The 72089-nt window shown below is 42.5% G+C and overlaps 2 protein-coding genes across 3 annotated transcripts in view; one reads left to right on the top strand and one right to left on the bottom strand.

Moving 5' to 3' along the window:
• chrm2a (cholinergic receptor, muscarinic 2a) overlaps nt 1-7612 on the top strand; it is a 65129-nt gene extending 57517 nt beyond the window's left edge. For both annotated transcript variants that reach the window (XM_030045358.1, XM_030045357.1), the window contains one exon: nt 5240-7612. In XM_030045358.1, coding sequence (XP_029901218.1) covers nt 5281-6789 — 1509 coding nt within the window. In that variant the 5' untranslated portion in view covers nt 5240-5280 and the 3' untranslated portion in view covers nt 6790-7612. The remainder of the gene's footprint in view (nt 1-5239) is intronic.
• A 7028-nt stretch (nt 7613-14640) lies between these two features.
• On the bottom strand, nt 14641-57023 carry ptn (pleiotrophin). Its single transcript, XM_030046052.1, has 5 exons — nt 56834-57023; nt 28378-28472; nt 26856-27029; nt 24052-24213; nt 14641-15522 (listed from the first exon to the last, which is right to left on the bottom strand). The coding sequence occupies exons 1-5, from the start codon at nt 57010-57012 to the stop codon at nt 15467-15469; spliced, it is 666 nt and encodes a 221-aa protein (XP_029901912.1). The 5' UTR covers nt 57013-57023; the 3' UTR covers nt 14641-15466.
• Nucleotides 57024-72089: the final 15066 nt, after the last annotated feature.

The following is a 72089-nucleotide window of genomic DNA, read 5'->3' as shown; positions in this document are numbered from 1 at the left end:
CGGAACTCCCACTTAAATTAGCGAGACTCATCGAAATAAGCCAGGCTATCCCGTTAGCCAGCTTGATGGAATAGGCCCCAGCATGCCATGAGCATATAAACAACACTTTCAAAAATGTTCCAAAATAAGGCTTTGCAAATGTCTTCTGAGGGAGGAGATGTATTCCACATGTTTATTTGGCCTCAAAGACACACGCTCATTTTTTTTTTTTTTTTTTCCCAGCTTGATGAGAAATGTTGAATGTAAACAAAATCAAGTGTGTTTACAAGGAAAACTACATCGGGTGCCTTTAATCAAGAGGTCAGGCAGCAGTCTAGTGTCAGATACAGAAAAAAAAAATAAAAATAAAACAAAGTATGTGAATAACAGGAAGCTGGTCTGAAGTGACAGGCAGATTTGTGCGAGACCTCCTGCTGCGGTGCATCGGCGTCGGCAGTGAAAGCAGCTTAGCAGGCGAATGTAAAGTTTAACCAGAGTTATGTTGTTCTGCAAAGAGGAGGTTGTCCACATTAAAATTTATGTCGCTTACATTTTCAAATGTATTGTTTATCCCACAGCTGAACAGAAAGCTGCATTCAGCGCTGTAACTCCAATCCAATCCTTCCAAGCAACATTACACGTGAAACTTTTTCATGTAACTTAGTCGCATTAATGAGCATTTTCAAATTCAATTAAAAGTGCAACAAGCAGTGAGATTACAAATGCAAGTGATCAGTGCTCTAGGTTTGAAGGTAATAATGAGCTCATTTGTTTATTATTGTTGCAAGTTGATGCTGTTTTTAAGTGTTGGCTTCGCTGCTGCTGGCTGCTCCCGTCACCGATATAAACCAGATAAACTGTCTCTAATTAGTGTTGATTAACTCAACACATTATAAACACAGCTGGCAAACCTTCTTCTATTAAAAAACTAGAGGAATAATTACATGAAATTGACTCACCGTAGAAACTGTCATAGTTGTGCATTTATGTGGTTGAGATCTTGTGTCTCCCCTTAGACTCCGTTTATGGACTTAATGTAGTTTGAGTTCAGTTCCTGCTTTGTGCTCTCCTCATGGTACCTGTAGCTTTAGTCTGAATGTTGTACTACAAGGCGAGATCAATGAGTTAGCGAGATATGTTGAGGACCTGGCTTCATCACCACGGTAACATATGCTAAAAACATAACCTGCTCTGGACCAGATTATGTTCAGAGTTTCATCTTAAAATTGTCTTTTTTCCTGTTTGCTTCAGGTAATACATCCATTAACCCTTTAAATTTTACACTGATTAACATCCACAAAATGAAAGAATAATAAGCCACAGGCCCAATATTATACCAATCATTTATTTCACTTGATAGTGACAAAAACTATAATGATTTGCATGTATCAAGGATACAAGGAAGTTTATTGGTCATTATACAACAGGCTGTATAATGAAATTAAAATGTGGTTCCCTCTTGATTGAATGTAATGTTTAATTCCTGGAAATAAGCTGGATCCTCATAGCTCTCCATAATGACAGTTTGTTCCTCCTTAGTGACATAGGCAGCACACGATCGGCCCATTTTGTGCAGAAGGAGTCACATGACCAAACCTTTTACTGTGAGCGTGCACAGAGCTCAGAGAGGAGAGCCAGGCTGCACAAGGCCAGTTGATAACCCCCGTCCTGATACCAGTTATCTCCTGCTGGGGCTTTAGGTTTAGTTGAGCCGGCTCACACAGAGAAAGCTGGGCTCTGCTGGACTCGCTTCGTAGCGCAGCCCTCTGCTCAGCTGCTCTCGTTGTTGGTTTCCACCTGTGCCTTGTTAGTTTGGTTCTTTTTGGTCTCCACCCCTTCTGCTCTTTGTCCTGTCCTGTGTCTCCAGAGTTTTCCCTCCGTTTTCTGCCCCTGCCTCCTCACCAGCTGTGTCTTGTCGCTCTGATTAACTCCTTGCGTGTTTCCCATTGTTTCTTCTTGGTTCATTGTCCATGTTCCCTTGTGCTGCATTTGTCATGTTTAGCTCCTTGTGTCAGTCAGACAAATGTGACATCAAACTGTGCTCTGAGTAGCTGTTGTGTGAACCTTGTTACAAAAAAAAAGAAAATGAACCAGTTTCAGTTTGATGCAACTTTGATGCAACAAGTTTCCCAGCACTGATTGATTTTAAATGAGTACATTGTAGCTTTAACAGACAACATTACTGGTATTATTTCCAGGAAAACTCATCTTTTTAATAGACTTTAGATATCCATGCTGCGTAGCACAGCAGTCGACCAAGTGTATGAGTTTGATTTTTTAAATTTTTTTTTTTTTTATTTATTTTATTTTTTATTAACCAGAGTAGTTTGAGTAAAAATGTTGAATCACTTGTGCAATCTGATGACATTTATGTCAAACTGAGAAGTGAGCTCTTTGATGTGGGGGGGAAGCCAGCGATTGGCCACTATGTGTGTCATAAAATCTGACCTACAGCATTCATAACTGCTGCAAGAGCTGTGGCCCGGTTCGACACACAGAGCAGACAAACCACATTACTCACATTACTAATATCAAAGGTCTATGGCGGGAAGAACTCAGCAGTGTATAAATCAAAGCAAGGTCTACCACACAGGCAAATGTTTAAGGTTAAAAGCGAGAACTAGCGGGTCACTTGGGGATCAAAGGAATTTTATAGTGCTGTATGAAGAGAATATTTGAGTGCAAGTTGGAAATGGACCTTTGAAGATGAAATGGCAGCTCCAATTTCGTCAATAATTCCTCTTTAAGTTTTATTGAACTCTTTGCAGTGTGGGCTGTTTGTGTAGCGTGTAATTATACTTTTCCTATCTTTTTGAAAAGATTTTGGTGCTAATATTGCCGTTGCCGAGTGTCACGGAGGGATTAAGGGAAACTGAAGACTATCTGGCAACACCCATCAAGTACAAGGCTAGAAAACACATGAAAAGATCGAACCAAGAAAACAAACAGCATTTCAAGCCAGAAGCCAGTCACAACACTTCTTGGACTGATCAGAAAATGGATCCATGGAAGAGTGCAGGCGGTGAAAAGCCTTGACAAACACTATTAATTTAATCTTGATTCAATAAATAATTTAATATCTATGAGCTGTTTGCATGGGGGAAAATGTGTCAAGTTGAAAATGTGAGAGCTTTTGAAAAGACAGTAAAGACACAATTTTCACACATCATACAGTATATCCTCCTGGAGAGCTTCCTTTGTGTGGGCTTTCTTGCAGCTGTCTATTTTATTTCAGTGTCCTTGCAGGTCTTCTGTAGTGGGCTTAACGTCATTCAGATTACAGTGTTTAGAAACACTTTTATCCTGGCTTAGACATTGAACGATCTCGTGCAGGTTTTTAAATGGCTATAAGCCGTAATTCCGAGGAAGTGCATCCCGCAAAGCCTTTCTTTCTCTTCTTCAACGCTGAATAGACTGACATGAAGCGAGATCAATACTTGGCCTTCTGCCGGCATGTTGACGCCACACTCACAATATCCTCATTTAACTTACTGAAAATGGCTGCAATATTTGAAGATTAGAGGTGCACAATGAAAATGTGATTGAAAATAAAACCCAGTTGATAATAAATATTAATAATAAGCCCCCATGATGATGATGATGATGATGATGATAAAGAAACAGAATGCGTAATACAATATGGAAAATAAAAACAAATAAATAATAAAAATGAAATAAAATAAAATAGAACACAGACTGCATAAAACCAAGCAAAATACAACCTTTTTAAAAGAAGTGCAGCAGTGTGTAAGTGCTTAACAAAGTGCAAAAATGAAATTCCAGGCGTGTTTCAGGAACATCATCACAAGTTAAATGCTACAGTGAGGAGATAAGTTTTTGGTTTTCTTTTAAAAATACTTAGCGAGCTGGTATCTATCAGTAGTGTGTTTGATAGCTTTGGGGTGACAAAGGCTGCATCCCAGATTTTCTTTCAGCTACTGACAGGAACCTCCAATAAAGCCGCGGCAGATATTTAGTGTTTATGAAGGCACATAATTGATACGGCAGTTAACAATGTAGCTTAATGCAAGCCCCTTAAGGGCTGTGTATACAAGGAGGAGGACCTCAAAATCAACTCTAAATGTTAGAGGAGTGCAGAGCTGCTAAAACTGGACTAATGTGCTCCCTCCTCTTGGTCCTGGTTAATAGCCAAGCTGCGGAGTTTTGAATGAGCTGAACTCTTACCATGTTTTTGGGTGGCAAGTAAAAAGTGAAAGGCAGCAGGAATCCGTTTTTCAGCATCTTTTTGATTTTATAAGGTGGGAAAATGGTGTTTCCGTCACCTTGTTAACAAGGGACTTGAAGCTTAGATCTGACTCTAAGATAACGCCAGGATTTGCAACCTCTGGTTTAATCCAGGGAGTTGATTCCCCCAGATTAAACAGCATTTCTCCTTTTTGTTTCAGGGCTGACCAGCAGGATTTCAGTTTAGCCTTCATTTAACTTTAAGAAATAATGGCTCATCCATTTACTTATTGTCAAAAGACAGGTAGTAATAGAGTTTCTAGCTGAGGCATTATTTGGTTCAGAGATGTATAGTTGCGTGTCATCCGCATAACCATGGAAACATACATTATGCTTTGTAATAATGTCACCAAGTGGTAGCATGTGTAATGAGAATAATAACCGAACAAGGCAGCTCCCTTGTGCGAACCCAAAACAAGTCCAATCAGGGTGTAGCTGAAATTGTTGATGTGGTTTGGTGAATTGCTTTTAGAAGAGCGAATAGCTGAAGTGACACATGATTACAAAGATGTGATTTATATGTAACACACTTCTCGCTGTCCACTAATAAATAATTTACCCACCCACCCCCTCAGCACACCCTTATGCAACTTTAACGGTGGCATTGCATGTGTTGTTATGTATTAAAATATTTCATTTAATCTGGATTCACACACTGATTTCCTTTCTTAATATCCATTGATCTCTCTCCCCCCACCCCTTTTTAATGTTTCAATTCAGCACTACACAGATGGCTGTGTGGATTAGTTGTGTGTGTATATAGGCTTTATTCACAGTTAAAAAATATTTAAATACTGGACTCATGCCTGGTTGAAGGGAAGGTGTTAGTATTTTATTTTAATTGAGTTGAATGGGAAAGTGGAATGAGTCCTTGTTAAGTTGAATTGAAGTAGCGTAATGTAATAGTTTCTATGTGACCTTATACCTGACATGCAAAAGTGACTATTGCCAAAAGCTGCCAAGGACACATTTATCTAACATTACTAAGCTTCTCCTCTCTTGTTCTCTTTTGCAGGTTCCATCTGAGTTAGAGACGGAAACAAAAGACCAAATGCCATGGATGTATTCAATTTCACCTACTGGAATGCCTCTGAAGGCAATGAAACAGAAGTTGTGGACGACAGTGAAAGCGCCTACAAGACTGTGGAGGTGGTGTTCATCGTGTTGGTGGCTGGTTCCCTCAGCTTGGTTACAGTTATTGGAAATATCTTGGTCATGCTTTCCATCAAAGTTAATAGGAACCTACAGACTGTCAACAACTATTTTTTATTCAGCCTTGCATGTGCTGACCTAATTATTGGACTGTGCTCAATGAACTTGTATACAGTCTATATAGTGATAGGGTACTGGCCCCTCGGGCCAGTGGTGTGTGACCTGTGGTTAGCTTTGGACTATGTTGTCAGCAATGCATCTGTCATGAATCTTCTCATCATAAGCTTTGACAGATACTTCTGTGTCACTAAGCCCCTCAGCTATCCTGTCAAAAGGACCACCAAGATGGCTGGAATGATGATTGCTGCAGCCTGGGTTCTGTCCTTCATCCTCTGGGCACCAGCCATCCTGTTCTGGCAGTTTATTGTTGGTGGCCGAACAGTGCCTGAGAGGGAGTGCTACATCCAGTTCTTCTCGAATGCGGCTGTCACTTTTGGCACCGCCATCGCTGCCTTCTACCTGCCCGTCATCATCATGATTGTGCTCTACTGGCAGATCTCCAGAGCAAGCAAGAGCCGTGTGAAGAAGGATAACCGCAAGCCGTCAGGGGCCAACCCGGAGCCCCTGGCACCTGGCCAGGGCAGGAACAATGCACCTAAAGCCAACAACAACAATGTACCGGGGGAAGGTACAGAGCGCTGCCCGACCCAGAACGCTGACGAAGTGGCTAACCAGCACGACGGAAAACTGCAGAACGGCAAGGGTCCGTCCTCAACCACTGCAGAGGGAGAGACAGAAGGCGAGGATGCAGCGAGGGAGAACTGCACCCCCGGAGAAGAGAAGGAGAGCTCCAATGACTCAACATCGGGCAGTGTGGCTGCGTCCAACCAGAAGGATGAGGAGGCGGTGCCCTCCAGGGCCAACTCCAGCGCCGAGCCCAGCCAGCCACTCCCACGCCACCGAGCCAAGGCAGGGGGCTCCAAGCTGACCTGCATCAAGATCAAGACTAAATCTCCCAAGGGTGACTGCTACACACCGTCCAATGCCACTGTTGAGATTGTCCCAGCCACAGAGCGGCAGAACCACGTGGCACGGAAGATTGTGAAGATGACCAAGCAACCACCAAACAAGAAGAAGAAAGCGGCACCGTCACGGGAGAAAAAGGTGACCCGCACCATCATGGCCATCCTGGTGGCTTTCGTGGCCACCTGGACTCCCTACAATGTGATGGTGCTGATCAACACCTTCTGCTCCAGCTGCATCCCCAACACAGTGTGGACTATTGGCTACTGGCTTTGCTACATCAACAGCACCATCAACCCTGCCTGCTACGCTCTGTGCAATGTCACATTTAAAAAGACATTCAAGCATCTTCTCCTCTGCCAGTACAGAAATATTAGGTCAGCCAGATAAATATGTGTCTCTTGGAGAGATGGGTATAAGTACAAGTTGACTGTGTATGCGTGCATATATGTGCGTGTGTGTGTGTGTGTGTGTGTGTGTGTGCCCATGCATGCGTGTGTATGTGTGTGCGACTGTGAGTGACGTTTGTGACATAGATAAGGACAGCGAGAGTATATTTGAAATTACTTTCCCTCATTTATCATTAATTTCCAATTTCTCTCTCAATAACCGGTTGTAGCACTTTACGCAAATTCAACTGATGCCAGTTGTACTGAGATGTGTTGTGCAGAAACAGTGCAGAAAGGGAACGCAGAATACTGACAGTTGGTTTGGAAATATTCAGCGTTAAGAAAAAAAAAAAACTTAGGGTGTCTATAACTGTCTAATGTGTAACACTTGGGAGTGACACTGAATTGCAAAAGAGATTGAATAAAATAATAATTAAAAAAAAAAAAAAGAGACAAGAGCATAGACGGATCTGCACTGTACAAAAACACGAATATTTTAATGGGAAAATAGGGCTGACTGAATTCACAAACCTCACAAGTTTGAAGTTCAGTGATGATACCTGTAGATAACTGTACATATCAGTGTATACTCAATATGTTTGTGTGTGCAGACATGAGTGTGTGTGTGTGTGTGTGCGCGCCCCTCTGCCTGCCTACTTTCCTGTCTCTGTGTCTGCCAACATTGTCAGTCATTTGACAATTCTGTGATTGGACAATCCTTTCCAACAAGTTGAACACCAGTAACTCCGACTCAAGCACACGCTCCCTGGTGTAAGACGATGCTCTCTGTTGGTGGTGCATGGTGATGAAGAGGATGAAAAGTGTAGCAGCTTGTCTAGATTGCCTCTGGCATGGTCACGTCGTTGCTGGAAGCTATCCCAACTACAGGGAAGAGCGAGGGCCCAGGGGAAGGAGTTGCCTTCAGTAGGATTTCAGATTAAAACTGGACTAGGCAACAATCTGTAATTAACATCATTATATTGGTTAAAAAATAGAAAAGAAAGAAATAAAAAAACAAGAAAATGACCAGAAGTCTAGTGAATAAAAATAGAAAAATCATTCAAATAAAATTGAATAAATCCATTGTAACCCCTCTGTAAAGGCAACATTACAGCACAGCGTTTTTTGTTGTTGTTGTTTTTTTTTTTTCCTTTCTGTAAAACCAAATTAATTGCAATCCAGTGAAGAGGGAGATGAAAATCGTACCCACATTATCACAAACATTGCCCTGTCTTTGTCTTTCAGACGCTGAGGCAGTGTCTGAGTGGTTTTCATGTCAGCCATCATGTAAATCAAAATTACAACACTGATTATTGTAAAAACCCCGATAATAGGCCAGGCCGATAAGTAGTAGATCCCTAGCATACTCATGTTAATAAATCTGATCGGCCTGTGATGTTTTACACCGACAGGCATTGAAAAGGCCAAAAAAAAAAAAAAAAGAAAGAAGATTTGATGCTTTTGTGTTTTTTGCTGTTCAGTTATGATTCAGTGGTTGTCGTTCCTGACACCAGAACTCACTTTGGGCAAACCGGCTGATTCTATGGAGTCTCAATTAGTGGGGATGGCGCCGTCTTCCCTGTGGCATCCACACTTGGTGATTTCGGCAGGTGAGCCAGCGGTATGTTTACACAGAAATCCTGCCAAGTGCAGTTTTAAAGGCAAATTCTGCATCTAATGGAATACATCCTGCTGTGTATCACCATAGAAAACACACCAAAATCAAAAAACACAAACAAAAAAAAAAGCATACAAATTCCAACAAGGAGAAGCTCATGACTAAATAAACAGAGAAAAATGTGACATGAGATTGTTCAGTCACACCCTTTGATTTGCCGCTTGTTTGTATCACGTCACTCCAGCTCTGATGTACAGAACAAATTCTGACAGGATGCCTGGTGTTTATTTGATAGTGTCTATTAAGATATTTATGTTTTCGGTTAAGTTATCCTATACTGCTGAGAGCCCTCTGGTTGAGAGGCAACGAGCTGGTTGGGGCTCAGAGCTGTGGCTTATGACTCTCTGGAGGAAGACACCTTACGCCTTCCTATAGAGGACACTTCATTTGATTCTGGTAATTAGTGGATTGATTTGATGTCACAGGCTGTGCTGTTCTACATTGTACAGATAATGACTGTGAAAACCCAGAAAGTGTGTGTGTGTGTGTGCATGTATGTGTGTGTCTGTGTGTGCTTGCTGTATGTGTGAGCGTGTGAGCATGCGTGTGTGTGTGTGTGTGTGTGTGCCGTCAACCGTGTGTTTGCGCACTCCAAGAGCGGAGTTTACTATAATCACAGGCCACAACCTTGTGATTTATTTAAGGGCTATTTCCATGTCGTTACATGTACGGTGTGGTAGAATTACTTTCAGTAAACGTGCTTTGTTTTTATTTTGTATTAAAATTAACTATTCATGGTGCTTATTTCACAGTAATAATGAGAAAAGGAATTACATTTGTTGTGCCGCATTATGTGTGTATACCCATGCATTTTATTCATCATTTGAGCTATCAGTTACATTAATATATGCTCACCAATTGGAGCGATGAATATGTAGCAGCATTTGCTATCAGGAGGTTGCCACAGTGGCTGGCAGGGGGGCTTTAGAGAGAATTACGCCTGCACTGAGTAGATCCTCAAGGCTGTCTCCTTCAAGAGAGATCTGGGACAGATCCTATAATGAAAACTCACCATGAGCCTGATCAGATTATGAGATGATGTGGAACACCTACATTTGAGATTAAAGATTGCCCATTACACGCTCAGCTTGTGCTACACACCCCTGTCCCACTTAGTACCCCACTCAATCCTGATCCTGTTATAGACTCTACCCCATAGAGGAGGTCATGAATGCAATGCATATCACATTCATTAACTTGCGCCATTATTCATTCTCTTTTTCACTCTTTCTCCATGCTCCCATTCTTGCAAAACCCTCATGATGTATCACATTACAACACCTATACATGCGCACAGAGGAGGGAAACATCTTCGCCCTCGTAGATTTACATTCAAACCTTGTTTTTAGCCACCGAAACAAATCCGAACATCAAGTTTGCATTAAGCGACCACATCAATTTGACTGCCTTTGCTGTCAAATAAAATGCTTAAAAAAAAAAAAAAAAAAAAAACGTTACAAGCCTCAAACTAGACTGGATGCATCTGTGGGAAGTCAGTAAGCTGAGTCCTGCAAGTGCGTGGACAGTCTATTTGTATCTACTCCAGCAGCCTCAGCATGTGCTGGGGCATCCATCCAAGTTCAACATGCAACCATCCGTCACGGTGATTAGTGGAGCCGTGTCTGTCTGTCATCTGTCACACGTCTCAGTAGTGGGTAAGAGCCTCGCAAGAATATCTGGTTAATCTTGGCTAAGCTGTCGTTTGAGTGATACCAGCAGGAGAGTAGAGTGGCCCCCGGCACGACTGGTGGTCCAGGGGTCCCAGTTTGGAGCAGCCAGCTGGGTGTCTGATGGAAAGTGAATTCGGTTTATCACCCCCGGAGAGCGTGGGCGAGGCACGTCCAACAGAGTGGCCGCTGCTCAGCCACTCGGTCGTGTTGGTGTGACGCACAAAAGAGTTCTCACATACCGTTTTGTTACATACCTCGATCACATAGTCACACACACACCCCTCCAGCCACCCTCGACAAGTTGTTGAACAGATGAGAACAAAGAGATACTCATGCTCAGGCATTGTCTTTTGTGATGGAATGTAAAGTGGGGACGGGGGTGGGGGGGTGGGCTATGAGAGAATGGGGTTTAGGATAGAGCGAGAGAGCGCCGCTCGGTGACAGAGTCAAAGAGAATGGCTGTCACGCACGCAAGGGAGTAAGCCGGCTGATAGCCCCCAAGGTGTACACTTTGTGCGACGCAGATAAGCTCGCCTTTGTAGTCATGGTTACCCGTTGGAGGGGTGGAGGAAGGGGTCTGTCAGTGACAAAATCCACAGCAGGCTCCGCGGGATCACGCCGCGTGTGGACCATGTTTGGAGAAGTCGCAGCCGTTCCCGGCGGGTCAGCCAAGGGTTTGCTGCAGGAATTCGCCTGTCCCAGACGAAACTCGCACTCTGGTGTAAACACGAGGCGATACGGTGCTGTGTACCCGTCCCTTGTGCGGTTTTATTGCATTTATCCGCCCCGTAGCTCTCGTTTCGCGTCATGATCTGGCTTCATGAGATTATCATGACCATACGCTTGTGATTTATGCATCCATGTGAGCTGAAATAGCGTACCTGCTCTCATATATTTCCAAGATGACCATCCTCCGTTGTTCATCAGTCAGCGGCTAGACGTAAACATTGTCTCCATGGTAATCAACACATCATAATGTGCCGTCAGAGCTAGCTGGGCTCCCCTTCACACGGCTTATGTCAAAGGGCTAAACTCCTTTTACGGAGAACATACGACACGTATTGCAGACAACCTTACATTTAGGGTTTCTCTGGTTTCACTCTTAGCGTAGGAGTAATCTGCCATGTCTATAGGTGTGTATAATCTTCTCCTAATAACAGTCTTGTAGTTGCAGCAGCCATTCAGAACTGGTGGGCGGTAGCGGCTGTAATTTATTTTGATTGTTTCGGTTAGTAATTAAAGTAGAATGCGTAATGAATTTGGATGGTGGCTAGCAAAGCATCTGTGGACTCTGCTGCTAAGGTTTTTACAGCCAGGCCTCATGAGAATTGTATCTGAGACAGAAAATATATCGCCAGATTGTACTGAGCAATTTGAAGTGCCTTACCCAGAATGACAAACACAAATTGCTCTTTTATCTTAAAACTGCGTGTACGTCCATGGTGTGTCTGTGCTCGGAAAGTGGTTGGAAAAGGCACTGCGGTTCAGTGACGCTGCAGTGCAGTGCATGTTGAAGAATAGTTTTTTTTTTTTTTTTTTTTTTTTGTGCATCCTTTACAAAGTATCTTTTGTGGTGTTGTGTCAGACGTACTGTGTGTTTCCCAGCTCTGAGCTCCTACTGCTGTGATTCTCACCCTCATGGCCGTGGCCGTATCGCAAAGGCAATGAAAGTTTTGAGACTGAACAATCGAAAATTTTCATCTCATTTTCAAAACCTTTGAAATAATTTTACAAAACCTACACATTATACAGTGGGTTTCATAGTAATGACTTATTTCCATATTACCCTGGAGGCACAGAGGGCTGCTGTGGCTGTTGTGGATTTTTCAGTGTGTGTGTGTGTGTGCGCGTGTGCATCCATACTTTTCATTTCGTGTGGGAAATCATGCAACCCCTGTATGTCTGTCATCATAAGTCAATTTCAGTGTCAATGTTGGTGTGTGTGTGTGTGTGTGTGTGTGTGTGTGTACACGCTGTATGGTGAGTGTGCTTTGTTTTATTTTTCTACAAGGCACCCCCAGCATGAAGGCATCAGATGGCACACTTGTAAAAATATCATGCTCATGAAAACACGAGGCACACACATCAGGGAAGAGGCACACAGTGTGACTGTCTATCTGTTTCTCCTTCAGCAGTATTCCCTCCTAAAACACAGTCTTTCAATAGCAACAGGCTTCCAAAGACTCACTCACACACAGTGACGCAAGGTATTGGAAAACATGTAAACACTAATATGGTCAGTATGCTAGAGTTGGGACCGACTCAATCCAATATCGATATTAGGTGCCGATTCTGATGTTAATCGGATATTGGGCTGACATTAGTGATCCACATACCGATCTAGATTCCATACTTTTATGAATATATAAATATGTAATAATACAGTTTTAGTAATTAAATATTTCTACAAAGATATCCAGTTGTCACCATATTTTCTTGTCTCCCAGAATTCTATGGGTGACAAATAGGCTACATACGGGCTTTTTAAATGGGCAAAAATCATATGTGGCCCCACACTGCCGCTCTGTTGGACTCACCTCCTCCTGTGTGAAGAGAATATTTACGTCGGGCTGACCTGTGGGTCTGTGCATGCTAATGACCATGGTGCTGCAGCAGAATGTAATGCAAACGGTATATGTCCTAAAACATGTCTAAAATATGTTGTAAAGTTTGGTTGAGGAGGCGGGTGGGCAGGTGTGTGCATGTATGAGTACATGTGTGCCTTTTTTTACAAGGACGAGCCCTCGTGTCACTCCACCCACCCAAACCACTCACCTCTAATTGAAAATGAATTGGGTGTATAGGGTAAAATATATCAGTCATCAGCTGCAGTTTCTTGCTATTACCAATTTTTGTCTGCCCCCAGCCATGATGTTCAAGGACTTTATTACGATATCCAGTCTAATGTTTTTATGTTTTAAACTGTATGCACATTTGTGTACTGCATTATAATTAGTCAAATAAAATCAGCCAGTTGACTTTTGTTGCCCATGTAAAAAGCCCTTAACAGTTGGCTAAGCAGTGCTGTGTTGTCCAGTTCAGCCTCATGTAACCTTACACATAATACCACCAACAACAACCAGAATAACAACAATAACAATGATAGTATTGAAGAAAACAGAGCTCTGGTATCGATACTGGCAGAAAACCACATTCAGGTATTGGAATCGAATCGGAACTGAAAAAAAAAAAAAAAGCATCGGTGCATCTCTACAAAATACTGTACATTTTCTATCACATTTTATAAGAGTCCATCCCTTTTTATCATTGTACAAATGTAGTATTACAAATTAGAAAATGTAAAGTGGTACAGCTAACAAGTTTTGGGGATTTTTTTTTTTCGGTTTGTTTTGCTTGAAATTAGAAATGTCTATTAAAGAAATATGGAAGTGAAGCTGTTGATTGTGAAAGTGTTTGAAAGACAGGATATATATATATATATATATATATATATATATATATATATATATATATATATTCTATCTTGGGGCATCATTTGCTAAGAAATGGATAACTGCCTTCTAAATTGTGTGACTGGACCTCAACTTTTCAACATTGGGAAACCAGTCCACAGGACTTTAAGACTGACTTTTTCAAACAGAAAGAAAGGGGAAAATAAAGAACTTGTGGAGAAGATGAGGGGAAAAAAAGCTAAAACTACTTACACCATGGCCCAAGAGGCTTAGAGGGAATGCTATTTTGGTTTCATTTTGATTTCACCGACAAATTACTGACAAGGGGTGAGGCTCTCCCTCGCCTTGGGGAGCAACTGGGCTTCAGCTCTCTCACTGGACACACTTTATTAACTCCTGCAGTTTTAACAAGACATCATGGGGAAAGTGATTTGTGGAACAAGCAATGTCTTGAGGGTTGAGCTCTTTGACCCGACAGGACTTCAAGGGTTCCCATGATGGACACATGGGGAAAAAAATACAATGAAAAAAAAAAAAGAAAAAAGACTTCAGTATCCTGCTGCAAGTGTCAAATGTACATACAAAGCTTTCATCTTTCAGTTGCTTAAGTATGTAGATGCTCATTGTGTATTCACTCACTGTGGCTTGTGGCTCCTCATGCAATAGGAAAAAATGTCTTTTAACAGTCTATTGTTTGCATTGTATATATCTATATGATATACATTATATGTAATTCAGATGCGGTACAGTTGAAATGTACATACACGTGTTTAATAGCTACTATCTGAATGTTTCCCCCCCTGAATCCCTCATTTACCCTCTGCCCCCTTAACCCAGTATAATATTCCCTGTACAGTGACAAATGGTATTGATTTCCTTTGATGCATTCTTGATTGATTATTTGTTCTGGACAATGAATCTGAGTGTTATTATCACTGGCCACCTATGACCGTAAGATGAATTGCATTGGGTTACATTGTGCCATATTCTCTCAGAAAGAAATTCAAATAAAAATCTATGAAATGTGTTTGAAAACGGCAGGCTAGTCTCACTGTGTGGGCACACGCACGTGGTAGAAGAGAAACACTTTGGCTGTCTTTTCTACATTTATTTATTTATTTGTTTGTTTTTATTTTTTTGTGGGAAACGGAATAGGCAGCAAGGGGAATGTTAACTCCAGTTGAAGACTACAATGTAAGGGCTTTAATTTTACACAGGCTGGACCTGGAGAGTAAAAATCAGCGGATATAAAGTGAGGTACAACACAGCAGCAGGAGGATCACAAACTCCAACAAACAGTTACAGTTTGCACAATAGTACAGTGGGTATTTTATGCCGTCTCCAGATAACAGCAGGCTGTATTTCCTCTAATTGGAAATATGAGGCAGGGAGAAAAATGTCAAGCGCTCCAAAATGACTGAAAAAAAAAAAAAATCTTACAAGAACTTTCAACATTGCATCAGCACAACTTTTCCCTCAGATTAATTAAGTGAAGATGTTTAGAGCTTCACTTTTCGCAAACTGCTTCATTAAGTCGAGACATGGACCAAAGAGTTCTCCAAATTAGAGTTAGGCTATGCAATAGCAATACAAATCCTATCCAATTTGTTCTTGAGAAAATAATCCTAGAAATAACATCATTAGGTAAGAACACTAGTAAACACATCTTTTCCATATTCATTATTCGTACAGCTGAGTATTATATCTCCTATCGCAAGATACAAATAGTTTCTTAGGTACTAGGAAGAAGACAAAATAAAACACATTGTCACTACAAGTCATGTTTCCACTGGTTTTGTCAACGCTATAGGCTCCTACTGTCAACCTACAGGACGTACAGAGAGGAAACGTGTTGAATCAGGGCAGTTTACATCGTGCCGCCCTCTTCTTTCTTCCTCCTGGGGACAAACAGCATCATTAGTCCATTGGGGTGCGCTCCCGCTTCTTGCCTTCCTTCTTTTGCTTCTTTGAGTCTGCAGAAAAACAGATACACAAAGGGGATTTAATTTCACAATTCCCCTGCTGGTGGTCATGTTTTTGAAAATAAACAAAAATGCTTCTCTCTGCAGCATTCCAAGGACGGCATCCACGCTCCCCTAGATTATAACAATCAAGCGTACGGGCTTTAATTGATGTTTTCTGCCACCTAGAGTGCGGGTTACAGTGTGACACCGCAATCACCGCCGGCAGTCCCGCCCCCTCTCACCAGCGGAGCCCGCGGCTGCTGGCCAGAGGGGGTTGATTTGGTGGCTTGTCGTGCACCGAATGAAAAAGTGCTTTATCATCTTCCCACAACAGTGGATTTGGTACCTGGCAGCCATGACAGAAGCCACAGTCCACGGCTTCCCTTTCTTCTTTTTGCGGCCTCTCCGCTCTGGTGAACAGGAAGAGAGCGTAACCTCCAACTAGCTTTGGCTGGCTAGCTGTGAGCCGGACTGTCAATCTGCTCAGCTGTTTGTGTGTATCTATTTGTCTGTATGCACGCATATGTCTGCGCACGTCTGTCTCTCAGTCAAACACTCTGACTTCCTTTCTGGCTTCCTGTCTGAGTGTCTGTATGCATACCTGTGTGTTTGCATTTGGGCTCGATTGATTTGGATTTCTGAAGGCCAATACCTGTATCAATAGTTTCTTAGTCAAACCTGTGACAGAATATTCTCTATATTCGTCCTTGATTTCCAGGCCTTATTCTGCATTCTTAACAGAATGAAAACCTCTCTAAAACCACCTTTAGATGTTGAATATTTAAATGAACAGACTGATAAATTTGTCTAACTTTAGTTTGCACACAGACTCAGTACATGCAGTCTGTTTTTGGCCCGTTCGATGATACAATCTTTATTCCAGCAATTCTCCACTTATCTCGCTCTATTTGATCATTTCTGTTTTTCCATATGCTCCTCTATGTCTCTATTTATGTTTCTTAGGTGCTTGGCAGAAAGTGAAGGAGGCCATAAGGGAAAGCAGATAAAAAGGGAGCAATTAATCTCTAAATAAGTACTGTTTTCATGCAGTGAGCTTTTCAGCTTAAGAAATGATGCGGTCTGTGGGCGTAAGAAAAACAAAAACAAAACAAAACACTCAAAAAAACAAACAAAAAAAAAAAACAGCAATGTCAACTTGACTAATAAACACCTGTTTGTTTAGGCTCTGTATCTGATCCAAAACAAGTTCCTACTTGCCACTAAATTGAGATCCTCCCACATTACTTTTGTTGCAGCTTACTGCTCAGCCCACTACATCCATTTGAAAGACATCTCAAGTGAATAAGAAGAATGTGTGCATTATGGCACTCAGGCTGTTTCAGAGCAGAAATTATCAGTATGATCTGCAGTACTGCATGCAAATGTCTATTTGAACATTTAAGCATACTACTACTACGACTACTAGTAGTAGTAGTCATAGTCGTAGTAGTCATCATTATGATTATTTAAGTAAATTTGTTTTTCTTAACAATGCTGACCAATCCTGTAACATGAAAGAAATCTAAAATCCTTGAATTAATTTTCACATGATTATTATTATCATTATTATTATTCTTAAAGAATGTTTTTGCCACTTGCAAATCCTCTGATACATCGACTGTGTGCTCAATGAGATTTCCGCTGGGTTTCGACCTCTTAACATTGGTAATGTGCACTACCAGAAACCTGCTTGGAAATCCGGTCGTGCCACTTCAGCTGCAAACTTCCACGGACATTAAAATTTCTGACATGCGAGCTCTCTCACCCATGCAAATATGGGAATTGCTCTTCCATTCCATTTGTTTGCTTGTTTTCATTTATTGGAATGTTTACTCTCTTTTTTTCCCCCCGCCGTTTTTGTCAGTATATTCTGCTCCCTGGGGAGCGAGATGGAGAAAAGCGTTCTCTCACTGTTAGCTGTGGTTATGAGATGGTGCCAGAGCACTTTCTGCTGCATTGACACATTACATTACACTAGTCTCTCTCCATTTAGCCTCCAACACAGAATCATAATCAGACCGCCGTTGCTTTTTTCAGCCCAGATGTCGAGAAGCTGTTCCAGTGTCATAATATTTTGCCTGGCTCTGAATGTTCTCTCTTGTATTCAAAGGGCTGAAGCACTACCTGTCCGTCCAGCGGGAATGACGCAAGCACTGTACCTCCAAACCAATTCAGAGATGCCAGACTTATCTCTATAAAGCCTTTTGTTTACCCACAAATCAGCTCCGGCATCCAAACACTCCCCCATGTGAGTCTGGCTCCTGTTCTGCAGGAGGAGAGGGAGGGGACCAGGAGGTTTCTACAGGTATTCATAATGTTTCATTTCTGTCACTCTTTGTTCTCCCATCCCTCTCTCTTTCACTCTGTGGGGTTTTGCGTTTCACCCGGGCTAGACAGGAGCGACACGCAACTCTGCATCTCGCATCGCTCCCCGGGCGCCTCTTAGCATTGTCTTCTGCAGAATCTGCAAATGACAGATGCTACCCTCAGTCAGCAACCTGCTGCAGTCAGGGGGAAACCTATCCCCTAAAACCCAAGGTGGCTGCTCTGAATTGCAAATATGCTTGGGCAGATCACGGCCCCTAGCTGGAGGTTAGATAGCCTCTTCTCTCTCAATCTCAGTGGCTCTGTAGCCAAAGATATATATTTTTTCCCCCCTCTTTCAGCCTTTTGATCCCACTGCTGTGACTGTACCTGCCATCCCCTGACACACACAAAAAACATGCATGATTCCCTCGCCCAGCTCCCTCCCCTCACCCCACCCCCACACTAGCATTTCCCTCTCTTTCTTCCCACTAACCCCTCTGCTTCCTGGAGCTTATCTCCCAACTGGCAGACATGGGAAATCACACCTCTCTCAGATAGCGGGGTCTCTCTTCTCAACTGTCTCCCTTCATCTCGGCCACTGTCATCCCTGCTCTGCCCCTCCTTCGGCCTCAGCTCAGACCCCTTTAGGCTGTCACTGCAAATCAACACACTTGGCCTTCATTAGAAACAATGTACCTGGGTAAACAGCGCACTACGCACAAACACACACATTTTCAGGGTGCAAACTGCGTACACTGCGCCAATAAATAATGCACTCGCACATACATAATCAAGTATGAAGATCAAAAAAAAAAAAAAAAAAAAAAAAGAAGAAGAGAAATCCCAGGACCTTCCTTTGATTTTGCCTCTGAAATGTATGCGCATTTATTCCGTCTCTAATGGGATTTTAATTTGAACCATTTTCTCTACATGTGACACACTAATAGGCTTTTCTTGGATTTTTATGCCATAGGATATAGAGCAGATGACTGTGCAGATAATTATCAGGAGCAGCAGCGGGGTTCTCACTGTCAATAAACACGTTCATCAAATTTGGCCTAACTGTTAACGCGCTCCTCGCATTAGCCTCAAAACGCACATCAAGGACACAACATTTGGATATCTGTACGTGTCATCGAGCCCTCCGTGTTTGTCACCCCAAAAAAGACCCTGACATTACTGCATCAGCCGGCGCTGCAAATGCTGTTTGTCACACTCTGTGAAATGACAGATTACTGTCACTCAGCAGCGCCGAAATCACCCCGATTTCCACCCTCCTATTCCACATCAAACAACACAGAAACACGCTCTGGAACAGGCGCAGATTGCTCACAGTGTACCTACACGCACAGATGAGATGGATATGCATACTGTACACTTTGCAAACACCGCCCAGCTGTATAGATTTCAATAGCAGGAGGAATTAAAGAAGCGAGGAGAGCTGCTAATCATATTTAAGAAACATCCTGTCACAATGCATTAATGATGGACTGGTGAGTGAAAAATTTAGAGGATTCCGCCTTTTTTTGAAAGTCAAATCCAGTTTGGCATAAAATCTTAAAACAAACAGCAGAGCAGACAGGCGTGTTTGCCGGCACTACCGATATACCGTCCTAACAGACAGCCAGAGACATCTTAGGGGAAACCGAATGTCATCTTATAGCTCTAAAGTGGGATTTTATCCAACTGCGGCTTGTTTGATCAAGCGACAGAAAGGTTAAGCAAACCTGGAGTGCATACATGTAGTCTGCTGGGCGCGATAAGAATACAGTTTATGACCACTGGCAGTAATTCTGCACTCGGTATAAATCTGTTTGGACAATGGGATGTTCACAGCAGGTCAACTGCGCCCTTGTTTACCAAACAGGCAGACGGGGTTTACTCACTTGAAATGAATCAGGGGCTTTCTTATCATCAGTGTCTGGAATATTTTTAGAGCAGTTTCAGCCACAAGCCCCAGTGTCTTGTCATTCTGGAAGATGGTAACACATTCAAAATGATATACATGTGGTTTAATTTTCTCTAATATTCTCATGTCACCCTGTGTTTTCATGGCTTGTAGTTGTACTGTAACTGGAGGCTTTGACCTTTAACAGGGCCCTATTCCCTTAAAGGGATAGTTTGGGATTCCTGATATATATTCTTATTCTAATCCTGTTCAAACAATCGCTTATGATGCTGCCAGCTGGTAGCTGACATTTTCACTGAGGGCGATGCCTTGCCTCCTACCACCTGTTACGGTGTCTGCTACCGTAACAATGCATGGGCATATGGATATAAACAGGGTCAAATATCACCCAGCTAACACTCTGAAACCCATGAGCCTTGGGGTGGGATTTTTATTTTGAAATCTTATTTAACCTTATTAACAGAATTGACTTATTTTTTTCAGAAATATTTAGGAAAAAGGCTACTTTGGTTAATGAGTCCTTAGAGGCCAAAGTAGCTAAGAGTTTAGTATTTTTGAAAGATATGAAATTCTATTCAGAAAGTTCTCTTTGGGCACATTGAATCGTAGGCAAAACCGATGAAGCCCCTTGGATAAGAGGCGAAACGTCTTCCTTAGACAAATACAAGTCCAGTTGCCTACGATTCAATTTGCCCAAAGAGAACGATGACCTGGATGAATGAATATATCCATAGATATTCAGAAAGTTAAATTAAACATTTAAAAAATATTTGGTCCAAGTTCTAGTGGAGAAAAACATGGATGCACGAGGCCTGGGTGCACACAAGCGTGTTTCATTATTAAAAAATGTGCCAGGTCATGTTGCACAAGCCGTATGGATTCATTTTGTTATTTTTTTTGCCTCTAATAAGTGCTACCCACTGACTTCTGCTGCTGTTTTGGGGAGGCTTGCTATGGAGTTGTGCTCACTGCCTCCCTGTGTGTTGTACAAACACACTTCACTTTTCTTCATCTGAAATTATCACGACAAGTTCATTTTGTATTTTTGGGTGAACTGTTCCTTTTATCTGTGGAGTGTGGTTTCGATTTTGTCCCTTTCCCCTGTGCTCAGCTCTGAAGGGCCAGTGAAGACCGATCAGATGCGCCACTTAGGCAAAGTGGCTGCAGAGCGTCGATACACTTGTCTATATAGGGCAGACCGCCATTATAGGCTCATCCTGATTGGCTCGATACATGCATTTGAATGTGAGTGCACTGGCTGAGGCAAGTTCAGGGTTTTAGAAAACTTAAAACATGCAATTATAGCTGAATGGTGAGTTAACCTGTTCACCTTTACGTTAAATTATAATGCCGACACCCTGATGATACGAACATAAATCAGTCTGCAATGCTGAATTATTCAAAAGGGTTTGTCGGATTCATCAAGACGCAATCAGTCACAGATGTACCACCAAAAAAAAAAAAAAAAAAAAAAAAAAAAACTTCCACTCAGGTTACACTGTAATTATTGCCATCAAAGCTATAGGCCTCCGCAAAGGACAATCACATGGTAGAAAAAGAAATCCACCTGCCCATTTAATTATACAACTCCAGAAAGATTCATTTCCTCATCTGACATCCAAGCGAAGTTCTGTCTCTCTTGTTTTGTTTTTCAGATTGGACCCTGTCTTATTTCTAAACTCAATTTTTAAAAATTAACCTCCTCCGAGATGCTTTTCTTTGATTTTCAGAAATATAAACAAGATTATAGGCATCCAAGATGTAAACACCCTGTAGCTACAATTAATAAAACAAACCAATTAATTCAACATTCCCTGTAACTGTTGAGAATCAGCTGGCGTCGCAGGGTGGCTGCTGGACTGTTCCTCCTCATCGCTGTCGTCTCCTTCTGGCTGCTGGTGCCGAGCCAAACCAGTCTAACGCCATGCAACTGTCTGGAGTGTAAATGTGAACAGTTATAGCTGTCGAAAAGCCCAAACTGGCCACACTGCTGCACCGAGGGCCAAAGGTTGGTGTGTTTTGCACAAATCCAACCAGCTAAAGTATTTAAACCATTGGAAACATTTTTAAAAGTGAGCCTTTTGAATTATTTTTGACTGCGCATCACTAAATGTCTAAATAAATCTATAGAAAATATTTGATTTTACGAAAATCAAATATTCAAATGTTTACAAAAAATCCAGCACAGCTTCTTGCATGAAAAGATTTTTAGTCTGACATGATATTTTGTGAAAAAGTGGAAAAAACATGTACATGGATAATTTCAATCTGAGGGCACATTAAGAGATTTGGTAACACTTTACAGCAAGGCGACATGACTTGGCATTCATTCACGCATAAATTAATGCTTTTTCATGCGTGATGTGATGCATGAATTAACGGCAAGTCATGTAGCCTCAGCGCACAGGGCTCCCACAGATTCTAACATAAAGCGAGGATTTCTGACCGTGCGAGCGCGCTCTATTTGCGGCTGCACAGCTGCTCATGTGAGAAGGCGACACAAGCACACACACAAACATTACAGTGGTGAGAAGATTTTGATTACAAGTTTTGACACTTTTGGTGACACAGGATTTGATTCACCGAAGGGAGACGGGCAGATTCGCATCTTATTGGCTGTCCGCATGCGAGCGCCCGGGTGATGTTTTCAAGGGAAGCTGCCGTCAGCGCTGTCGGAGGCCTCAAGGCGAGGCATGGAGCAGCCAGGCGCGTCTCAACCACCAGAGGTTATTGTGATGTTTGAGTAATGTTCAACAGCTTAGTCCAGATGAAAGATGAATCGAAATCTATACACACTGTTGCGAGATGTTACACTGTCAAGCACAAGCTCCAGTGTACATCTTTATTTGCCTGTTTGCTGGTTTATTTTTCCTGTGTTCATTGTTCTTGCTCTAACGTGGTAACTAGTTTCTATCCACCGCCTGCTCCAGTAATGGCCTCCTGCATGTGCTCTCTTCTTTTATCTAAGATACCGCTCTTGACTGTGTTACTGAGACATCACAGTATCTGCCTGCAGTTGACATCTCTGTGCAAGCTGGATGGGGAGCTGGGATGCTGGAACGCTCAAGCACCGATGGCGTTACTTCCCAACTGGGCCCACCCAGAGTCCTGTGCTCCCTCAATGTTTTTTCTTTTTTTTTCTTTTTTTTTTTTCAAAATGATCCAGTTCCTTTCATATTATGTTCTCTCAGGATATTTAAAAAAAAAAACGAAGCTGGTATATTACCAAAAATGCATCATACATTTTCAGTAAATAATATCTGAAATAGTGTTTATTCACTGTATGAGACAAATGTGCTTCCAATGAGAATCTTGAGCAGCTTGTCTATAGGCACCATTTCAGATATTATGTGCTGAATATGTACTATGTAATTAGGCGTTTTGATTAACATACCAAAGTTATGGACATTATTCCCTCCACCAACAGAGTTGGACGGGTTTTCGCCCCATTCCATCTGTTTGTCTGTTTGATTGTTAGCAGGGAATCGCACAAAACATGATGGAGCAATAAAGAGCTGATTATTCCTCTTGTTCTGCTGAGGCAGGGGTATGCACTCAAAATTTTCGGAGGTCCGGTTATTTCCCAGCAAAGGATCAAGCCATCATATCTAAATTTGTTTGTGTTTATTGTGGCCTATGTGGATGTCGTATTGAGGGCATATATGTGTATAGGTGTGTGTATATAACTATTATGTAATAAAGTACAATTTTAAAAATAAGCACCTTTCCCACTCTCACATTAGACACGTTGTTAAAATAAGAAAACATAAATAAGCAGGCCCTACTCACAAATGAACTGGACAATATATGGAGATACAGAAGCTACAACGAACCTCAACACTATAAAACGTTTGCCAGCTGTTCTGCGGTCCAGATGTGGACCATGAGGGAGGGAACATCGGCTCATCGGAACACTGTATGCAGTTTTCAGTTTGAAAAAATACTACTACTAATAATACAAGGGAATATATTTCGGGATATTTGGAACATAAGGCCCTTGGAACATAGATGTACTTGCTTTCCATCATTTCCAATATGACTTAAATACTGTCGGATTGGACAGATTATAAAATGTTTAGTAGCTGATGATGGAGGTTTATGGCTTGGGGTGCAAAATGACTTTGTCCACGCCATGTTCTGACTTCTTTAATTGAATGGCGACCGAGCATTTGCTCTAAAGAGGTGCTCAATCAATAATGGAGCTCTGAAGGCCATACTTTTATAGACGGGGCAATTCATCAAAAGCATTTCAATGGATGCCACTAATGCTGACAGGTGACACTTAGAGCTGACAGAGCAGTGATTTGTGGCTCCCAGCCTACCTTGCAGCTTGGTCTTGGGGATCTTTCCGCAGGGCTTGGTGGCTGTAACAGTGGTGGCGCAGGTCGCATCCATGAGTGCTCGCTTCAGCACTCCTGTCCTGTTCTTCTTGCCCGTCGCCAGATCGCACTCCCCCCAGGCCTGGAAGTCATACTTGCATTCCCCTAAAGCGAAATGATCACAATATGAACACAGCATGATAATTAATCGGATGCTCAATTAGATGCTTTTGTTTTGCAAAGCTCTCCCTTTAGTGGTGCTGAGTAGCCATAGTATGGGACTGAATATGACTGATCATGCAGTAAATTGCATAAAGTGACACATTTCAGCCCGGGTGACGTTATTAAAATAGCAGCCCAGCGTAGTCATTCGGTGGAACAAGCCCCCTTGAGGCTGCCGGGTGGGGGAAATAGTTGTGAGTCAACCACTTGAATGGCTGTGTGATGAGAAATTCTAATTTACTTGACTTTCATGCCTTTTTTTTTTTTTATCCGTAGAAAACTTCCCAAGATCAGCAGAGCAGGTAGAGAACGCTCCTAAAACCGCATTTCCAGGTTCTGGAGTTCTTCCGTTGCCAAAATAACGGACGGATGCGGCTTTTACCAGCAGCCACAGATGGCAAGTTTCATGTTTTATCTTCTGATTTGCTATATCCTGCAACCCTCCACCAGATGATTCCAATCGACAACAGCTTTACTGTTGTCCATACTGGAGCTATTAATGGACAGATATAATCTTGGCAGCACGGTGGTGAAAGTGTTTCCAACAGCTCCTGAAATGGATTTCACATATGTGCTTTCATTTGATATTAAATTTAGCCCCCTTTTAAACTCAGCCCCAAAGGATGCAAGATTGCTCTAGGAAATGGCAGCGGTGGCTGGTTGTAAGCTATAGAAATGTGTTTGAACAGCTGTGTGTGCATGCGTGTGTGTGCGTGCATGCAGTGTGAACGTGCGTGTGTGTGTGTGTGTGCTTGAGTTCGTACGTCCGCGTCTCTCATATCTCCCTCCATTATTTTGTTGCCACTCTTGCCAGGCTCCCTCGTGGCTGTGACACTCGTTACTCATTCGGCGGCTTCCTCTCACATAAAAGCGTTGGACCCTTGTCACTGCCTCTGAGATCCCAGGGTGCTCATCAGAGGAGGGGAGTGGGGCGCGATGGGTGAGGGAAGGAGGGATGGAAAGTGGAGGGAAGGAGTGACAGGGCCATTGTTGCAGGAATCCTACAGGGACTTCCGAAACATCCAACTCTAAAACCATGTGCTGCCGTACCTATAATTTGTCTCTGAGAGGGCTTCCGTGCTGCCTCCTGGGAATTTGGCAGGCAGCCCACACTCTCTTTGGAGATGTCACACACAAGTGGGCGAAAAAAACAGTGCTATAATGGCTATAATGGCTGTACATGCAAACGCACTCATGAGCAATCCTATATCCAAATAAATACTCCAAAGGCCTGCCTGTCTTTTGATTAACATATCCCAATGACTAAAAATAGACATGCAATTATACAGGCGAGAGAGTGGCTCCTTGCAAGGCGACGGCAGCTCTTTACTGTGCATTGTTCCTATGTTATTTCCAAACAAGCCACCGGTCTTCCTTCCACACTGCAAAAATGTCCATCTTCGCATGTCATTTTGTCTCATATTTGGTTTTAAAATCCTGTTGGATGAGATAATCCCACTTGTTTCTGATGCAGGCTCACTTGTTTGACAAATTAATATGTTGAAACAAGGGAGAATAACACAGATCAGCCCACTAGGATCAAGAAAATGACACATGAGTCAAGACAATTCTGGAAACAACTCACTGAATGTGACATTAGGGGCCCTATCTTGTGCCAGAGTCCCTAAACCATTATTTGGGGATTTAGCATTGCATAAGAGGCGTTCTCCTGCAAAAGTTGCTATCTTGCACACCTGCCGTTATCCCTAAAACACTTGCGCTACCTGTTACATTATGCATAGGCGTGGTTTGGGCGTTACGCCAGTTAAACCAATCAGTGTGCCAGGTGCCATTGCCTTTAAGAGCAGGCTGCACTATCCCAAATCCGCAAACCGAAACCCGTGATGGAGAGAGGAAGGTCGCGATTTAGCACTATCTCTGCCATTTTCTCAGGAGTTCGACTGAGGCTAAAGCAAGGTGGCTTTTTACAGGCGAGTTAATTGGGGAGGTGGAGCCGCATGTGCACGTCCACATGTGTCCAAGTGGACGTGCATTGAAGCCGTCTGGGCGTGCTCTTGTAAAAGCCCAAATGGGATAGCGGATGGTTTGAGGACCCGCTATACGCTTTCCCTAACGTGTGTGGTCAAGATAGCAATTGTAGGGAAAGTGCATAAACACGCCCACGGACACACCTCCAGGCGCAAATAATGGAGTCGGCATAACGGATAGCGGGTAGTGTGGCCACAAGACACCGTTTAGGGATAGTGGAAGCTGCTAAATGCATAATTCACGGGTAGTGGGTAGTGGCAACGGGTAGCATGTGAAAGATAGAGCCCTATGTGACTTTTTTGTGCATTAACATAAAACAGTTGCCTTGTATTGGAGTACAAGACAGTTGTCTCGAAAAGCAAATGTTAAAGCCTCCAAAAACTCGCAATGGGTCAAATCAGGATTCTATGGCACCAAGTGCGGGTAGAGAGTAGCAAAACAAACATTTATTTTTATGAAAAGGTTACGAGTTATGACTTCAGTATCCATTAAAGAAAGGACTTATTCTGGTTGAGCCTTGTGCTCAGATATGACTTCCATCCAGCTTTACCCATTAGTTCTGCATTTTTCCCGGCAGGGTTTGCCTCCTCCCTCACCTCCAAACTTCTTCTTCCAGTTGCAGGGGATCTTGCAGCGCTGCGTCTTGATGGTCTGCTTGCAGTCAGTGCCGGTGCGTGTGCCCTCCCTGGTGCCCAGCCCGCAGTCGCCCTCGTTGGCCACGCACACACTCCACTGCCACTCTCCGCAGTCCGACTTGCGCTCCTTCTTTCCTGTAATGTCAGAGACACACAGCTGACTGCAGCAGAGAAAGTTAACACCAACACAGAACTGGGATCCTCCAGTTAAAGGTTAGATGTGACATTTATTAAAAGTCAACACTGCCAAAAAAAATGTACATCTCAAAAAGCCATCTAATCTAACGCTGAGCAGTTATATTAAAATTCCACCCTCTTTCTTGTAGGATGGTGCGCAAACAAACTTACTGAACAGCTTTATTTGGGAGGAAGTAGGAAACCAGTTCTTCTCAATAGTTTAGTGCCCAGATCTATATTTGATAACAAAAATTCACTTTCTTTTTAGCAGTTCTGGCCACAGACTGTTATTAAGCAGATGGAGTTTTTCCACTGGCTATATATTGCACCAAAGTCCAGGAGGAGTGTAGTTTTGTTCCACTGCAAACAGGATGGAATGAATATAAAGTTACCTACACGTTGTTGGAGATACAGTCGACCTGATGTAATGACTGGGGCTCAACAAACAGTAATATATCAAATAAGGTCTTGTTTTATGTGTTTTTAATCCATAAATGTTATGATAGAATAATATGAGTCATGACTACCAAAGCTTAACATCACCATTATGCATTCTACACCCAGGGCAGAATTGCAAAATTGTTGGAAACTCACCTCATCCGTAGACTTCTCGCCCAAATGGTGTGCTGGCATGTAATTTGAGCAAAGTTAAGATCGCATACACTGCACACCATTTTGACTGTATGGCGCATCAAGTGAATTAATATCCATTCTCCAAAGGTTTAACTCGTTGCCAACATTTCATTTGAAAACACTGAAATATAAATGAACCGAAAACCAAATGAGAGCCAAAAGAACGGTTCTTTTTTTTTTTTTTTAGTGAACAGAGCCAAATGAACTGATTCCTGGGAAAGACTCAGAATGCCCACCACTGTATCTTATTGTAGGAGTGCCTTATTTGGCCTAGTGTCAAATTTACTGACACTTGGAATAGTGACTGCTTTGGTAACAAGGGAAAAATGTGCAGTCCAGTGTCGTTTTTTTCAGAAAATCTGATTTCACTCTAAAAACATGGCTGAATGTGGTTCTAAGAGACATTTTTTTTGCAGTGTAATCTTTCCTGCCAATTTGGGAACATGGGAGCTCAATTTATTTGAGTTATAAACTGCAGAAGTTGCTTCTCTGAACCTACAAACAACCTGATAAAACAGCCTGAATATGAAGCTTGATGGCTTCAGATAGTTTTCACCCGACATTTAACAGATTTCAACATGAACATGATTTCAAAGACGCATCAAGCTTCATTCATTTGGACCACGCGCACGCCACACACTGCTTTGACGTTTGCAAGGACCCGGAGACTCACCTTGTTTTTCAGCCTTGCCTCCCTCAGCTGCCATCACCGTTAGCACCAGAAGCGCCATCACAGCCACCCGTGCCCACTGCTTCTGTCCACGCATCCTGAAGGAGAGAGAGAGAGAGAGAGAGAGAGAGAGAGAGAGAGAGAGAGAGAGAGAGCCCATTCGTTACAGGAAAACTCCATCCTCCCCGCACACTCTTGCACCATCATCAATCTACGACGCTCGGTGCAACCCCACGGTGAAGTGTTGTAATTTAAGTTTTTCGGCGAGCTCACTTTCCGTTAACCTGCCTCACCTCCTTCTTCTGCTCCAGTTTGTGATTTCCCAGATTTCACAGAATGCCTTTTGACAACCCACAGAGTTTTTTTCCCCTGGTTGACAAAGAGCAAGAGTCACACCTCTTATTCAAAACACAACCTATCTCTTAGCTGAATTACATTCTGGTCTATGGAGCGTACTTCGGATGGAGAAATTTGGTATCTCTGCCCTTTATGGTGGATCTCTCCCTCTATGATCGTAGAACATCAGCACAAAACGGTGAGTCTAGAAAGAAGCCTTTACTCTATCATCCTGAGGAACTGACACCAAGACCTGACTTTTATCACTGAAGTCCACCTACACTCGGTCAGTTCTTTTGCAGCAAAAGGAAAAATACACCACTGAGCGCCAGCATGGACCACCAATAGCTTTTTTTGACAGTGTTAAAATATCTTAGGCGACAATATTCCATCAAGAACAAGATTATACACTACAGATGTAACAAACTCTAAAATCTCTCATGTTATAAGCTCGCTGAAGGGCAGCAAATGATGGCTACACTATAGTTTTCTTGTTAGTAAGAAATTAATTGGAACTAAAACCCTGCTCACTTTCCAGCTGCCAGAGGGTGCAGGGAATTGTCTAGCAGCTTGTAGTCTGAGAGACTTGAGTTTGTGTCAGAAAATGTTTGCTCAGTTCCACTTTAAAACATCGCCGCCCGCTACAGTAAAGCGGAGAAAGGCAAGATGGCAACTGCATATGCTTCTGTTGTGCTTTCATTGTATAGAAAAGACACAGAAGAGGTCCGTGCCAAAAATGTGGATCTGTGCTCGTCTGACTGTGTGTAGTATTTGCACAGAGTCATTTATGTCGGGGATTTCGCAGATGAACTGGTTACTATTAACTCCCACCATTTGCAAAACAAAGTTGTTTTGTATATTCTGCATCACAGACTTTCCTTCATTATTTGCTTTGGCGTCTGTCTCTAGCCCGGCAGAGAGGAGACCGGAGCCTGTCACTATCAACAGCTTCACTGCACTGTGTAACCCTGGGAGGTGGGATTGTTGCGCCAACACAAGCTCTTCCACTTTTTTGCCCTCTCTTTCTTTAAGTGAAATCCTACAACAAACAGCACACTCTGAGGGGAGAGACAGCATGAGACTGAAGCAATTACCAAGCGTCTTGATGCCAAAAATGCTCCTCTGTGCTCAAATTACTGAAGAAGGTAGAGCCTGGCAGGGAAATAATTTCCGTTTGTCGTGTTTAATTAATCATCAGCTGGCTGCAAGCCTCCATCCCATCGTGCAGTGAAGTTTCATTCCAAAGTTCTCAGTTCGCCTTACTTAAAACCAAAAAGTTTCAGTTCATTTATGATGCAAGGAACAGCGACAGGCTATTTAATTTAAAGCCGTATTCAAAAACCATACATTTAATTTTAAGCATGTTATGGTAGTGTTTTTATTATCTATGATTTAATTCCACCCGGCCCTCATTAGAAACTCCACAATGTGCCTAATGCTGGCAACAGTACTCTGGCTGCCAGTAAAAGTCATCTGAATCCTTCAGAAGATTGATTTTTATACTACTTTGACTGCAGCAGCTCTTACAAACTCCGTTTTGATTAAATACTTGAGACTCCATCCTCCAATTTTAATGTTGACTCATTCTGAGAGATTCCAAAGTATTCCACTCCCTAATCTAAAAAGCAAGAGAAAGAGAAAAAAAAGAAAAGAAAACTCTTTGAAACTCAACTGTAAGAAGTACACACAATGAGCAAGTGAGGGAGACTCTCAGAGAGAAAACTCGGTGAAAGTCTCGATAAAGATCATTTTCTAAGAGGAAGCATTGTGGCCTTTCAAAAGATAAGTACACCGTTTCCTCAGCAATTCTTACAGAAAATGGTGGATCGGGGTTGATGACTTTGAATGAGCACTCTTTACAGTAGGTTAAAGAAAGAAAGTCAAGGAATTAAAGTACATTAAACATTTTCCCCTGCACCACTGAAAGTGCTCTGAGACTACAGGTTTCCCCCTCCAGAGGCCTAGAAATTAAATGGAAGTCTCTCACAACCATGTAGCTCCTATTTCTGAAGCATGACAGCACTTATAATGGATGACTGGATGGATCGGAGCATTTGACTATCATTTGGTAGGCATGTGTGCTGCCAGTGTAGCGCTTTGATAAGAAGCACCATGGATTACCTCTGCTCAAAGGACTTCCACTTGTGCTTTTCCCATAAATGCTCTCCCTCTCTCTTTCTCTCCCTCTCTCTTTCGCTCTTTCTCACTGTCTCTCACACAGAAAACACACACACCGCCCACCTACACTTCCCGAGAAAAGTAGAGCACAATGAAAATAACCGACCACCTTTTTTCCCCCTACAAATCCCTGCCCCTGGCAACCTGACCACGACTCAGTCGCTAATTCTCATGACTCAAACGCACTTAGATAGGCGGCAGCAGTGGGATTTTTTTTTAACATCAGCTCAAGTCGCAATCAGAGAGATTCAGCCAACAGTGTCATTGGATGAGTCATTCCCTGTTGTAGCCCACAAAGAGGTGGGATTCCACCCTGCGGGAGAGGATCACCCTGCTCCTGATTATCCTGACTGAATGCCGTTGAATTTCATTGATTTTGTAGAAATATGTCATTCCGATGTTCTCGGACAATTTGGCATGCTCTAGAGAGTCTCCTGTGGCCGAGAAACAAGAGGGGACACTTTGCCAAGGCCCAATCCGAGACGTCACGGCAACAGTATGTACAGCTGCACAGAAAATGAAACTGGAATTGGTTGAAAATGCGGCTGTCATAGCACTCAGGACTGCGTTTTTTTTTTTCTGAGAATATTAAGGGTGTCACTTGCATATAGCAAGGTTCGGGCACTTTTTTCTTGTATTTTTTATTATTATTATAATAATGGAGGGCAAAGATCAGGGAGAATTTCCAATTATCTTTTTGAGTTTAACTTTTTGTTGAAATAATTAACTTCAGAGGAGCATTCGGGCACCACGTTCTCTCTAAACTTGACCTGAATCTATTAATTTATAAGCTTGATCAAATAATAATATCAGTCATCAGTCATTGCTCTACCTGTCCTGAGAAGTTTTCCTAGTCTAGGTGGGATATTAGATGCAGGAATACCTTAGAGCTCAGTGAATTTACAGTCCTCGGATGTAAGACTTCATTTTCTGTCCGAGAAGTTGAAGTAAGTTCACACTGAGGTAAAGTTGCCAACAAATCTGTGTAATGACTTCTCAGATCCATTCACTGTCAGAGCTTCAGACTGTCGATGTATAACATTAGATATGAGAATTTTTCTTCAGTGGTTTCTGACTTTGAGACAAAGTGGTAGATGATCATAGCTCACTAATTGGATGATGAGAATTAATCCTGACATCAAGTGGTCGTCCCCCTGGAGGTATGCGAACCAGGAACCGGAGAACTTTGCGTTTGTGAGTCTTTCACCACAGGGTGTTACTTTGAAACTGAAACATCAGATGCATCCAGTGGTCAATGTGGCCCATGAGCCAGTGAGAATTAGTCCTATCAAACCCTCCATTTGCCTCATCGATCCAGAAGCAGCGGTGAGTTCCCGGTGAGGAGATTGGAGGAGGAAAGCCAATACTGGCCGCAAATCGATAGACCTTCAATGACCCTCTGCATGCTCCAGCAAATACACACAAGATGCCCGACCAACCCGGAGGACAGACAAACACCCGACGCAAAATGCTCTCCATCTTCCTTGTCTCTCTCATTAGGACTGACGTAATCCCTGCCGAGTACATAAAGGAGAGTCTATTTATACTATCAGATCCCTTGCTTGTGTTTGATACCAAGGCGAGAGGCAATGGAGCCGACTGTGCAGGAATAAAGGAGAGAGCAGTTTAATGAATCAATTATAAGACCCTAGAAAAGGAGAATCACTTTAGGTTATTAGCTATCTTGGCTGAGTGAAAAAGATTTCCACCATTATCCGTCTGTGAAGAATGGGTTTTGGTTCCTTTAATTTAAGCCATTAGCCCCTCAGAATCCCATTCTTTTCTTAATCACAGAAGTTATCTAAATACATATGGGGAGCATGCAATTAAGCATCAGCCCCTTCTGTGGTGTGTTAATGATAAAAACAAATATTCTGGTAGGACATGTGCAGGCTTTTACTCCCAGTTAGCCCGCATATGAATTATACATGTTTTTAATAAGTCTTTACCCCTGGGGGCAGCAAATCAAAGACTGTAATCGTCAGCTTCCGCAGGCAACTCGTCCCCAGCTCGCTCCGGCTTCATCTCGCGAGACTTGGAGTTATGCCGATGTGAGATTATCCTGTAGCCCAACTCAAATGATTCTCTTTTTTTTTTAATTAGGATCTCCCAGCTTCCAAGAGTCTTACTGCAGATTGGAAAATAACCTTCTAATCAATACAATACACTGATTAAAAACACTGATTAAAAACATGCACGACCCAGATACTTCATGGACAAAGTCTTATGTGATACTACATTTAGGCCTGTTAAACAGTGATTATGTTTATTAACTGCTTCATACGGTCTCCTGTGCACGTTCAGTTAGAGAAAGACAAAATGTTTGAGTCTCTGATGGCTGACTGTCATCTGAGTGCCAGCTCTTTCACAATTTGTAGCTGTTTTGTATGAATCTTTGTTTATTTTTCTGTTGTATGACTATGACACAGATTAACACCGCTTCTGTCAATTATATTTATAACAATTGAATAATAGATTGCAAGATGAGCTACATTTAGCCTGTCGTAGCTGCTTTTCTTCTAAATCCTACTGGAGAGATTTGGACACATGTTATCATAATTGCATCTTCCCTGTGTCAAACCAGGAATCAGTAGCAGGTTATTCACAGGAGAAAAATGAAGGGTAACTCACACACTTCCATAATAGACATTCTGTAAAACAGTCACAAGCTAAGGCAACCTGTCGTGAAGTGCGAAGGTAGGCATACCTACAATCAAACTACTTGTTAGATGATGGGCTTTAGAGAATGTAATACTGACTCTAACACTGCTTGTTATTGCAGCTTGTATGCTGAGGGCTGGCCGCCTTTCCTTGTCCAATTATAAACTTATCCACTGGTGGAGTTGAACATTCAAGGACCTTCTGGGGCTCCGTCCGAAACCATTTTTGCTCTTATATCGCTAAAAAACCTGATGGAGTTGTTTTTCTGTCTGTTCCTATCTGAATCAGGTTAAAGTGCCTTCATGCACCCTGCTCCGTGGGATTCACTGCTGAATGACTCAAAGCTGAATGAGCTGCTGAATTCAAACTGCTAATGAAGGATACTGTGGCAGATTCACTAAGTAGCTGTCTCGCTTTTGTTGAGTCGACGCTGAAATAGGTTTCAGTCCTCTGGTAACCCGCCGGCATTGACTATTATATTTGGGAACACTTGTGCGGAGATTTCACCTTGTTCTCTCCTTTTATGTGGTTTTGATTACATTTTATTGTGACACATTGCCTTACCTCGCTCCTTTTTACCCCGTGCCCACACTTTTTACCCCACCTCCGTCTGAACATCCCTCTGTGAGCCTGTCATAACCACAACTTGAAAAGTGCTGGAGGGATTTGCATGAAACTTGGTGCGAAGGTTGGTCATGAACTAGCCTTGAAGAAATTATTTATTCTTTGAGCCAATAAGCCTGGAGTAGTGGCAATGGGCGGGGCTTAGCACAAACTGACATCACAAAACCCAGCAGGGTGGCACTGACCAACACACTGATTGGCTGAAAGGGGCGTGTCTTATGACAACAGCACTGTGCAAAGGGGGCGTGGCTACACACAAGCGTCATCAGATTGGGTAGTGTTGGGTTGCATTGTGCAGGGAAAAGAAGAAGTAGTTTTCCAAGTTACATAAAATATACTACACTACGACATAAAACCTATTATTTTTGGCATTCGAACTGTTTTATGTATGTATGTATTTATTTATTTATTTATTGGCCAGAGGGCAGAAAAGGAAAAGTGTTGTATTGTTATAGTGCAGCCTACAGTCTATTATGTTGCCTCAATCTACGTTCTAGTGCACTTCAATTGTTGTTTTATTATTGCCCCATGTTGCCCCATTATGAATGAACTTGTATTGTTTGTTATCAAACATATTTTTCCATTTTTTTAATCACTTTGGGTAGATTTTGAGCAATTATTAGGCTGGAAAACATCTAATCAATGTGGCAACACTGATTGGTCTGCACTCCACTCAGTGCCTTCTTGTGCATAATTTTGATTTTGTGCTCTGAATATAGATATTGTATATTGTTGGTCTGCAGCTACTATGTTACTTCTTGGCAAAAGGCATCAACTGGTTAAAAAGATGTTGAATAAAAACAGACAAGAACATTCACACCGAGCAGTGTCCTTTCTTAGGTGCTCATTTCCAGAAAAGGGAAAACAAACTATTGTATTGACCAGTTCTGCTGTGTTGTTTGCTGTTTGTTTATCTTAAGCCACAGAGACAGAATGGGGCTCTGTGTCCTTGGGAAAAGTCAAGCAAAGAAATCCACTTCCACTGGCTTTACCATCTCAGCGTTTGAGCTGTGATTCAGAGTGGGAATGATTGCCTCACCTCGACACACAGAATATTGAAAGGATTTATCTGAGAGTTTCTCTTTCTGTGTGTTCCTCGAGCTGAGCTTTTGAGAGATTCCAGCGCAGATGAAATGAAAAGCGTCTTCGCTACAGGGCACAGGGAAAGGCCTTTCAAAGCGGCAGGCGGGATGTAAAGTGAAGCATATAGAGCTCACGAAAACAGCTGGATTACAGGCAATAAAGAATGTAAACAGTCCTGACAAGCGCTTCACTTGAAAGAAATAGATAAATACATGGCAAATGATAAAAAAAAAAAATCGAGAGCGAGGGAAGCACTGCCTTATTAATGGGGCTTTGATAACGACCATCACCTTGAAGAAAGTGAGTCATTTCTCAAGGGGCCTTTGGACACCTTAATTGTGGCATGCCATCATTTTTTATACGTTTAGGTGCTGATGATTAGAGGGAAATGCCACAGATTTTCTGACTTGTGTTTTGTAAAGGTCAGACAGTGGGGGAGAGAATGTGGAGAGAGGGTCCCTGCTATCTCTCAGAACAGCCCTGGAGGAGCCCCCAGGGAAGCCCGCTCCGGAACAAAAACAGCATGTGTGGTATGTGTGTGTGTGTGTGTGTGTGTGTGTGCCTTCTCCCTCTATGTGTGTGAGTGTGCGTGCGCATTGTGTTTGAAGGAAAGTCTTAACAGAGCTCAGTTTGAACAGCGGCGCTGAATGACGGGCTTGTTTAATGATAAAAACACAATAATAAGGATGACAAACAATGGCTTGGGCGAGTGCATCAGAGCCGAAACAGCTGAAATTGAAGACATCAAATTATGCATGAATGCCTCCATTACTTTCTGCGCATTATATCTATCTTCCAAACACCCACTCAGTCTCTTATCCTGCCTCTCATCTCCTCAGTGCCCCTCTTCTTTTTTTATCTGCAGCCCATATGAGGACATTTCATTTAACTCTGGCATTATAAGGCTGCTTCTGTCATTGGCAAGCAGAACTCACATAGTTATGCTGATAGTAATGGCTTTCTTGTTTCAGGCTTATGAAAGTGAGAGCCCATATCCAAAGACCATATTTCAATTAATCGTGTTTATTTGCAGACTTTTTTCTTCTTCATATAATTCTCTCTCTCTCCCTCCCTCCCTCCCTCCCTCTCTCTCTCTCTCTCTCTCTCTCTCTCTCTCTCTTTTCTTTCAGACACACATTTACACACACTCTATTCAGCGTCCTATGATCTCGCCCGTGTTTTCACATGGAAAAAGGCCACACACAGAGGGCCAGGGGGACGCACACAAGTGCATTAGACCTACTCCTTTAATAAACAAAAACAAGTAACTTATCAATAGACAGAGTTACGAAATACCCACAGAAAAGAGGTTATGCTTGTGGCACTGGCTTATTGAGTACGCTCACCAAATAAACACTAGAAAGTGTTGAAATCTGCTGTAGAAAAAAAAAATGAAAACCACTGTCGACTTAACAAACCTCTCTAAGAGGCTTCCTCTCCTGCCTGACAAACTCATATTTAAGTGTGGAGTTGCATCGTATCACTTTTGTCATGTTTAAGCCCGTACATGTGGAATATTTATGTCAATATATCATTGTCATATAACATATCACACTCCTGCAAATGTGCAGAACTGACTTGGGGCACAAAGAGCAGGCCTGCGTCAAAACTGGAAGGGGACTTTTGCTTTCCATCCACAGCGATATGCTAATTGAACACAACAACACGGCATAATCTACTCTATTGACGTGTGTGTGCCCCTAATCCATGGCCTTTATAGCATTTCTGCCGTCGATGAAGTGTTGCCGAGCTGCGTCAGCTTGGGGTTCTTGGGTAGCGGGAACTCAGCCGGATGCATGAAGCAGCAGCAGGATGGGAAAACCAAGACACAACGTGGACAAAAACAAATCAGACTGTTCTTTGTCTGGAGCTGAGCTGCACTGAAAGGCAACACATGACTACATAATGACTACATCATTAGCCACATGTAGCTGTTTTCAAAATTCCCATTGTTTTGAAGTTTCCCTGTCCACACTACAAAAAAAAAAGTGTTTGACTACGTCAGTCAAATGAATCGAATAGAAAGCTAAAAGGAAGAGAAAATATATGTATTTTTACCTGGCTTAGTGAGAAAAGCATTTTTTTCTTTTGCATATAGAGTAGCCTACACAGTTGAAGAGGTATGCTCCAGGTGAGCAAGGATAAGTATGAGGTGAAGCAGAGCTCTCTAACTGACTGACCGCTTTGTGCCACGTGAAAAATTGCACATAAACTTCTTCCAGTTCAGTTATACAGTTTGCATCGTGACAATTTAACATCACCTATTCTACCTTCATCTTTTCTCCGCAGAAAGCAAACGAGTGCAGTCTCTTTAGGAACTCAAGAGTCCGCAAGTTACAAGTTTCACCCAGCATTTGAGCATTGTACCTCCTTAATGTAACGTATATCCGGCGGAAACAGGATACTGAGGCGGGGGTCAAAGGAAAAAGATATGGAAACCAATGTCAGATGAATTGGGGAGAAAACTAATTTTAAACTCGAAAAATTTGTTTTTTTGTTTTATTGCTTTATTTATTTATTTAGGCTTATACCGGGATCTGAGTGCTAATTTCGTACCACTAGCATGTAAATATGAGCTGGTATGACAATAAAGTTCCCTGAATCCTTGAATCCTTGTTGTGTTTTTTACAGGAAGGGCAGACTGTGCATAATCTTTGTGGTTTTATTGGTTGAAATTTTTATTTGCAACTACTGGCACATCAGGAAACAGCTGTTTTCCAGGAAGTAAAATGGGATTTTGATATAAAAATACGAAAAAAGAAAGCTAATAAAAAGGTATTTATTTTTAAACTGGTGTATACAATGTGAAAAGTCATTTGTTATTTTCATGTTTTCTATTAAATTTAAGGTTTAACTTGTGGAGCATGACTTATGAAGTCTTCATTCGAAAAGCTGGGTAAAATCAAACCTGCATGGTGGTTGAGCTGCAAAACAAGGTAATCTGCCGTAGCTCCTGGAGAGCTGACATTGTCTTGCCGACAGCAACGATGTGCTAACCCCCTCCACAGAGGTGCACGGTTCTGCTCTGGCAACTTGAACTTTGTTGTCAGACTTTTACACTGTGGGGACTGACTATCGGAGGTTGCTTTGCGATGATGACAGTAGTTTTTAGTTGTTCTGCTCTTCTCAAATGTCTCTTGAGGTGGCTCTTTGCGGTGAACATCAGTAGCTGTCCTTTGTAACAGTGGGCAAAATAGATTGGTAAAAAAAAATGTTGAGCTCCCGGGCTTCTCTGCATCTTCTATCTCTGTCCTCAAACTCATATTCCTGAATATTCCTCCATAGCTGTCCTGCCCCTTACAGCTGGAGATGTGGCCCAGTCTAATTGATAAGATTATATGGTTTTAAAGGGAAGACTCAAAGGCCCTGCTAGTGCTGGGAAACTAGTACAAATAACATTAGCTTTTAAAGATGAATCGATCACGCATCAGTTAATTTGGAAATATAATCTTAGCTGAATAATCAATGGAGCCGAGTGCTCCCCTCCTTGCCCTAAATAAACCAGTCAATGTTGAGACATCCATCCACGTATTCCCATGACGTTTAGTTTTATCACCAAAGCCAGCTATCACCAGCCTTAGGAGCTAAAAGGAGCTGAAAATGTATTTGTATGTCTAGGGTGACAATGATATTTACACAAACTGTATTTCCAGATCGTAGATTCTTGTATTATGCATCAGAAAGGGGCCACAGGCCGGCCACCATAGGGAGTAACACCAGCATAGAGTATAAAAAAGGATATTCAAGTCAAAACAGTTTGATCATTTGTTATTGTGCCAATATGTATTCATTCAGCTGCCTCCTGTTTTCATCATCACCTCTAATCTCCGTTCCTCTCGGTGAAGTGGCTGAAAAGCCGGAGCTGAATCACCTGTGTAAAGCCTGTGGCTGCAGGGGACATCATATCACAACTCCTTGTCCTTTCGCTTTTCTTTCCATCTGGGTGCCTTTTGATTGCAAGAAATAGCTGCTTTTTGTTCCCCCTCAGATCCGGGCTGTCTAGCTACTGGACTTCTGCAGTCTGATCCCCCTTGGCAGCCACTGACAGCCCAGAAACACAGCTCGGTCCCTCCAGCCCCACACTGTTAGCATCAACAGTCACCACCTCCCTCTCTCCTCTCACAGACGCTTCTCCCGCCTACTCTCCAAAGGCACCAATTTATAGGTGTTTTTCTAATTGAATAGACAACCTATGTCTCTCTGTGTGTGTGTGTGTGTGTGTGTGTGTGTGTGTGTGTGTGTGTTTGTGTGTGTGTGCTTGCCTCTCAAAAGCCCAGTGAAAGCACCTTGAGACACTTGTTCATTAAAGTATGCCGGGTGAGAAAGCCTTTGCATGCAGCGTGGGCAGTTTTGCCCGCCTTTTGATTAAGCCATCCAGTCTCCTCTCTTTCTTCCCTGCTCTCTGCCTCTCTCCCACTATCTGTCCCTTTCTCCACTTCTTAATAAGTGTGTTTAGCTGAGCGATAGCACAGGGAATATGTATTTTTTGTGCACTTGAGCTATGCACAACCACATTTCCATGCATTGAATTTTGCTTAGAAACACACTGTGGCACTTCATAACTGGAATAAGCTGACCACTGGTTTAAAAAGTATGGAAAGTATGCATTTAAGGTGGTGGTTGTTGAGATAAATAATGTGTAAATGAAAAAAAAAAAAGATAATAATAAAATAAAAATCTACAAAACTCTGTTAAAAAATGAGGACAACCTCGCTACTCCAGAAAAAGACTGAGCTGTTACCAACTACTAGAAAACAAATCTGCAGTAATACTTATTAATGTCCTCAAACACTAAAATACAACCTATTCAATTTAAAATCCTGCACAGAGTACTCTACACTCGGCAGATAATGTTCAAAATGGGATTCACAGACAATCACATTTTACTGCACACTAAACACTGACGACTACTATCATGCCACCTGGCTCTGCCCACCCATTCAGCCTTTCTGATCGACTATTACTCAGAAATTATCCTCCATTCTGGGCTGCAGCATTCCAGTCTCCCCATCCGTATGTCTCTTAGGAGAACTCTCGTCAGCTGAGCCGCCACTCAGCAACACATAGCCGACCTGGATTGCCTTAACAACTGCACACAAACATGAACGATAGCATCCACATCCTCGTAAGATGAACCTCCGCTGCATATTTTTGCATACTGATATATGAGCCCTCTTTTGCTTAGTTTTATGATCACTATTACCTGTTGTAGTGTGTTATTAGCAACATAATTGCAAGAATGATCATTTTTGATTTGCATATAAATATTTTTCTCTCTTCTTTCCTCCTCTCTACTGTCTATTACTGTCATCATTTCATACTTTATGTCTCTGCCTCTGTCCTGTGTTTATGCACTCTGCACCAGTAAAAGGGAAAAATAATGGATAAATAATGGTAAATAATGCTATGCATGGAAATCATGCCTGACCGATGAATAATGCAGCAAAACCGCTCACCTTTGCAGGTATTTTAAAGGTTTGATGTGAACCGTGGAAATTCGTCAGTGTCTTTCATATAATATTTCCGCTGTAGGATAAATATGAATGCAAATCAATGTGAAAAGAGATGAGAACATCTCAGAGATGTATTCAAACAAGGTCAGAGCACCATAGTTATTAATTACGACTCATTCTTTGATGTAAAGATCTGCTGTAACTTTTTTTTTTTTCATCTCTTTTGAGTTTCAAAGCACCTGGTTAGTCATCAGATCCGCACAGGTTCAAACAGAAGCCATGTTTCACTATTGCATGAATGCAGCATTGCTGATTGGCTATGAGCTGTCCCAGCTGAACAGCAGCTGATCAGTATCAAATGACTCGTACAATCACGTCAAATCAGTGAGGTGGATTATGTAATCTGGCAGGTCACATTTAACAGTCTGTGTTGACCAGGCTATTGCAAAAAAAAAAAAAAAAAAAAAAAACCTCTATTCCTGCTATTATCTTCTATCTCTGAATTGCATCCATCTGGTTTCATGTTACGGTTGTCATATTATTGAATGATTTATATGTCTACTGGGGCCTCGGGGGGTTGTGTTGTGTTCCCTGCAGAATATAGCACATGCTGCTTGCGTTCATTTAGGGATCATCCTTAAGAACAAAGACTTTTCTGATGAGTACAACTGTATCTGTTGCAATAACAGCATTCAGAATGTATTATAAGACACATCTGACAAATAGGGAATTTAACTTGGTGTATACACACCCTTTACATTACATAGTCTGTACAGGCTTAAAGGTTTTACTGTATTAGGTTTTAATCGTGTTTTGGGTTAAATTATTGGAGTTGTGATAGCCCTGTGGTTGGGTATGGGAGAAATATGAGGGATGAAAACCAAAATAGGTGAAATCAGTAGCTAAGTTTTGAACACATGAACAATAATCATGATAACAAAAAGTAGTAAAATTAGGTCTAGGCTGATACCTAGTAAGCTTCTTATCCATATAGCGGTATTTACTGCCCCATGCGAGTGTAATACACCCACCATTAAATCCTTCCCTGTCATGAGAACAGGAGCTTCACCAGGAGTGTATTGCACTAACGTGAATATAGATACAGACCAGAAAATAACACAATCCTGAGGGGCGACACAAAGCTGAAAAATAGTTTTCAAGGATACACAACAATGCACATTTGATAAAGTTTCGTTCTCTGCGGCTTTTTCCCTGGCTTCCAAACGTGTTGTGCAAACTTTCAGCTGTTTGTCACCACTCAAAATCGTGTGGTTTTCCTGTCTATAGCTACTTATTTTTGGAGAAGAACACTCCTGTTCTCATGACAGGGAAGGCGTTCATGGACCAAACTTGGTGGATGTATTACACTTACAGGTAACGGTAAATACCACTAAAAACCCAAACTGTGACTTTAAGATGTGAGACTGACCCACATCCTGTTTGTATCCATGTGATGGATACAAATGAAGTGAAGAGTACATTCCTCTGCTACAAAAGGATTACGTGGCAATAGAAAAAAAATGGATTATGTGACTGTTTAACAAACTGGACACAACAGTTTTATTTGGAAAGTGTAGCAGGTGACAGTTAGGTTTTGGCAAGTAAATCAACTTTGATGAAGGTTAGGATTGAGGTCGGGCAACTAAAATAAAACTTTAATAAATGTTGAGGTTTTGATAAAAGAAACCTGAGCTGAAAACTTCACTCACTGTAGAAAACTTATTTGCATGAGGTGGAAACTGAACTGTCATCTTTCCGCGGTGATATTTCAATGTCAAACTACTTCCTATTTCTAGTCATGTCACTTCACCTTCACTTAATCCTTTCATGGTGCGAAAACACATTTTTCTCACTTTTCATGCGCAGAGCACATATTGCATTTTAAGATACTGCCCTCATTTCAAAAGCGTTCATAAGACCAGGCTGAAGACGAAGTACAGTGCAGGGGCCCTTACATGCAGTGCACGACTTTCATGTATCTCTTTCTTGTATATTGTGGACCACAGAGGAGATATTGCTCATCCTGTGGATGTAATCTCACCATTCTAGTCACAAACCTACATGCCAGCCACCTACATATGCACCGACTTTTCCCAACAGAGGTCTCCCACCCACTTCCCCCACAGCATGCATCTCACTGTGAGGCTGAGAGGAAGTTCGTCTGCAGCTTCCAGTGGAGAGATAAACCCTCCAGTTACCGGCAATCCCACACCAGACTCACAGCTTAACGCCAAGACAATATGTATCACAGGTACATACACAGATTGCTGTGCTAATCCTCGCGATCCTGATTTTGTCTCCATCTTTCCTGCTAAGCAGTCAGTGCCTGTGGTCACCTGCTAAATAAAACAATGCCATGTCCTTGGATTTTCTGTCAACGGAGTTTGGATTATTTTCAGTGTCTGCTCAGCCATGGTAGATATCACTGCTCATGTAAACTACTCAGTTCCTCTTCTGCTTTTCCATACAAACTATTACTTAGTATTCACTGAGTGAAAGAGCTACCAGACACAGCTTCTAGTAGTCATAAAAGATTTCATTAACTGTCTACAGATTGAATTCCTAAAGTATGACATCATTTGGCATGCAAAATATCAAAGAAAATGGTATGTAATCAAATGCCAAGTATTAAAAGATAGATGCATCACTGCAGGTACAATTCAGACTATTAACATTTTCAATGCATACAGGGAGAGGCACTTTTACATAAGAAGCCCATGTGATTGAGAGATATATGTTAATTAAGGCTGGCTACCATTCACAGCGTTTGTCACTATATAGAACACAGGCAAGTCAAGGTCAGTGTCTGGAAATGTACATGCACTTTATGCACTAAATGCAGTTTGTGCAGCACTCTATGACTCTGTCACTCTTAGCCATATGGATGGATGTTTTATCCAAAACACCTTACACCACAGCGCGTTCAATTTATGCGACACAGAGTGGTGAAATAGATTCATGTATTATGTCTTTATAGTACAATCTGTTGAATGTATATATGAATGAGGACATGACTTACCTAGCAATGTGTAAAATGTGCCAGGAAAGGTTATTTTAATCACTTCTTGCGTCCCCCAAGGAGAAATCTGCGCATTGATGTTCATCTCTCTTCATCATATATTCTGTTCTTACCGGGCGTAGGTTTTTGATTGAATCACTGACTTTTACACATTTGATTTCTTTTGATGCCACTTTAAACTCGGCGTCTGGGGTATCGTAATGCGTGTGAGTTCAGGTATGGAACTGATGGTGAGAGAGAGGGAGTGAAAAGAGAGTAGAGACTGCCATCAAAGGATTCCTTAACATTTGTCTTTCTTTTCTCATGTTCGGTGACTACACAGAGCCCATAGATCTCAAATATCTTGGGAAAAGTCATTGTGACACTGGTGGCAGCATTAGCTTGGAAAGTATGATGGTTATACATGAAATACATGAAATGTATTCAAATTTGGCACTTTTCAAAAATGGGAATGCATGTCTAACATATATTACACACACATGCATCACCAAAGCTACTGTCATGTACATATGTTGAGCATTTATGGGTACATCCATGACCATTGTCCTTATACGGTTGTTATATGTTTGGCTCTTATATGACAACCCAAGTCAAAAATGCATATATTTTTCCATCCTGGATGTATATTTTGAGTATCTTAAGTGTGTTAAAAATTTGTACAAGTATATTTCTGGCATTATGTGTTTTTCTTGTAGGTATATTTTAACTACACACAGTGGCCACTTTATTAGGTACATCTGTACAATCTAATACAATCCAATACAACTATTTTGCCATAAAGTTTATTTTTCTGCTGCCTATAATACTCAGGTTTTCTTTTTGTCACAGTAATAGAGGTGTTTATTCAATTCCATGTTCGGCATTCAGCTCATAGTTAGTGTTGCTGTTGTACTGGACTTTAATTTATTGAGAGCTGTTTCCACTATTCCGTCCCCCCTCACTGTATATAAATAAGGAGGACAAAAAATTAGAAATACCTCAATATAATGTAGTCCAGTATAAGACCTCTGCAAACTACAACCTCAATAATAAACAGAGAATTAAATGTACACATTCTCCACAATGTCAACAAAAACTGAACATTATAAACTTTGTTAAAAGATAGAATTCATGGCAGAGCTGTTGACTTGAACTGCATTAGATTGTACAGGTGGACCTGATGAAGTGGACACTGAGTAAATATTTGTGATACTTATTTTGTGCTTTCATGTACTAATTCAAACACTTATAAAAAGCATAATAAGATGTTTACCTTGTCAAACTTGTATTTTTAGTTTCCTTATTGAAAATGTATTAAAAGTATATTTCTACTATTTCTACTACTACTTTTTTTTGTTCCTTGGGAAAATTTTTATTTAAGGTGCAGGTGCATATATTCATCCGCTAGACTTCCATATGCAAAGCTATGCCATCTCTGAGACACGATCCCATGAGGAGTTTTGATCATCTGACATCACACAGAAGAATAACTGAAAAGCTGTGGGTGGATCATATTTATTCTCCTGTGCAAAACAAACCGTCTTGGACAGCTCTGACAGTTCCTCCCACCATTGAGGAGATGCAAATAATATAAGGTCATGTTGCAGTATCAGTCTCATGCTTGCATCAGCATAACTGGAGAAAATACCCTGCCACATTCACACCTATATTCACACACATGCAATGACTCAGACGTTTGCTTTTGTGATTTGATGCGTGCATGGTCGTGTTTGCATGCAACAGTATAGGTATTATGCCTGCGAGTCTATAGCGTATGCAGTTGAACCTCCCATTATGCAGAAACACAGCAGCCCTGTTAGCTGGCATGTAGCTCCTGTGGCAGGATCTGGGTAGGGAGCCGAGCTTGGCTGCAGATTATGAAAGCCTCACAAAGGCAAACAGTAGTAAATTTCCCTCCAGGCTGAGGCTCACCTCAGATCACACCGCTGCACAGAGAAATAGCTACCGTTCAGCATCTGCGGGACAAATGTCACAAACCTTGACCGAATTTATACTTTCAGTCAAGTCCCCTACAAGCGATGGACGGAGGCCTAAAAAGCCTATTGATTTTAAAATAACAATAACAGGCTGTCTCCGCAGCCCTTTGAGTCACAGCATTGCTTCGATATCCGTCCAATTTCAGGGATGGCTGCAGCTGTGTGAGTTTAGACCTTTTAATCACTAACCTGTGTGGCTTTGTAAGAGGCAATCATCACTGGTCATTTTCAACAATTTTCTCCCAAGGACACCAGTCAATGACCCTTAAATTTGCATTACATGTACTCTCACACAGGAAGCAGCTGCGTATTGAGAATTAATTAGCACACATTCAAACCTATTTTCAATTCCCAATTTCGGCTGATGGATATTCACTCGTATGCTTCGTTCCCAGGCTGGCCACCCATAGAGAAATGGGAGTTTTAGGGCCAGCGTTCACTAACACTATTTCTCTGTTGCTTTGGTCAGGGATTTGTTCTGTCTTGCAGTTTTTCTCCTCAAATACACCTGACAGCCTGTCTGAGACTAAACAATAGCCAAACAGCGTTGAGGTGTTGCTGGGGTGTGACGCAACACTCACCGTTGGTCTGAAGTTTGCTCTGGGTTGTGTTTTTGTTTTCACGTCTTACCCAACTTCACAAAGTTTCTGGCTGAATAAGGAAAATGTCCACATGTCTTGTTTCTCAGTCTTGCAGGCGGTTGCAAGATAAATTTGGATGGTCGCAGGATGATTTAGGAGTGTGGGGAAAAATATATATTTATTCTTACGTACAGATGTATTATTGTGAGGTGTTTGTAATAATAAATGCCTTTTTGCTTCTGAAATGATGAATGTGCAGTCCATAGGCGTCCTCTGGAAATAAATCAAATAACATGAGCGAATAGGAAATTATACTGAATAAAAAAATGTATCTTAACAAGTTATTTAATCTGGGGGAGGAAGAGGGCTCGGGTGGGTGGTGGTGGTGGTGTGTGTGTGTGTGTGTGGGTGGGTGGGGGGTGATTTTGTCTTTAAGTGTGATTTTGGTTTTTTTTCTGCTTTATGTCTGCTCTTTATGTCTGCAAATTCCAAAAAACTGACTGCGCTTTGAAAGATGCACAGTGCTATCTCATCATCCGATACTGACAGAATTTCAATATAACACTGAATGTCTCATATTGATCAACACCGTTTAGATAGGCATTTCTTTGCACGATCCAAATGATAATTTAATATCCGCTCTCTCTTCTCCAGGTTCAGCTGTAGCAGGAGGTTGTGATCAAAAATAACTTCAATTATAAGGCCATAACCTAAAATAAATCCCCAGTGACTCCTCTGTTCGCTAGTCTATTAACAATATGGAGGAGCATATTCAAAATGTTAACTTCGGCTTGTGGAATCTGTCTCACATGTATTGCCTTCGATGACTAAATCATTATTTCATTTCTCTAATAGCTGTAGGTGGGTGTTTGAGAAGAAATTTTAGTACTAAATGATTATTAGAACGTCCTCATAAGCCCCAGTGCAATTCTCTCCTTGAAGGAGTATAGGTGGGAAAAGGCAGTTTATTTCTGATGACTCAACTGTTGGAAAAGCGGTACAGCTATTCAGGGAAGTCAGTTTTTGTCTCGTTTGCAGCTGGAATTTAAAGCACGGGGCTGGTATGCTTTCTCTTGCCTTGGTAAAGACAAGATTTAACTGTCAGTAGAGGGCTCTCATGGTCTATCCATTATGGCCCTGACCTCTCATCTGCTGCAGTGACTCCAGCTAATGATACCAGCCATCAGCATCCTTTCACCACAGTATTGAGCCAGGTCTGCTCGCTCTTGCTTTTCCACCTCAAACAATGACGGAGATGAAGTTAACATTTATCAGACTTGCCTTACCTTCAAACGCCGCTCCCATGTGTCTTTGTTTCCTGCTGCCTGGTGTGTCATTGATTTCTTCCCAGCAATTGCACTACTTAGACAGGACTAAATGATATCCATAGGTCCCAATTTCTCTGTGACCTCTGAGTGAAGGTGTTCCTTCTTCTTCTTTCCGTTCAAAGGCTCAGTATTGTAGCTGTCATATCTAGTGGGTGACCTCATCAACTACACACTGGCCTCTACTGGGTGATTTAAGCTACTGCCTGAGGAAAGAGGAAACACAGAAAAGGGTGGGAATGGCTTTGGGGGAGAGAGGATTTTTTTTTTTTTTTTTTTTTTTTCAAAACCCTGTTGTGGATGGAAGATGTCAGCCACATTACAGGTTCATTTAAGAGTACCCTCAATTTTGAAGGGTGGCTCTGGCATATGCAGCAGCGCCGAAATGAGAGAGATGAGTTTCTCACTACTCCCCATGAACCAGAATGTCTTTTCATCTCTCCAAATCACCCGTTTGGCAGGCTTTGAATTACCTGCACTCATCCCTGCCTAAACTGTTCAAATATGTTAGAAGTTGATCAAACAGAAAGGCTTTGGGAGCGCAGGGCCGACAGAGCTTTCCCCCCGTGGGCTGTTGGGGATCAGACATGAAAACAGGGAAAGAACAAAGGCTTGTCGGGACTGTTAAAGATGCTTGGACCACAGCGGCCCATCAAAAGTCATTCACAGAAACAGGCATGAAATACCCTCCGCTTGCGAGCTCGTCTCAAACATGTCAAAAAACTCCCACTGTGTCTCTCTGAAAGTGTGGTGTCAAAACTGGGAGAGGCCCAACTATGAGAAATGAATCCTTTACTTCACTGCTCCTCGCCTCCACTTCATGAAAACTCTGATGATACCACCTAAGTCGTTGCCGGGTCGTGGTTTTTTTTTTTTTTTTTTTAATCAATTCAATCATATTTCGCATGTATTGGGTCATTTTAGTGACCGTATTTGCTGATATGAAGAAAGTCAGTTATGTTTTTCATGTCTTACTAATTAGAGAATGTCTGATTGTTGTAAGTCTTGGCACATTCTTGCCTCAGCCGACAGACTGTCAAAGTTAAGCAACACTATTTGTTCTTTTGAGTCTCAAGAAGAGTCTCTCTTCTTTGAGTTTTCACAGTTATATTTGACTTAACTAGCAGCTCCTCGGCATTCCATGTTTGTCAATCTAAGAATTGTTTAAGTGTCGTACAATTTGTTTCTTTTATGCTTTATTAGATTTCCTTAGCTGCCTATGTCCTATTTTAACACGCAGACAGCCTCTTCCCCTTTAACTCTCAGCTGTTTTTGAACTTATAATACTGGGGACTGTTCTTCTTTTAACCTCACAGATGAGGTGATTCCAGGTAAAAGCCATCAACTGTTATTGATTTAGTTCATTAAATCTATACCAATCACAAAGGAGGAGATGCAGATGAGGAAAAGCAGACGCAATGAACAAGCTGAGCTGTGGCTTGTGCAAGAGGGGGCTGCAACTCAACATCAGGAATATATCTCGAATTTGTCGTAATTATTGTAATTACTATTAATGACCTATTTATCTGCTGGCTTCATGCACAACGTGGAGGCAAAGCAGCAATTTCTTGAAGATACCCCGAAAAGACAGAGAAGAACAGCTATTTTTAACTTGTTTACTCCAGGTTGCAATGATAGTGCCACTCAGTTCCCTCTCTCCTGGGTTCTGTGCAACTCTCAATGAATCAAAGGTTTGGTCACGATGTACCACATGCACTATATTCCAGGTCCCAGTGACAGTCTTATTTCCAGCCATCGAGGACGCAGGGGGAAGGTTATTTATTGAGAATGGTGGACGGGAGAAGATTAGACATCCCTGATCTGTCAAGGACGTGACTTTTGGCCAAAGCAAATCCTTCACTTTTATTGCATTGTCTTTGGGGCCATTTGGCGTGAGGAGATGGAATCAGGAGGCTGGTGTGGCGCAGTGCCTTCTTCATCTACCACTGTCCTCCCTGGACACAGAGACAGTCTATAACCTGTAGAGTCTGCAAAGAGTCGGCAGGAGTTCCTCACCAAGGTTATCCTGGATTTCTGCAGTGAATTGCCGATCCAAGGCTAGCATTGGTTAGGGAAGAACAACTGGCATAGCCGATGCGCCGTCTGGGTTTCTGTCACAACTTGTAATGCCGAGCAAATAACCAAGCTTTAAAACATCCCCGATACCAGCTGGCTGAAAGTTAATTGAGCACCTGTTTTCACAGCAAGTCCTCAAAAATTCTGCCTTAATAGCAAACTTAACAAATGTGTGAATAACTTTTAATATGAGACGTCCTTGAAAGAAAGAAAGAAAGAAAGAAAAAAAAAACAGCCAAAAAAAGAAAGCGATTATTGTAATTGGCATCCAATTCCCGGAAGGTAGCCAACTCTTTGTGTGGGTGTGCGTGCACAGTTGTGTGTGTGTGTGTGTGTGTGTGTGTGTGTTTGAGAGTGAGAAAGAGATTTTAAATGGAGAGCAGTCACTGAGGAGGGCACGTGCAACACTGCAGAGATCCGCTGCCTGAGGTCCTCTGACGTCAGCTGAAGAGGCTGATGGGAATTCAATATACAGCAAGCACACTGCCTAATTTATCCCACAATAAAAAACAGGCCGATGCTTATTTTTTCAGCAGTCACAGTCACAGTTTGGGGCAATGTCACTGGACGGTGCACTTCACATCCTTTAGTTGAAGAGGTTACAGTCAATCTGTGGTAATGCCTTGGATTCATCCGCCTGTTTGGTCAAGAGTTCTGGGTGTTTGTTTAGGTCCTGTATATCTTCTAAATCCTGCTAAAAACAAGTGCATCATGAGAGAATAACCTCTCAAAAGGCACAATGAACTTGCAGGACAGTAGAACCAGTTAATTTACTGCTTTAGCTGCTGCTGCAGGGTGAGAGTAAAGCCAACATTCCCAAATTGTTTCACTGGGGCACATAATCACATTCATTTACACCATGAAGTTAGCCAGCATAGATGATACTCAGCGAGAGCAATGTTTGAAATTATCACTCGTTTCAAAGCATATACCACTTTTTTAACCGTACTCATTTAACCCTGTCAAGAAACATTGTGAAGTCGTTGCTAAAGCCCGCCTAACTGATCTGTCCTATTCACAAGCATGCCGTATCTGTGATAAGCTGCTATTTCCATCCATCAGAAATACACGCACATGACATCTTGCATGCCCACTGCTGTCATTTTCTACATTCATCTGCACAAAACCGTATTTGCACCGGCTTTATTTACCAAATCTATGAATATAGATACTCTATGCGGCGCAATTTACAAATAAATAGGGGAGCCCATTTTGCTGCGCCGAGGGAACTAATCATTCCCCTTAGAAATGAAAACACGACTCGGAGCTGCTGTGCAGACGCCAGCACCCTTTCGCCGAATCATAGCTTTTCTATGTCAGCTGAATATTTTTCTCACACTGTTTGTGCTCATTCCAGCTGGGAGGGGTTGAGGGAAGGGGGAGGGAGGGGGCAGCATTGGCACCCGGGGCATTAACTATGCCCTTTCAACTTGCCACTGAGCATTAGGCCAGGCAGTGGAGAGATCCAAGGCTTATGTACAAACACTCCCGAGTGTGATGGTGCTCCTGCCTCCGCTGACCACCTCTGTCACTTTAATGCGCGTCATACAAACCGCTGCGAGGTGGCTTCTCCTTCTCAAAGGGACAGGTCAGTACGCACAACCGACACGCCTGCCTCCGCACGGCCAGTACACTACTGGTTGTCTGTGGCGTAGGCAGACTCGCACTTTGCACAGGGTGGTCATGCGGCGTCTGCAGACATCATTGTCAGAGCTGCTGCGGCGCTCTCCCCATTTCTTGGCATACAAATGCCGAGGCTCGTTTGACAGTATCGGTGTGCGGCTCATAGCCGAGCGGTGCCGGTTCCCTTTGGGACCGCTAAGCTCTCTCGGTGAGAAACTGGTGGGGATGGAAGGCGGTAGAGGTGTGAAGAGCGGATGTCTCAGGGGTGCACAGCCGCCTCTTCAACTAGACAACGCATCGAGCTGAAGAGGACATCAATTCGACACACACAGACACACACTCAAACAGGCACACTCCATGTTGTGTTCTTGTCTTTCAGGGCATACTCTCCCAGGAGGCTGTACTGTACTGTACTGTAGCAGCCCTGCAGTGAACAGCATGTGAAATGTTGCTTTGCTAGCCCCGCTAACATCTCTAAACTCCAGCAGAGTCAGAGGGCAAGGCCACAGCCCCGGCCTGGTGTTTATGGTCAGATGGAATGTGAACTCCGGGTGAGAAGAAAGGGGGGACGCTATAATGAGACATCCCCCCTCTGCTGGGCTGTTTGTTTAGACAGACCGGCTGTCTCACAGAACAAGCTGTGGATGGAATACTAATGGATATGACTAATGACTCTCTCTCCCTCTCCTTCTCTTTCTCCCAATTTCTTCCCACTCAGCTCTCTGCTTTCACTCCTTCTCCTTCTCCCTCAGCGATCTGCATCCTTCAACACTGCATGTGGATGAAACTTTAAAGTCTCAGTGACTCAGTTACAGCCGAAGGGATGGCTGCGACACGCACACATGTACGAGAGTATTTGGCGGGATGGACACACCACTTAAAAAGGCAAGAAAGTGAAAAGAATGTTTACCCCCTTTGGCACTGCTGAATGCACCCCCACCCTTCCTCGTAGAGCTCAGTGATCCTATAGTTTTTAATCACCTATCAGTGGGAGGACAGAAAACAAACTCGACCATCATCTCTGCAGCCATAGAGTGGGCCTATCTAATCCTCCCTCCTTCCATCTTAGTTGTTTAAGTTTGTAAATCACACTTTCTGCAGAACGCTGAGCCCCGAGGGAGGAACCAGAAGACATCCCAGAGCCTTGAAACTCTCCACTGGGCCAGATTAACACACGCTGAGATTTAAGTTAGGATTAGACATCCCTGCTGGCATTTTGGAGGCTTTATAAACTGCTTGAGAATAATTTGGGCATTAAGCGTTGAAGATGTGGAAAGATCCAAGCCCTTCAAGCAGGCTGTTATCCATTACGTGGCCGAGTAGTGAACCCTGAACAAAGAAGAAGAGGCATTTCCAAAACAATATCACTGAGGTTGCACATATATTTTTTTGTATTATATCTGTGATCTTTGCATCACAGATACTGGTTGAACATCCAGCTGAACCATACAGAGCCTGATAATCAACAAATTTTGCCACCGCACTGCAGCACAACCATTAGCAATCCAATTAGTGGTGAGATTGGAATGCAGATGCTAAGTGGCAGAGAGAGAGCCACAGTGATCCTCATGATCAATTTAACTTTCCATTCGACATCAGTGGCCACATCACAGCCTCATGTTTTCAAGTTTTTGTGGGTTAAAAAAGGGCAAGATTGACCCGCAGCTACAATTCCCCAAATGACCCATTGTTTTCTTGTGTTTTTCCTCCCTTCTTCTTTTATAGCCTACACACTGTTTATGCTCTGCAAAAATCTAATTTTCCCTCCAGAAATGGTTATAATATTGCTAACAACTATGCTGGCTGGATCAAATTTACTCGCAGCTACAAAGCAGCCAAAGAGCAGCAGTAAATAAAAAGAGATTGTATTGATTGAGCCAGTAGATTACAGCGTTTAGGGTAGGCGGAGCCTTGGGATTGTATTGGCTGTGCGTTATTTTATAGTCCCATCTGGATTTACCTCAGAGCCATTTAGCAAGGCTCCCCATTGGCAAGAAAGTTCCAAACCATTAATATGGATTACCTTTATTTCTAATGTGCCTGGTTTCATAAAGAGTACTGGTGAAAGAATGGGGCTGAATATTCAAAGTGAGGCTCCTGTTGGTGCAGGTGTTTTCAGTGAATTCTTACCATAAAAAGATAAACACAACTTTGATAGTGTTACACCACCCGGTGTTCGGGCATAGAATACTGATATACAGATGTTTCTAATATGCTATTACTTTTTTTTTTTTTTTTATCAGTGGTAAATAGAAGGATTGCATTGCCCTCCTCCTCTCCTCACTGTCTTTTTTTCCCCCAGCCCTCTCTACCTCTCTCCGGCGACATGATGCATGAGTGAGCCAGGATCATCCCTGAGTTCATTAGAGGTATACAAACAGGACCCACTCCCCTGTGGTTCACTAGAACACAAACTGGGCTGGGGTTGGGGGGGGCAGAGGGGCACCCTGGAGACCCCTATTCCCTCTCTGACTTTTCTGAAGCTGAGCAACCACAATTTCTCTGCCTATTGCAGGAGCTGTTTGTGTGGAAATCAAATTGCACTCCACACAAATGCAGTATGCAGATGGCCAAATCCCGCCTAATATGCCAAAGACTGATGCTGAAATAGAATCACTGGTTCCCATGACATTAAAAATTCCTTCACTTCGCTCACATTGTACGTTTACTCCCTCTGGATGTGTAGCATTTTACATCATGAACCTAGACCTTTGCCCGCCTCTGTCAGAGTTATCCACTGGCAGGCCTGGGACAGCATGTGGGGTAAACAGCCTTGTGTGTGTGTGTGTGTGTGTGTGTGTGTGTGTGTGTGTGTGTGTGTGTGTGTTAGTGTTCGAGCGTATGACTGAGAGATTAATGAGCTGATTGATTGCAGTGGAAAGCCTCGGGTTATCATTAGTCCTCTAAGGATGAAAACCCACATCACAAGCCAACAGCAGGGCAGAGAGGCACAGGCTTGGCCCGACACTTTAATGTCACAATTAGATGTTTATTTTTCCACTGGAAAAATACCTACGGTCCAAATCTCAGGGAGGAGATTGAGATTTTTTTTTTTTTTTTTTTGTCTGCATGCAAAGTGGGTAAAAGTTCAATTCCAGCCAAAGACCAATTGAGAGTTTTACAAAATGTACTTTGTCAGGAGGAACATGCCTGAAGGCTCATGCACATACCCCGATCCATCTATTCCAATTCAAGCACAAAAGGCATTAGCAGCACCATCAATGGGCTTCTTCAGACAATAGGGACCAACCCCACACAAGAGGAACTTTCTCTCATTACTGGCTTAGACGTTTTCCAGACAGCCTTGATTGTCTAGCCTTGCCTGTAATGAGAGAGCTGCTTGCTTGATGTCTCTATGAGAAGCTTCACATTTCCACATATGACTATTAACCCAGCAGCCCCAGGAGCCGCTCCTCTCGCCGTCACTCCTCATCACCGCAGCCTCTGAGTGGGCTGAGTAAAACACAGAGCAGGCTCTCAGTGTCGGGGCATCGCCTCTCTCAGGCATCGTGACTGGGAGGACCGCTGAACCTGCTGAAGGATTGGAGTGAAGGGTCACGTCATCACTTTCCCTGTTTTGCCTTGCTGCAACTTCTTTAATATGATGCCTAAAAGTAAAAGCAGTGGAGGAACATTCTGTGACAGGCCTCTCCTGGCATCCCTCCCCTACTCCTTTCTTCTGTCCCACTCTTTATCCTCTCCTCCCTTTCTCTGGAGGCCCTCTGGACCCCATCAAGGCTCACTCTGTTCATCCCACATGTGAGGGGTCAATGTGTACCCCACAAGAATAAACCAGCCACTCAATGTGAGGATCTTTGTGTATGTTCTCATCCCCCTACCCTCTCTCTCCTTCTTTCTCTCTCTCACTCACTTGTGCCCTATAGACCAGAATTGGTTCCATTCAGAGAGCTTCCCTCCCCCCTGGTGCGGCCTTCTCAAGGCCCTCACAGTGCAATTCTATGCCTTATTGCTCAGGCTCCTCCGTGGAGAGCAGTCTCGTGAAAGCGTTTGAGAAGACACAGAGGAAAATGCGCTGGCTTTGTGCTGCGTCTTGACATATAGGAGAGATCACGTGATGAAGTGTGTGGGGCAAGTGTTTAACAAGAGAAAAGGGCAGAATGTGTAAAATGTCCCTTACAGGAAGCTAAATGGCCATCTCAGATGGAAAATGCCAGGACCTATTTAGAAACCCAAGCAGTTTTATGAGTTCGGCCCTGCTGGCTGTCATCCAGCTTAATCCACATTGTGCTGTGACTTCCTACCAACCAAAGCTGGTTTCTCAAGCTCATCTCCACCTCATGTTTAATCTCCCCGGCGCTTTCATTAGGAACACACCATGTGTTGATTCTAAAGAAATGAAGCGGACACCTCATTTCGAGTGAGAATGAGCTCGAGGAAGCTTTTGTCCACAGCAGGAATGCCCCGTAGCACAGAGAGGAACACTGTTTGGTCTGACTTGGGTTGCTATACCAGGGCTGAAGATAGCCATGGCAACGCTAGCATAAGGTCTGCTGGACCACATAGCGCTGATACAATACGGCTGCTCGGGGTTTGTCATTCCAGTCAGGCCTGACCCAAATTACGACATTCTGGGAAAAACTGGCCCACGTCGACCAGCACACATGCACATACACAGCAACACAGAAATACTTGATCAGGCTTGCATGTGGTCGGCTGATAGTAATAATATAAGGAACATATGGATGTTTGAAGCCTAATCACTGAAGAAACGGCCCTGTTAATGTTTTAACACAACAGTCCACAGCCTATGGGTACAGGATTATTGGGACTTCACAATTGTTTACCCAGGCACAGAGCAGGCACAGCGTAAATAGGACTACAAGCCAGCTTTCCATCTGTGGTTATAGTTTCAGCATTTCGAGCTTAATATTGTTTAATGTTTTCCTGTGTTTATTATCTCAAATCGACAGCCTCAGGGAAAAATTCTGTTTCTGGATAACCAACAAAGAGGCGATTACGAACATGTCCACAGAAGCCTTTTAGTTTTACCATTTCATACTTTGCTGCGACAAAAATATCAGGCTAAAACAAATGCACAACAGCGCTGCGATCGCCAGCAGTCCTTGAGAGAAACTTAATTGAGTTTCTCGAGCAACTTCACCCACAGTTTGGGAGATTTTGAAAACAATGAGAACACAAAGGGGTTTGAGATGGCCAACTCGAAAGCAACAGTTCAAGAAATCACATTAACACCCCCCCCACACATATACACACACACACACACACATACACACCACTCACACATAATACACACTAAAAAAAATTGCCTTCATGCCATCTGGTGCACCGAGTCTATCTGCAGAGAACAGCGTTCGACTCATATTTCGCTTTTTTTTTTTTTTTACAGGTTCCAAACTTTCCAGTCCCTGTCCGCTTGCCACGGTGCTGAAATCACCACCTCACCTTCAACACTTCATCACCTCTGCCCCCCAAAAACTATGCATCACCAAGTGTGAACCCAGAGAAAATAAATAAATAAATTTATAAAAAACTATCCACTTACTTTACACTGGAGGTCTGGTAGTTGTATATCAGCGATTGTAGTAGTTTCTCTAGTCTCTTTTCATCTGCACCTCTGCCCTGTTGCCCTGCGTCTCCAACACTATTTCTCTTTGGGTGTGCGTGTGTGTGTGTGTGCGAGTGTGTCTCTCTCCTCACTTGTCCCAGCACAGAGCCGAGCATACGATAGCTGTGTAGTGTTTTTTTTCTTTTTCTTTTTTTCTTTTTCTTTTTCTTTTTTTTTTTTTTTTTTGTTGCATGGGGTGGTGTGGGGTAGTGGGAGGGGTGGAGGGGTGTTGAATGCTTGGTTTCCTGACTCGTGATCAGGAGCTCATTACCCCAAGGTCACTCCAGGGACGGCCCGCCTGGCACTCACTGACACGCCAGAGAGAAGAGGAAGGAGGAGATGGGGAGGATGAGAGAGAGAGAGAGAGAAAGAGAGAGAGAGCAAGTGAGCACTTAAGAGGCAAAGTGCTTGGGAGATCCACAGGGACAATGAGGAAGAGACAAAGACAGGAGCAGATGCAAAGATACAGATACAAATAAGCAGACAGAAAGAGAGAGAGAGGAGAGACTGTGAGAGGCTGATCCAAATGCCAAACGAGAGGCAGAAAGACAGAGGGGCAAAACAAAAATACCAACAAAACCCCATCATATGAGACTTGGACCAGCCTGCAGAGTGAGCAACCAGCACCCAGTCAAAAGAGTTATATAAAATATCACGTTGATCCATGGAAAAGTGAGTCCTGCCACGGCAATCAATACGCTATTGACAAACACTGGTTTTTGCCTCAGTCTTTGTTGTCAAAGTTTTTATAGAGCCAAGTACCATGCAGCACATCTCTGCATCTAGTATTTATACAAGGCGTCTGCAAATTTCATCACCCTAAAGACATAAAGTTTAATGCCAGTTTGAGTGAAATATAAGACCGGTTTTATCGCCAATGAAATGAAAGTTAATCATGAAAAACAAACACTGTAATCCTATCAGAATATAGGCCTGGGACTGGGAGTTGGCTGATTTATCTTGATAGTAACAATTGTTTTCTGACCTCCGCAATTAAATGGGAGGATGCATTGAAGGATTTGATCTCGGATAATCAAATTCAAGATATTTGAAGGCTTAAGCCAGACGGACATCAGTCATTTGGCTGAATGTCAGCTGTTCTGCAGTTTTTTTCTCTCTCTCTCTCGCTCACTTTGTTCCGAGATCAATGTCAGTTTCGCATTTGTGGCGAGCTATCTTCATAGAGGTAGTGTGGTAATAAGTTGTGGATATAATCAGGGTGTTTGGAGCTGCAGATGGCTGCAGATGACCTTATAGCGCAGCCCCGGGTCCTCTACCGCAGCTGGACACGACCAGATTGACAGATTACAGCACACACAAATCAATAACCTGCGCCATTAGTGCTGTCCACAAACCCCATGTACAATACTGATGTCAGAATGCCTCTGTAAACTCTCACTACTCCGCACACACACAAATGGCCTTATATTTCATCTCGTAAGGCTGTCTTCCCTGGCTTTGGTTACAGAGCAAGTCTCTGGCAGGGATTCATTCCACACAGGAAAAAATGCTTCATAGTGCCAAATATTGGTTCTCTTTGTTCATAATTATCAGGGAACCCCTTTTAGTGCGAGAGCCCATTGTTAAGGTGCTATTCACACCCATTCAAAATGGGATTATAATGCACCCTTTCAGAACTTTAATGGTGACTTATAGGCTGAAACACATTGAACAGCCATTAGGCAGTGTGATGGAGACTCAACATTATGAATTCAAGCAGAGTCGCAAAACCATCATCAGTCAGCAGTGACCAACTTGGTTTCTAAAGGCTAATGCTTATGACTAATCCCCAGCATACTGTGAGGCTTCATTCAGTCTGATCTGAGAGAGGACACCACATTGTTGGATAAAACCTTAAGTTCAAACAGAAGGAAGGGGCAGGGACCCTGAACACCTCTCGCCTAGCAAGTGGAATCTGTTTCGAAAGACTTCAAAGAGGTGCTCGGTAGGAAAAATGTCGAAATCGGCCGGCAATTACACTTCATACTCTGCACTCTGACAGCCAGAGAAAGAATGCATTAAAAGGTGCTTTTAGACTGTGTGGTGCGTCTAGGCAAAACAGCAACTTTGTCTTTCTGTTGTCAGTGTGTTTGTAATGTCTACACAAGCATATTTGTCAGCCACTGTTGAGTGCTGACGAAAAAAATATACAGAATTAAACATCGAGGCCAGCTGGCAGTGCTAACTTTCCTTTCTTTTCGCATCAGAAATGACAGTGGTGATGGCAAAGTAACTTTGTGTCAACACTCCAAAGACATCAGTACATTGTCTGGAATGTTCAAATGGTGTAAAAACATATGGTGGAATGGTGTAACAACAACTTTCTCCTGCTTCTGTTATCAGGGTATGAGAGTGTGGCTGCCTTCCACTTTTACCCTGACCAAATGCCCCACTGTGTTGGTTTTTTTTGTTAACTAGCTGCTGATTTTGTTTCCATTCATGCTCCCCAAACCTTTAAATATCATTTTGCTGTTAGTAGCAACTGACTGAGTTATTGCAGCTCTACTGAGCACGTTCAGCATCATGTTGCACTGTCTGGGATTTCACCTCCACGGACAGCATCAGCCCGAGCAATGGTCAATCATCTGTATGATTCATGCTCCCCAGTGGTGATGATATGCTATTCCACTGATACCTTCTCATATTCCACTCATTAATAATACACTTCATCCATTTACTCCTCCAGCCGTCCCTGAAGTGTGTGATATGCTTTAGCATGATCCAGAAGGAGCCTCTGCAACGATATTATTTCCCTCACTGATTAAAAAGAGATATGACGAACAATGAAAAAAATAACGCAGAAGGATCTTAGCAATCCTTACCAGCCTATTCCATCTCATTGCTGGCTGAGAGCTGATTTTGCTGTGCTGAAAGCACAAAGGGAGCTCCGCAAAACAATATTCGCAGATTTAAAAGAGCTTAAGTGAAAAATGTCCTTTCACGTCATCAGCTCCTTTATTAATTTTCATTAGATTAAACTGGCTGCTGTCATTGTGAGCCTGCACAGTGCTGAGGATGATGTTGCTGTTAAGCCCTACTAACCCTGTTCCCTGTATATATGGCCACCGGCAGCCCCTTAAGAGGACGGCTGTGACTGGGCCTGTCTGCACCGAGAGTCTGATGAAACCAAATGAAATCAGGCTGTCAAAGTCGGCCACAACATCTTTTACCACAGCTCCGCCACTCCATCCTTCCCCGACACAAACACCACAAAGGAAGTGCTAAGATGAGAGCAACGGAAAAACGGCGCTGGAGTCATTTTTCCACACCTTTTTTTTAAAACCAACTATTCAATTTGTGCTGCATGTCTGTGAGGAAATGGAGATTGAACATATGGCTGAGAGAGCGGGAGAGAGCAAGAGAGAAAATAGCTGTCTCTGAATTGACAGAGACAGAGCATAAGATCAAATCACGCAAAAAAAAAAAAAAAAAAGAAGAGTATATATAAATAATTGTACACATGGGCTTCCTGTCTATAATTATATCCCATTACAACATCTAATAACATCTTCAACAGTCAAGGGCAGCTTTGAGAAACAAGATGTGCTTTCCTCAGTGTTGTAGTACATGCATTAAATTCATCGTACAGAGTGAGTGCTTAAGGACAAAAACCCTGACAGTGAAATCACCAAGACACACACTTCACACACACACACACACACACACACACACACACATCTTGAACATCTGTGTGGCCATAGCTGACATTCAAATAAGTCTAGACCTATGCAGTGAAACAGTTCAGTAAGCGTCCCCTCTGATCCCGAGCGTTTATCAGTGGACCTGCTCTGCTACTCTTAACTTAATATTTGTTTTCCGGGCTCATGTCACTCTGTGCACACACACTCCATCTCCAGCGCGAGAGGCTGGGAGGTATGTCAGCGACGAGCAGGCCACAGGGGAATCAAAGCAAACATCTCAACACAGCCCATTTCACATCACGATTCAATCCCATTGAACACACCACCTATCTCTCCATGAGGTTTATGGCCTTCATCTATTCCGCATGAAGTAATGAACGGAATCCCATTATGCCAATTTAATTTCACAAGAAGCTCAGTTTCATTAATAAAGCATGAGCTCTTGGTTGAATATTAATATTTATACGTCTGTGCCCTGGCTAATAAAAGTAAAGGGATTTTTGTTCACCTAAGATCATCAATAGCATTCCCTGAAGGATAGGATCAGGATGTTTTTTTGTTTTTTTTTCTAATTGAACTGCTGGATAACAACTTTAAGCAATACTTTTTTATCGTTACCATCTCTGAAGCTGCCTGTTTGTTTGTTTTTGTCCTGTTTATTTATTTATTTTTTTTATTATTATTTTTATTTATTTACTTATTTATCAAGGATTATAATGGGACATAATAATTGCATAATGAGTCAGAATGAGTTAAAGGCTAACTTTCATCTGTAGGCCTCATGCAAGTGAGTGAACAAAGGCATTCAAAGCAAAGCGGCCATGCAATATAAAGCAGATCGATACTGCAGACATCATGGAACAGGAGCAGGAGTTACATCATAAAACACATAAAAACAATACACAAATGCTTAGATATCCATTATAATCATGTTTGATTTAGCCAACCCAGCCAGCTGTGTTTTTTAGATTTCTGTAAAATGACACATGTTTTATTCAACATGGTAATCTCTATTAATCTTTTTTTTTTTTTTTTCAATTTTTGAACTTTAGGCTTCAATAGGGTAATCATATTTTGAAACCCCCAAACCGGGAACCTTGAGAGTACCACACTTTTATGCATTTTTATATATGCACTAATGCACACACCATATGTGTTTACATCAGGATGGGGAGGGGTAATTATTACAGCACATTAGCACACCTCCTGAGTGTATCTTTCAACACGATGGACAGCACAAATACAGATGAATGGGTGGGTTCCTAAAAAAACGGTGACTACAAGAACTTACCCAGTCTCCTTGGGCAGCAGCACATGTGTTTTCTTAATGAATGCACTAAGAAGAGGTGGGGCCAATCCATTAAATCTTAGTAGTACATTTAATCTTCATTTAAAATCCATTTGCCACTGATTACTCATCAAGCACTTTGAACAGAGCAAAGATGAAAATGTATTGATTAGCAAAACTGGCTGAAAATGAACAAATGCTGACTTATTGGACAGCTACACATGATAATGCTGCTCCAGCAAGCATTTGTATCCGGGTCCACTATATTGGAAACCATACAGTCCTACCAGAGAGCCCAAGGGACACAAAAAGGCCCCGCTCTGAGACACCTACATCTCAGAGCGGGGCGGTATACCAATCAACCAAATGGAAATCCGATACAGCACACTGTACTTTGTGCTGTGTACAATGCCTCAGAACTTTCTCTGCTGAATTTCAATGTGAATCAAATCAGATGAAGCAAATGTCTCAGATTGTCTCTTCTTATGTTCATGGAAAAGCCGTGCAATCACCCAACGCCTCCCCATCCGACTGAAGTGGTTTCTGATTCCATAGGCAGAGTAACCTGACAGCTCCTGATGCTCCAGCCCACAATCTCTCATCTTTCCAGCGAGGGGAGCTCTGTTTCAACCCCTGCATTTGGATGGAAAAGAACTTAATTTACGGCTGACAATTAATCTGCAGGAGCCGCACACCCCAGCGTGGCCGTCAGAGCGTGACAGCGTCGGCGAAAACAGCTCCTGCCCGATTCATCTCCCAACCGACAGTCAGGCCCGGTCGCCCAGTGCTTATCCGCCTCCATACGCTTCCCCCCAAAAACTCATTATTCTCTAATGGCTTAGTTCTGTGTTCCCAGTATGGCCCATGTACATTCTCATTAATGGCTTTTCAATGTCAAGCTACCAAGCAGAAGCAAGAAGTAAATATAACCTGACCTTTTTCAAAAAAGTAAGAAAACTTTGGTCGGAAATAATACTTGTTTGTTTCTTATTTGATGTAGGAGCAGATAATCCAGTGTGTGATCTGATGATTGATTGAAAAGGAACGTGTGGAAATAAATGCTGCTTTTTGTGTGCATAGTAAACCTAACAATTTTGGTTTCAAACAAACATTAAGGATTATTAGATGCTACAGATCGGGTGTGTGTTTGTGTGTATGAAGTTTGGAGAGGGCGAGGGATTCGTCAGGACAGTGTTACGTTAATGCTCTGCGCCCCAGGGAAAGAAAAAACAATCATCAACTTTTGGCTTGTGAGATGTGGCGTCTAGACTTGCTCTCTCAGTAAATAAATTTGAAACTACACGTGCAGTGATGTAAATGACAACAGGGATGATCCAGAAGTCTATATGCCAAAAAAAAACCATATTAAACATTTAAAACAAGAAGCATGGTCCTAGTATTTTGTTCTTGGTCGTTGTTGGAAATATGGATTCTTATACTTTCCCCTTTGGCCATTCGCTCTGTGGTGATATAAACACACTGCTTCATATTTTACTCCAATAAACAGCATACATTCAAACTTTGCTGTTTTTTTAGCAGAAAATATATTTCCCGGGCTTGCTGAGGTCTCGCAGACAAGTCAAGAATTCTAGCTCTTTCTTGTCAAAACAAGCCTATTCCTCAGAAAGAAGTGTGCTCTTTACTGCATCTTACAAGGCTGGTACACAATAGCGATGCGGCCAATTAGTGGGGGAATTGCTATGGAAGAAGCGAAGAAGAGCACTAGAGATGGCATGAGGGCTGTAGTGAGAGGGGCTGAGAAAGACTAAAACGACTAAAACTGTTGTCTGCCCCGTTCCTTAAAAGTTGCCTCGTGTCATCATCGAAAAATATAGGGATCTGTATTTCAGCTTGGAGTGTTTTGGTGTTCCCAGCAGTCACCTTCAACAATAGGATTAGTGCCAACCTGAGTTTTTAAAAAAATAAATAAATACAAATTTTTTTTTTAAAAAAACCGAGTGGAAGGGAGGATAAAAACGGAGTAGGATCACTGCTATCACTGATGGAGCCCGAACCCCCGAGGGAGCTCTCCTCGACATCTTTCTGTTTGATTTGTTCTCTGTCATCTAGTCTGTAGCCACTGGGCTGATGGCTGTTTGCTTGGCACTACAGAGCCCTTTCATCTGTCGACTGAGAGACAGAACGCACGGAAATGGCTCTGTGACCAAACGCTGAACCGTCCTCCTCCTCATCTTCTGAGGGAGTGCTCGAGGAAAGCGCCGGTGACCAAAGGACAGGATGCGGGTGCTATCGCCAGACAGCGGAAAGAAAAAAAAAAAAAAAGTTCTTGGCATGATTATTTGAGTTATCGGAGTTCATTCGTCTTATATGTTGACCATAACTTCCAGGCGGAAGCGTTGTAGATGTGATCCACCTCGTTCCGACCGTGGCCCTGCCTCAACACGCTTTATAAAGATGACCTGTCCACAGTACTTAAGTGCATTTAGATAGACATCGATATCCTCATAATAAAACACCTCTGTCTCACTCCAACTGATCACTTGGCTGTCAGTGTTCGGAAGGGCCTGCGGTCCCAATCGATTAGAAAATAAATTACCACCGGCAGCCCAGACCTCGCCAGAGGGCTGAGGAGTGAGGTTAAGCTTCGGCTGCAATTCCACCATCGTCATCCCTGTTAACCAGAAAGTGATTGAGAAATACTTGCAATAAAGAGTGCAGGCGTACAGGATGCGGGTGGGAGGGAAGCATATGCAAAAGTGATGGATTTGTCTCGATTTTTGACTCTCTCTTCGGGGATTTAGCGAGACAGCTAAGTGTTTTTGATTGGCACCAGGGCCCTCGGCCTCATTTCTCCAGTTACAGGCGTCTCTCTGAGTCGGTCGAGCGTGTAAACACACATCAGCTTAGCGGGCGCTGGTCTTGCCCTTTGCAGGTGCTCACTGTCAATCCAGGAGGTGGTAAAGTAAATAAAAGTCCATCGCTCTGACAACACCAGCACAGCTCTGACCATCTGTAATCAGGGCCTTTTAGACTGGAGGGTGGGTGTTGTCACAGACACTCACACTGCAGCACCCACACTCATCAAATGAGGAACATTATTGAGATCAACAGCAAGGAAACGCTGCGAGCTGTCAAATCCTTTAATTAATTTTGAGCATTTGCTACCTGGAGTGTCAGATGTGCTGAGGATGCTCAATGCCGTTTATTCCCTTGAGTTGGACAAGTTTAATCAGTCCACTTTCTTTCCAGATTGAGTGATTTGTTTGTAAATGACGGGCATATTCCAGGATATATATGACGTGATCACGAGGGCTCTTGGGAAGGACTGAAAGGAACTTCCAGCCAGAAACATTAATGACCTGGTGAAATTACAGACAAGGAAAAGTAGGCTCTGTTTAAAGAGGGACTTAACTTTGATCACAATATTCTGAGCTCATTTTGATCAACATCCATTTTTAATGACACCATATGCAGCAATCTCAGTGGGAACGTGTTTCTGCAGTGAACATTTTGGAACTATGGACTTGAATGGATATTTTTAAAGAAATAAACAGCGAAGATGCGGCTCTTATTTTGTATCAGGCTTTCTTTGTGTCTCAAAACTGTTGTTAATACAAAAATAAGTCAGATTCTCAGCTAATTCCAGTGGACTATTGCTTCCATAATATAAAAAGAGGGGAATACATGCAATAAACCGCATTGCAGTGAACTATGTTAATGCCTGCTGATGAGTTTTCATCCATCACCAGGCGATACCAATGCTGTATTCTCATCAGCAAGCAATAAATGTGGTGCATTGCAATGCAGGCTCCCGCTTGGTCTCCTTTTTTGTGATTGGGTGAGTGGATATATATATATATATATATATATATATGTATATATATGTATAAGTTAAACTACAAAACCAGAATATTTTATGGGTTTGTGAAGCTCTCCTAAAACTCCTTAGAATATTGCCAATTTAAAGTCTCCGGGTTATTACTGGCCTGAGCCAGCCTTATGAATATTGAGTCGCAGTGTTAAAAATTACATTCTATTTGCGCTTGCAGCTTACATTTTACGACTCACACTTTATTTGTACACAAAATTCAGCCGCTTAACAGCTGTGGCGATATGTGTTTTCATTTGTATTTTATGTGGGTCAATTTGAGCCAACCAGACAGAGCAGAGCGCCAGCCACATTGATGTCTGTATTAGTGTCTTCTGGCATACAGATGAGGGTGCGTCTGGTGCAAGAGGAGCTCTGTGATTTCCACTAATGAGGTTGAGATGAGGCCCAGTCCGAGCAGGTAAGGCCAGACTGCGCTGACCTTTAACACCCCATAACCATCAGTCACGAGAGCCTGACAGATTGCAAACAACTGACCACAGCACTGGCCAGATCATGCATATCACTCATTCTGGTGAGGCTTGGCGTGAGGCAGTCAATTCTGAGTTAATGTCACTCTTTTTCTGTCTCTCTGTCAATCAGTCTCTCTCTAGGGACATATATTGTATATATACTGAGGTATAAGGTTGCTCAATATGGGTAAAACCAAATACTGTAATATTGTTGACCAAATACCTCAATGTCAGTATTGTGACCATATTAATATCGTACAAATATATCAACATTGTATAAATATATCACCTTGCCCTACTTGGATATGTTTTTCTATGTTATATCTCTCTCTACATAGACAATGGCTACTCTCTCTCTCTCTCTCTCTCTCTCTCTCTCTCTCTCTCTCTCTCTCTCTCTCTCTCTCTCTCTCCCTCTCTCTCTCCCTCTCTTGTTATGACTGTTTGGTGGTTGTTAATCCTCTGTGGGGCGCAGCTTTGTTGTTCACTTGAACTGAACTCCTACGTCCACAGTCTGCCAATATCACATTAAGAGATGCTCCCTGATAGTGCACTGGAATATATCAAAATATCACAGCTCTTTGCTAATGGCAAAACTGTTGTGCCACCTTGTTTTTGTTTTTTTTTTTGTCTTTTTTTTTTTTTTTTTTGGCAGTTTTTGGTGAAACTGGCCCTGTATATTTATAGACAAATTTATAGACGTCAAATTCTGAAGGCTGAAAAATGTACTATTTGGGAGCCGCTGCTTTGATCAATAATACTATTACCCATAACAGCATGGTTATGGTCACAAGTGCTGCCAAACACTCAATAAAGCATGACCTTCACCAAGGGCCCGGCATGGTCATGGAGCGAACACCAACAAAGCAATTATCTCAGCTCGTTTCCCCTACTGCTCACCAACCATACATCATTGTTTTATCAAAATCGAAAGGCCGAGCTGAATAATGCTGCAGCGTACCCAGGGCTCCTCCGGCCGTGGATCGATGGCTGATTATAGCACCTCCTGTGTTTTAAACACCTCTCAACACAGGGTAAGCCCACTTCTACTGCAGCACAAGTCAATACACATGGTAGCCATATTATAGGCCACATGATAGCCATCACAGTAATGCAGTGGAGGCTTATGCAAGAATTACTGCTCCTCGTTCATACAAGCCTATTAAAATGATGTAAAAGCGGTTGCGTTGTTTTATTCACGTGGAGTGATGTTCAGAAACAATGCATGTTTCTCAGTTGTGGCATTCTCGGCTTTGGCATTTTGGAACAGAAAAGGAAACTTGGAAAATAATCTGACATTCACTATATTGAGGTCATCACATAGGTATTATTATTATTGTATTATTTTATTATTTAGTTTTATTTTTTGAAGGAAAAACAGTCAAATGAAGATTGTTCTGTCTAACCCTCACTAAATCTGTGATTTTTTTTTTTTTTTTTTTTTTTTTTTTGAGTTGAGCACTTCAGCTGGGCCTCAGGATAGTCTCATTATACAATTGCTGTCTTCAAATACACTCAGTTTCACTCCAGGAGTTTGCTGTGTCTCATCTACTTGAAAGGAAACCAGAGTGATAATAAAGGAGGTGTCTTATCAGTTACTCCGCTCCTTCCACATTCCTCCGTTTTATGGACTAGTTTTCTCCACTTTTATGGCTGTATTAAAACATGTCAAGACATAAAAATCATTAGGTCTTGTGGTCTGACATTTAAATGTAGCTTCCCACGGAGTCATCTGGGGACACCGTCCACTTCGACTGGAAATGTCAGATTAATAAGGTACAAATAGCGACTATAATCCAATTTGGTGTACATCTTTAAGCGCAAGACACAATCAATGCATTCAGTTCACTGGTATCCCAGCAACATGTCTGTGTCTCTCTTCCCAGCTCTAAATCCTCTCTTCAAGCCCCATGCATAAGGGAGCAGGAGGCAACAGGCTGCTTACTGGGAGGAATGGGTCCTCATTTCTACCCAGACGCTGTAGCAAACAACGTGCTCCCACACATTCAAATAACTCAGGCCTTTTTGACAGGCCATGACCAGACAATGTGTCAGTGTATGCCCACTTAACATATATTCCGAGAATGCTGCAATCCTGATACACACAGGATGTGGGTTAAATATTGTTTCCATCGATATTTTAGCTTCTTTTAACCTGCTTGGAAATGGGTGGTGCTTGCCTTATATATTTGATGATATGGTAAGTACAAAAACAAAACGATCCACTTTCAAAGTGAATTTATTACATTTGTCTATTAGTGACAGCTTATCCGACACAGTCTGAATTCTCCCGATGCAGAAAACCTTGCAGGTTAAAACAAATGCTAAGGGCTTAAGATGAAGGGAGGGGGCACAGTGGTGTTGGACAAAAAGGACGGGTGAACAGTGCCAGAGCCCCGCAGCAAACCTGCCCTATGTGACAACACATAACTATTGAGCTATCACAGTAGCCAGGTGATTTCACCAAGGGACAAAAGGTTGCTGGGATAAAGTGGAGCAATGCACGGTGGGTTGATGACAGCAGAGATGTGGGCGGTGGTGGAGGTGCTAGCTGTAGCATGGATGATGGTGGTGTGTGTTGAGCCTGTGTATGTTGGCGCCTGTGTATACTGTAGCAAGCACCTTTGCAGTGGTGCTGATTGCCCAGATTAAAGGATTATTGCATTCGCGGCCGCTTTGACACCTTTAAGTCAGGTGGCAGCTCCAATCCTTTTTCTGCCAATGGGGATTTATATAAATCAAATCCACCCCACAGCTAAGATAGAAAAATAGTAATGTGATCTGAAAGTATGACTACTGTCACGGCACTTGCTGACTGAGGCCACACATGGGTGGAGCTTCTAAGGCAGCGTTAATCAAAATTGAAGAGGTTCAGTTTAAGTGAGAATTGTTCAGACTCAACTAACAAAAACGACAGAAAAGTGTGTGAGTGAGTTTACTCAATAAATTAAAATACAGTAAATATTTCTGGCTTGCTAGCAAACTAATAGCTAGCTCGCTCAGGAAACGGTCCATTGGGTCATATTAGAGACACTCCTCTGGGTCGTATGCACTAATGTTACTAATTTAGGAGACATTCCTGTTGGTCGTTTTAGAGCGCTGAAACAGATGACCTATGCATGGACTATACACTTTCAGTCCAGTTTCAAAGATATGGTCTAATACCAAAGTCGTTGTTGAGTCATGATAATATTGTTGTCATATCTTTAGTTTGTGGATCCAGAGTGATTCTCTTATTGGAAGAAAGTCGAAGGTTTTCTGACAGGTTGAAGGTTTATCATGGCAGACATGGGGACTTGACCGCTTAGTGTTTTGTTTTTGTCAGCTAAGTTTACATGGTCCTCATTGTCACACTTTCAGTTGCAGCTTTAATGGTCTGTCGTCACCAGTAAGCACAATCGGGCAAAACAGGACAATATTTGAACTAGTAAAGGTATGTTTAATTTATCTTCCCAGACACACAGCCTTGAAAATGGACACTACAACAAAAGATAAGATAAACTGAGCAATTCTCGTGTATCTCTCAAGCAGGCTCTGTATTCAACCGCTGTTTTGTCCAGGTCATGGCTATCAGGTCATTTATCAAGCGAATTATGTGCATCACACACTCCTTTATGTGCTGCTCCTCACCTTTATCTCCCCTAATACACACAGACAAGCATGCACAAGCACATACACACATGCACAAACTCCTATACACACATAGAGGACTTGTAAGGGTCAGTGGGGGATTGTGCAGCCCCATACAGCCCTCCACATCTTATATATGCCCCACCACACAGCCAATGCAGGGAGGGTATTTGTCTCCCAGAGCAGCTCATAATGTTCTCTATCACGTGACAAGGGCCCTCTGGGTGTCATACTGGAGGAGCAAGCACATCCATCTGAGCCCTAAAGAGACCCGGGCCTCCCTTCAGTTGATGAAATGAAGGGTAGCTGCAGGCCAGTTTATTCCTGGAAAGCCACCCTATGGACTGGCTTTCACCCCGTTGCAGAAAGTGGATTCTGATATTAGGTTTGTCATGACGCAGGTGATGAGTACAATCACATTTGGTCAACATGCTCTGTGGGCCTCACTTTCAATAATGTCATTCCGCCTCTTGATCTTCTCTTTTGAGATCCCAGGCTTTGCCCCCACAGCCTATCATGTTATGCCACACTGGATTTGACACATCAGTGGTGACGAGCGGGTCCTGGCCTGACCTGTCTCCACCGGAGGCTAAATGACCCGCACGCAGACGGTCAATGCATGACCCCAATGTGGCACCAGGGAGCCAGCTCACCTCATCTACACTGGAAAAAAATTAACACCATTTCGTTCAGTGTTTGGTGTTGTTTTTTTTTTTCCTGAAACAAGTGATTTCAAAACAAATCTGCCCATGCGATGAGATTATTCTACTCTCCAGTGCGGATCAATCTGTTCCCAGAATTGTCTTGAATCAAGTGTCATTTTTTTATTTGAAGGGGCTGATTTGCCTTGTTCTGCCTTTTTTCAGCATATTTACACTTGTTCCCAGAAAAATGTCTGAAACAAGTGGGACTTGTTTCACGTTTAAGAAAGATTTGGTCTGAATCAGGCTTTGCAATAATGCACAAGTCTTGTGTGTGGGGAAAAAAGCCAGAATTGTGATGCCTGGAGAAAGGGAACAATTCTATTAATATCCCCATTCCCCACCTCAAGATGACATGAAATGCTGATGAAAAAAAAAAAAAAAGTAACACCCAACTCAATTCCAGCAGAAAATGATTGTGAGCAATTCCCTGACACTGGGACTATTTCCTGACTCTCTATACCATTTTGATAGCATAGAGAGGAGGGAGAAACCTAATAAAGATTTGGGTCATCACAGACAGCGCATTCATCTGGCTAAAACAAAATTGTCATCACTCTCCAGTGCTGAGCTAGAGTTTGGAGAGGAGGGGAGGCTGGGAAGGGGAATGGGTAAGAGAGGGAGAGAGGGAGAGAGCAGCTGTGTTGTGGTGTATTGCGCTGTCCCTGTCAGGCCTGGCTTATTGAATTGATGTCACTTCTTTAAACTCCTGTGGGTGCGTGACTGGAGATGGGTGACTGTGTGTACGTGCATTTGAGCTTGTGTTTAAGGGAAAGAGAGAGGGAGAGAGAGAGAGAGAGAGGGAGAGGGAGCAGTAGTGATAACTGTGGTTTTTGTGTGAATCTGGAGGACCTGGCGACCTTCCAGAGACTCAAGGAGGTTTCTGAGCCCCAGGCTTTGCACCAGCCTCTTCAATAAGATCAAATTCAGCTCCAGTTTCGGTACACGTGTGTGTTCGTGAGCATGCCTGCGTGTTTATGCATAGGCCTCGCTGTGTATACTAGTGTGTGGGAGTGTGTGGGAGTGTGGGGGAGTGTGTGCAACATGTATGCGTGCATTTCAGGCTCCCCCCTCCCACACACCTCACAAATACCTAAGGGACAGAACTTCAAATTCTCTTACTCAGAATATCTTGGTTATTGATTTATTTATATATTTTTACACAGCACTGGGCCTCAGCGTTTGTCTGTATGTGATTGTTGTCAAAAGTTTCTCAACCATCACCATGGGGAAAAATCAATACGTGACTGAAAAAGGTAACTGGTCTTTGGTGACAACCCCTTGCAGGCCTTGGTGAAATTGTGCGTTTAATCCAATTTATAGGGAGGCCTCAATTCATGTGTGAAAGAGCCAAAATGAAAGCATCCTCTGATGAAATGGATGTGCTATTTCCCTTTGACGACGGAGGGATCTCGCCACTCATGAGTCACGATGTGAAGAGCATGAAAATGATTTGTCGACGCGTCACAACTATTTTACTCTGAAAAGATTAAATATTGATATGGCATGAAGTGTAATTCAGTCCTGGTGCCCTTGTCCCTCTCTTTTTTTTTCTCTCATCAGAGGCGCAATTACAGTTATGACTCAACATGGAGATTAATCTTGTAATACTTTCTCCGGCTTATACATGG

This window comes from Myripristis murdjan, chromosome 23 (assembly GCF_902150065.1).
Source record: "Myripristis murdjan chromosome 23, fMyrMur1.1, whole genome shotgun sequence".
In the NCBI taxonomy this organism is placed as follows: Eukaryota; Metazoa; Chordata; class Actinopteri; order Holocentriformes; family Holocentridae; genus Myripristis; species Myripristis murdjan.
This window is presented reverse-complemented; position numbering and strand designations above follow the sequence as displayed.

Bases quoted from the DNA above. Each gene is read 5' to 3' on its own strand.
- ptn (XM_030046052.1), bottom strand. From the start codon at position 57,012: ATGCTCGGCTCTGTGCTGGGACAAGTGAGGAGAGAGACACACTCGCAC. The intron at 27,030-28,377 runs GTGAGTCTCCGG...CTGACATTACAG, and splicing joins AGGCAAGGCTGAAAAACAAG to GAAAGAAGGAGCGCAAGTCG. The intron at 24,214-26,855 runs GTGAGGGAGGAG...ATTTCGCTTTAG, and splicing joins CTGGAAGAAGAAGTTTGGAG to GGGAATGCAAGTATGACTTC.